General features: G+C 38.0%; 3 protein-coding genes and 2 long non-coding RNA genes across 21 annotated transcripts in view; 1 reads left to right on the top strand and 4 right to left on the bottom strand.

The window, feature by feature from the left end:
- Positions 1–7,186, bottom strand: part of LOC148846767 (sm-like protein LSM1B) — a 19,900-nt gene extending 12,714 nt beyond the window's left edge. For 2 of the 9 annotated variants that reach the window (XM_088949243.1, XM_088949239.1), the window contains exons 1-5: positions 6,987–7,123; positions 6,522–6,768; positions 3,896–3,964; positions 3,678–3,821; positions 3,514–3,576 (exon numbers count right to left, since the gene is read on the bottom strand). In XM_088949243.1, coding sequence (XP_088805369.1) covers positions 3,514–3,576; positions 3,678–3,821; positions 3,896–3,964; positions 6,522–6,563 — 318 coding nt within the window. In that variant the 5' untranslated portion in view covers positions 6,564–6,768; positions 6,987–7,123. Of the gene's footprint in view, positions 1–3,513; positions 3,577–3,677; positions 3,822–3,895; positions 3,965–6,521; positions 6,769–6,986 lie in introns of all 9 variants that reach the window. The other 7 variants (XM_088949244.1, XM_088949240.1, XM_088949241.1 and 4 more) reach the window with 6 other exon arrangements.
- Positions 7,187–12,312: 5,126 nt separating this feature from the next.
- On the bottom strand, positions 12,313–17,026 carry LOC148846766 (protein NEGATIVE GRAVITROPIC RESPONSE OF ROOTS-like). The gene is made up of 6 exons (XM_088952518.1): positions 15,998–17,026; positions 15,784–15,859; positions 13,497–14,035; positions 12,975–13,137; positions 12,784–12,848; positions 12,313–12,656 (listed from the first exon to the last, which is right to left on the bottom strand). Exons 1-5 carry the CDS (start codon positions 16,001–16,003, stop codon positions 12,829–12,831), a joined length of 804 nt encoding a protein of 267 aa, XP_088808644.1. The 5' UTR covers positions 16,004–17,026; the 3' UTR covers positions 12,313–12,656; positions 12,784–12,828.
- A 2,911-nt stretch (positions 17,027–19,937) lies between these two features.
- On the top strand, positions 19,938–28,020 carry LOC148846765 (uncharacterized). The gene is made up of 2 exons (XR_016101445.1): positions 19,938–20,215; positions 27,556–28,020. It is a non-coding gene; the product is annotated as an uncharacterized LOC148846765 (long non-coding RNA).
- LOC148846764 (uncharacterized) lies at positions 20,290–30,574 on the bottom strand. Of its 3 annotated transcripts, none has more exons than XR_016101443.1 (4): positions 30,436–30,574; positions 29,621–29,894; positions 25,467–25,573; positions 20,290–20,399 (listed from the first exon to the last, which is right to left on the bottom strand). It is a non-coding gene; the product is annotated as an uncharacterized LOC148846764 (long non-coding RNA). The 3 variants fall into 3 exon arrangements; XR_016101444.1 differs by lacking the exon at positions 20,290–20,399 and adding an exon at positions 24,472–24,602; XR_016101442.1 differs by lacking the exon at positions 20,290–20,399 and having other exon boundaries at positions 25,348–25,573.
- A 5,581-nt stretch (positions 30,575–36,155) lies between these two features.
- LOC148846763 (uncharacterized) lies at positions 36,156–71,372 on the bottom strand. Of its 7 annotated transcripts, none has more exons than XR_016100705.1 (13): positions 70,756–71,332; positions 63,825–63,977; positions 63,535–63,747; positions 63,350–63,439; positions 63,053–63,169; positions 62,005–62,274; positions 53,789–53,945; positions 46,725–46,802; positions 45,642–45,742; positions 44,944–45,119; positions 42,835–42,909; positions 41,824–41,931; positions 36,156–36,614 (listed from the first exon to the last, which is right to left on the bottom strand). XR_016100705.1 is itself a non-coding variant. In XM_088949456.1 (13 exons), exons 1-13 carry the CDS (start codon positions 71,155–71,157, stop codon positions 36,275–36,277), a joined length of 2,262 nt encoding a protein of 753 aa, XP_088805582.1. In that variant the 5' UTR covers positions 71,158–71,372; the 3' UTR covers positions 36,156–36,274. The 7 variants fall into 7 exon arrangements, 5 of the variants coding, with proteins under 5 accessions (XP_088805582.1, XP_088805586.1, XP_088805583.1 ...); XR_016100704.1 differs by having other exon boundaries at positions 36,156–36,601; XM_088949456.1 differs by having other exon boundaries at positions 36,156–36,601; positions 44,949–45,119; positions 70,756–71,372.
- Between the last annotated feature and the right edge of the window lie 717 nt (positions 71,373–72,089).

Below are 72,089 nucleotides of genomic sequence, written 5' to 3'. Positions count from 1 at the left end.
CTCTCTTTGGATTACCTCGAAGATGCTTTCCTCGGTTTTGGGGCACCTCTTGCTGGTAACAAAGTGCGCAGTGAAGATCTGCACGAACTGGGCCCAGCTTCTTATTGACCCAGAAGCTAGGTTCTGGTACTAGGTGCGGACCACCCCTCTGAAGGTGGTGGTGAAGGCCACGCACATACACGATTCGCTGGCCCTAGCGAGGTGCATTTGCCACTGGAACGCATCGACGTGGTCGTTGGGGTCAAAGGACCCATCATACTTGTCCAGAGATGGGAGTTTAAAATCTCTAAGCAAAGGGACTACCAGAAGTTCTGTTGAAAGGGGGGAAGGAACTGAGAGAATGGGGACGGTTTTTACCTCGCCCGAGCTCGTTTCTTCCTTGCCTCTGAGCTCGGGTAGCATGCGGGTAGCAGTTCGACAACTTCGCCGGCGCCTTCTTTGAGTGGGCTTGGTGCTGGCGCCGCTTGCCTCCGTGTTGCCGAGCTCGAGGAGCCCGGAATGCTGGCCTATTGCTAAGGCGCTGAAGTGGTTCTCCGTGAGTGGGAACTCGGGCTTGGAGCGCCGAGGTGACTTTGTTGGTGAGGTTCTTGACCCACCCGCGAGCTACAAGGCGGGGGTGATCTTTCTTTGCTTTCGGCCCGGGGATGAGGCCTGACTGTTAGGTGGCCTTGACCGGCTTGAAACTGGGTGTCGGGGGGGAGCAGTGGTTGGTTCAAGGGTAGCTGAGGGAACTGTTGTTGGTAATGGTGTTGGGAGAGGTGGTGCAACACCTGGTGTTGCTGAAGTTGGTACTGTTGGAATTGCTGCATTGGCCACATGCATTGCATCTGATCATCTAGCTGGTTTTGGCGGGCTGCTAGTGGGACAGCAGTTGGTTCCGCGAAGTTGGTTTCGATGGGGAGTGGAAGAGGAATGTTCAGCGAGGGAGTGTTCAGCGGTGCCACCGCCTGTGGCACATTCAAACTTGGGATCCCATCCACTGAAAGGGGGATGGTGAACTGCCCAATGCACACCGCCGGAACATGAAGTTGTTCTCCGGTAATGGCTATTTCGGTTCCACGTCCGACACTGCTGGAGGAGGCCATTTCGGTGTTGGAGTGGGTGTTGGAGTTTTTGAAAGAATGGTAAGTAAAAGAGATTTAGAGGGAGGCTTTTAGAAGCGTTCCCACAGACGGCGCCAATTGATGGAGCGCAATCCGGCCGGTCTTAGCTGTCAACGAATTCACCTCTGAGCTGGAGCGTTGGGGAGCCTAAAACGGGAAAGATGAGAGAACTCCGGGGGGAACCCAGTGTGATAACTCCGAAGCTCAAGTCAGTAATCTCTCAAAGGCAAAGTGTAGACCAGATAGCGCAAAGTTCACATACCTTGTTTGTTGGGGGCAGGGAGCCTTTTATAATCACTTCACGCACTCGCTTCGAGGCCCTTGTCAAGTCGGGTATGATTACCCTTGCGTCTGTCAATTCGGGCGTCGTCCTTTCACCTGGGACAGAACCGTCACTGCCTAACCGTCTCTCTAACTGGAGATGGCGGTGTCAGGAGGCGGTGGCAGGTGGCTGTTTAGAGTGCGGCCGTCAAGCGTCAGATCCCAAGTCAGTCGGGTGCGACGCCCTCGGGTACGGACTTCCTCGGTGTCAGGCGTAGTACGGTTTGCTTGGTTTTGGTGCCCTGAAGGTGATGTGGTGGTGGTGAGCGAGGCGAAGTCTTGAGTTTGGAGGTATGTATAGGGAATGTCAGTTCGGCGAGGGGTATCCCGAGCTGTTACAAGGCAGGCCAGTTCGGCGAGGTGTATCCCGAACTGTTACAAGGCAGGCCAATTCGGCGAAGTATGTCCCGAACTGTTACAAGGCAGGCCAGTTCGGATTACTTTCTGGTTTGGGGCCAAGGGTGAGTTCGGGCCCCTAGTAGGGAGTTCGGACCGCTGGTTTCTCCCCTTGGCGCTCGTGCCTTAGGCTTGCTTTTGTGCCAAGATGTTGCCTTTGCCACGTGTCGCATAACTGTGAGGTCGGGCCAAATCTTCCTTCATCAAAAATTATAGAAGGAATAACCATTAAGATTATTCACTGATTGAAATCAATTGATTTATTTAAAGACTTTTTAACATATGATATCTACAAGAATTGGGATGAGGTGGCAGTTACAACTTCCTAAAACCTGTTGTACAAGAACTTTGGTCCCTGCCAACACAAAAAAGGATTAAGTTGAACTTTGATGGAAGCTCTATAAGTACCCGGGCTGTTCAGGTATAGGGAGAGTTTTCAAAGATGGAGAAGGCAAAATAATTGCTATGTCTTCAGGATCAATGAGAGTGGGAGATTAGCACATGTTTCTAGTGGACATGAAGATCAGCCAATGGATTAGTTGATACCTTAGCAAAACAAAGGACTCTGAAGGAGAACATGTTCCAGGCAGTATTGTAATTAAATTATATCTTGGGCTCAACAGGGTTGACAGCTGTACTTTGATCTCTCTTTAATGAAGTTACCGTTTCCAATAAGAAAAAAAAAAAAAAAAGATAGCTACATGTCCTCAAAAGCTAAAAATTTTATAAAATACCTTTCTACTTCAGTACACAAGCAACTGTTTACATCTAAAATTAGAGATGCATAAATTTCAGACAAGCCATGAGAGAAAAAGGAAGTTTATGTTATTTATCTCAATTTAGTTAAAGACAGCCATGTGATGCCTAGGCATTTTAGCCAGGCAAAATAAAGTGAAAACCCAGGTTACAACCAGGTGTCACTTAGGTAACAAAAATAAACAAATAAAATATCTACATATTTTGCAGTGTTCATATAAAATTAGACACAAGAATTATGTAATTACACATTAGTTATAAACTACTACAATACAAAACAAGTAAATAAATGACTTGATGAATTTAAACCTGATCTTCAAAAGAAATGACAAGAACTTTGAATAATTTCCCCAGTTCAACAAAAAGAACACAGAGAAATACCGTGATCAAGATTAAAGGAAATGAAATACAAATAAGAAGGGATTAAATACACTCAAATTGCATTGTGCCCTGAATCTGTGCAAACATTGAAATCTGAAATGAATGTTCAGTAGAGGTAGTGAGGTACTTTGTCCGTTTAAAGAATCCATGTAACATAATCCTTTTTTGACCTTTTTTTTCTACATTATGTGAACACAACACTTTTCAAAAAATATTATTATGTATAGGGGTTTCAGTTTTCACTTTCTGAAATATAATCTTTCAGAAAATGGTGTACATATGCATGCACAAGCATGTTGCGTAAGAGTCATTCACCCAAACTTGCTTATTTTGTGGTTTACAAACCAAGGCCAACAACCTCCATTATGGAAGCCAGCATTTACATAAGCCTTGCCTATTATCAAACTGGAGATAGTTCATGTGCAGGCACACAAGAAGTTAAAAAAAATCCAGACAGATGTATTTCATATAGGCATTCAGCTATTCCAATGGTTACTTTTCCAATAGAACAGTGTTAGACACCTAATATGGGGAGCAAAGAAAAACTGCCACTTACCCTTCTTATCTCTGCAGCTGAAACACGAGACATATGTGGGGGAAGCTCCTCTCTTTCTAGATCCTGTCCAATCACAAAACCCCCAAAAAAGATGAAATAATGTGAGAACCACTCTAATAACAACCCAACGGTTACATAGAGCTAAATAATAAGAAATTTGGTACCAGCTCGCCAATTAAGACAACATTCTCCCCACGAATTACATAGAGACCCAAGGGGATGTCACAATAAAGATCACCAACAATCACTCGCTCACATGCACCTTCAAGAACAGCATTTGCTGCGGGAAAGGAATTCAACAAAAAAGTCTTCATTGATGAATTAAAAAAATGAAGATAAAAAATTAATGGAATGCCAGAAAACAATAGGAGAAGAGAAGTACCAAATTGATCAAAAGAACGAAGTATTCCCAATAGTTTTCGACCATCTCGCAGCAAAACAAGAAGCTTCTCTGTAAAATTTATGGAAAGCATCAAATTTGGGAATGGGAATCATAATTTCTTTTTCTAATTGATAAGAACTTCCCCACGTCTTATGTGTTTCAGAAAATGGACAGGAACAGGATAGATTAAGAAGATTATTAATATTAGATTTTGTCAGCATAAATGACTGGAGAAAGGAAGACCACCCTGTCTATAATATATCATTTGGACTAACATCTATTCACTCATCCTATTTACATTTGCATGTAGTCTTTTGCTAGAAGTTTCTCTTTGACCTCATCTTTCACATCATATGGATTATGGAGTGCAATATTTAGATTACAAAAAATGAGAACTGAATAGATAATAAAAAGAATGGAACCTAGAGTGCATGTATACCCATGTTAAAAACTTTGAGCCTTACATGTTAAAAACTTTCAATCATACAACCAAGGCAGCATTTGGCCCTCATTTGTATTTTATTTTATCAAAAAATAAAAATAAAACACTTGTCCCTTATTCGTTTGCACTAGCCATGGAACTCAAAAGATAATAAAAGAATTAAGAACCTAGAGTGCAGTTACACCTACAAAACTGTCTGACAAGCAGGCCTGAAAAACTTCCAGTCATACAACCAAGTCTCAGCACTGAGCCCTTATTTGTTTGCACTAGTCATTGATGAATTGAGAAACATATTTAGGAGGTACCAAGATGTATGTTGTTTTCTGATGACAAAGAATTAATTGAACAAGTAGGACTAAAACAGAAAATACGCAATGCAATTTTAATAGTAATGGGAGCAAAAATCAGGGTGCACTTACGACTGGACAAATGGAGGGTGCACTTCTATCAATGATGATACCATCCATAAAATTAGAGCAGAATGGACAAAATGGAGGGTGCATCTATAGCCTTATATAATAAGAGAATACCATTTAGATTAAAAGGAAAACTTTATGAGACAGTTATGAGGCCAAAAATGTTGTATGGAGTAGAGTGTTGGATAGTTAAGAAACAAGATGTCCAAAATATGAGTGTGGTAGAAATGCAAATGTTGAGATAGATGACTGGGAAGACTAAAAGGGTTAGGAATACAAATGCTAATGCCTAAAAACATAATTCTCAAGGCTCACAGAAAATCTTGCACCTTGAGGTGTCTTATTTTAAGGACAAGCTGTATCATATATTAATTAAAATCATCACTTTAAATTCTGAATTTATTTCCCCAAGCTTAGACTGACAACTTACTTATTATGTTTAGTACATTAAGAGCTTTGAAATTTAAAAACCTTCCAAAGTTTATTTTACATTTAAAGCTTCTTTAGTGGATAACAAGTGGTTCGAAGGAGTGCACATAGGATTTTTTTCAATAACTTCTTTGACTGTTTGTTGAAACTGAAATCCACAGCTTCCAATGCAGCACTCTGTACTTGCATAGACTATCTTAAATGGATGAGGTGTCTGTGTCAGCTACAGTATCCACTATCCACATGCCTGACTACCCTTACATTCTTACTGTATTCATTTTAGACATGATACATATCTGATACTGTATACACAAATCTAATGAATACTTTACAGAATAAATAGTTATAAAAAAATATAAGAAGTATATTAACAAATCATACTACAACGAAAAAAAAAATGTAGATAGTTAGAAGTCTCACTGAATTTGGCAAGATATGATACTTAGCTGCGGATTTCAGAGAGACTTCTGACAACATATATTTGGATGAGACAAATATATCCATGGCTGTCTTGGATCTCAAGATATAGCAAGATATAGAAAGTCATATGCCCAATCCCCATTTCCTGTATCCACATGATCTAAGCATCCTAGCATGCAAGGCACGTGTGGGGTTTCCAGGAGCCTATGGTTCTATCCATAGGCATTTATCTTACTTGCTTATTTGACATAAATGAGCACGGGGCATCTATTATTAGTTTATCTTTCCTGTATGACATTCCTATGAAGAAACGACAAATTTTTACCTTTTCTTGCGATATTTTTATAACAATGTAAATGTTAGAATTCACAAGATATCCAATTATCTACGAGTCAATACTTTTTTATCTCTAGGTATTCCCGAATCCATGGTTTTTCCAAGCCATGGAATCAGACTCCTTGACATATTTCGGATTCTGATCCTATCATTACAATGCTTCTATAATCTTTTAATATGAAGAGATATTAGGGATGAAAAAAGTGTTAACTTTCGGTGTTAAGACTTGAGGCACGTTTCTACCTTCTTCCCGTATGGAACTATAACCATTTCCATGAACAACTCCCCTCACTTTGACAGTTTGACTTATTTCTGTTTGAAATGAATTAAATGAAGGCATGAAAAGATTCTTGGTTGAAGTCGAAAGATTGAATTTTTTTTTCCAATAATGACAAAGCAAAGAAGTCTCATTCTATGCTACCAACCTCCAACAACCCCCAAACAAGCTAGCAGAACCTACATTTTACAACCTCCCAAAAGAAGGGAGGCAAAAGAGTAGCAAGAAAGTACAGATAGACCAAGTGGAGAGTCTATGAGTGAATAAGCGTGTATGTGTGTGATAGATAGGGAGAGATAAGCTTACTGTCAAGATAGCTGGCAAGAGAAGTGGAGAGAAAGATCTCATCAGGGCTTGCCCAAGACATGGAGCTCAAGCTTCTTCGGTACCTCAAAAATCACCGAAGGTTCCTCCAAAAGTGCCAAAAATGGCATTGGCAGTGGCAGCTCGATTCATCAATGTCCAGAAACCCTAACGTCAAAATCCACTCCACTCCACCACAATTCAAGATCCCCTGATATAACCCTAAAAGTTCCACCAGAGACTTTCCTTCCTATCAAAACAAAAAAAGAATAAAAAAAGAAAGAAAGGTTCCACCAGAGATGCAACGAATCAGACAGACTTCTTGGGATGCAATACCCCAGAACATCAGATTCGGATTCAGGGTTAAGTCGAAGGAGTTCCAGGATTTAAAGCACTCGGATCCAATCTCCCGGAAGAATCCGACCAAATACCAACAGAAGAAAGGATCGAAAGAAAATAAATTGGGACCTTTTGATCGGCGCCTACGACTCGTTTTTTCTCCTCCTCCCGGATCGACTCAGCGGCGTCTCAGCGTCAGCGTGCACAATCCCCTCTGACAAAAGAGTGATGATTCAATGAGCGCGCTTCATTGGTTACCTCGTACTGGTGTTTGATTTAAAACACTGGCGTGTTTACATCTCACTGGGGTCGCATGCGACCACGGTCGCAGCAAATCTTTTTCCCTTCATTGGGTTGTCTCGATTTTTTGCTAATGAGTGATTGACACGTAGGAGAATCATGACACTTAGTATGACAACGCATTCCTCTCTAATCAACGGTGTTATTAAAAAGGAAAGGGAAAATTTTCCATTATTACCCTGTAATTTGGCTCGAGCGACTATTCTAACTTTCAAAATGTGACAAAATTCAGTACCGAACTTTTAAAATATAACAATCCATTAATCAGTCCATTAATCAGCTCTTAAGTGACATTTGAAAAGTTAAAAATGTCCTAAGATTACCATTTAATTCTCTTTATAAACCATTCAAACATTGACAATAAAATGGACAGTCCCAAATTCTAGATTTTTCTAAACAGTCACCAACTTTTTTTAATAGAAGAGGCTAAGATTTGGGATTGTTCATTTTTTTGTCAACGTTTATATGGTTGATAAAGAGAATTATATGGCATTCGAAAGGCAACTTTGACTTTTCAAATGTCACTTAACGGCTGATTAATGGACTGGTTAACAGCAGGTATTGGATTGTCACATTTTGAATGTTCAAGTATTGGATTGTTGCATTTTAAAGTTCGAATACTAAATTGTTACTCGAGCCAAAGTACAAGGTACTAATCAGGAATTTTCCCTATAAAAAAAAATAAAAGGGAAATTGTCTAAAGCTCACCATGAGTTTTCAACATTTCTCTTAAATTCACCACAACTTTTCAAAATGTCTAAAACTCACAATGCCAATAAGTTTTTATTTTCCAAAATTCACATTTCCTTAGTGCACCATTAATGCTTCTTAACAGAGGTGCCCATGTCAGCATAAATAATAATTTTCATGACCAAATTACACTTGAATGGTGAGTTAGGGGAAAAATGGTCTTTTCAGTTTTCAATTTTCTTGTTTTTTTTTTTCATTTTTAGTGTTTTGTTATAATTTCCAATGTTTTTATAATTTATGTTTTTTTACATTTTCTATTTTCTTCAATCTATAAATTTTCATGTATTTTTGTTAATTATTTACAATTTCTATGATTTTCTATATATTTTTGGTGTTTTTTCTACAATTTTTATTTTCTGATTTTGTTTTTCAATTTCTATAGTTTCTATAATTTGAAAATAATTTTTTATTTTGTTTGCAATTTCTATAATTTTGTATACTTTTTGTGATTTCTATGTTTTTATGTATTTTATGTTTGAAAATACTTTTTTGGACTTTTTTCATTTTTTCATGTCAAAATATTAAAATGGTAATATATTAACACCCGTTAATTTTTTTTGTATATATTTTATATTTTTTTATGAAGGTTAAAATGGTAATATATTAGCACCCGTTAGTCTGTTTAACGTCAAGTTAGTGACATGGTGAGTTTTAGACATTTTGAAAAAGTTGTGGTGAGGTGTCAATTGAACCGATTTGGTCCAACCCAATCCAATCCAATGTGAGTCCAATTATAAATGGATTGGACCCAATCCAGTCCAAATCTAATACAAACCAAATGCAATCCAATCCATTATTGGATTGGATCCAGTCCAAACCGAATGAAATATCAAAAATTATATAAAAGCACTTTTAGCATTGAGAATGCACTTTCGTAAAAGTACTTTGATAAAAATATTTTCATAAAAGTGCTTTTATAAAAGCACTTCATTGAACAAAAAGTACTTTTACAAAAAGCACTTTTGTAAAAACACTTTTCGAAAAGTACTTCTATAGACTTTTATAAAAGTACTTTTGTAAAAGTGCTTTCATAAAAGTACTTATATAATAGTACTTTCGTAAGTGTTTTTATAAAAGTACTTCGAAAAAGTGCTTTTGTAAAAGTAGTTTTGTAATACTTTTGTAGAGTTCTTTTGTAAAAGTACTTTTGTAAAAGTACTTTTGTAGAAGTGCTTTTATAAAAGTACTTTCGAGAAGTACTTCCATAGACTTATAAAAGTACTTTTGTAGAAGTGTTTTTATAAAAAGTACTTTCATAAAAGTACTTTTGTAAAAGTGCTTTTATAAAACTACTTATGTAAAAGTGCTTTTATAAAAGTACTTTTGTAAAAGTATTTTTACAAAAGTGCTTTCATAAAAATACTTTTCATAAAAGTGATTTTATATTGTTTTTCATTTTTGACTGATTTCAAATTGGATAAGGGTTTGGTGTCATGATCAGATTATTGGAAATTTGGTTTAAATCTAATTGAAACTAATAAGAATATGGACCAATTTATCTTGGATTGGCCCAATCCAATAATTATAATGGACCCTCCAAATCCAATTTGATAAGGTTTTGATTGGATTGGATCCAAACCGAAACTGGTCGATTGACACCCCTAGTGGTGAGTTTAAGAGAAACGCTGAAAACTCATGAGAGTTTTAAACAATTTCCCAAAACAAAAAGTTTACTAGTAATTACCTCTTGATCTCCCCTTCATAATTTTTTTTTCTCCCTCTCTCTTTTGGTTCCAACCTTTCTTCCCATTGTGCCATTCCCTCAAAATCTTTATTTAGTTATCACATAAAACTATTTCAATGAACCAAATTGGTTAATCAGTTAATCAATCGACTTCGATTCGGTTTTGATTACTGGCTTTCCAAAAACGGTAAACTGTATCGGCCGATAACAGATACATACAAGTCTCATTCTCTCTCATTAATAGCGCTTAATTGGAATTCTCTTCTCATTAATTTCGAGAATTAATAACCCTCTTTCTCATTAAATTCATTTTGTTAGTACAAAACTACAAATTAGCAATAGCAAAATTCGAACCGTAAACATTAAGCTTTAAGAACTAGAGGTTCACCACTAAGCCACGCCCATTTGCTTGTTATTTGTTTATGTATTTTTATTTTAAAATAATTTTTCTCTTTTTCTCAGTGTATGCTTATCAATAAATGTTAGAATTAATTATTAAAATTTATGTATTAATAAATATTAAGATAAATTATGTTGATTATTTTAAAACTAATGTATATCAATATACATTTTAGTTTTTTTTTTTGTTTTTTCACGTTTTAGTTATTCCATCATTTGTCAATAGTTACTAAGCATGTCTCGATATCTCAAATTTTATATAGACCATTAAATTACAGTTTTTTACTTTTAAATAACTTATTTATAATCATCTAAAACTTGTAACTATCGTTATTAATATATTTTTTAGGATTTATTTAAGTTTTTTAGCATATTTATGTGTATCTTGATTTTTTGTCTATATCTATACGTATCCAAAGCATATCCCAATACGTCTCTTAAAATTATATTTTCGATACATCTTACGTTTCCGATACTTTGAACCTTGCTCAAAACTTGATCAATATGAAATAGAGACGTAAATGCCATTCTTGTATACTTTTTCCTTATTTTTTTACCTATTCATCTTTAAAAAAAATCCCATTTCGAAAGCCAATAGTTGAGTGGGGGCAATTGTAAAGAAAAATTAAATTTCTTCATAATTTTTATAATTATATAAAACATTTTTTCAAATCTTAATAGGGGCAATTGACCACATTGGATTCTACTTCTACCACTGCCCATGAGAGAGGGGGTTCAGAAATGGCCATTCCCCATATGGGTGAATCCCATTCCACCTAGAATGGGAACGAGATTCCCATTCCGATTAACATAATGATTGGTAACAAAATGCGATATTCCGATTCCAAACACTTATTTCTTTGTCAATCAAATGGATCCTAAAGATAGGTGGTACGAATAATTTTGATCGCCACCTCTACTTGAATGAACCAACTTACATATCAATTGAACAGTTGGCTTTGGAGGATTACTAAAGGGTCTCGTTGCAGAAGAAAGTTAATAATTTTTTATCCATCGTAACTCAGTACGTACGATCATGGTTAGAGGTAAATCTCAGTCCGAAAAGACTGTTTTAACAACTAATTTGCTACTTGATCAGACAAGATGAATGATACGAGAAAACCTCGAAAAATGAAGAGGGAGAGAGGGAGGTTGTATAGATAAATGGGTTTGGTAAGTTAGGAAGAAAGATGGAAAAAGACAAGGGTTTGCATCAGATTCATTATTGTGGTCCCCAAGCTTTAAAATGCGATATTTTAAAAAGAGAAGGGTTTGGTAAGTGAGGAAGAAAGATGGAAAATTTTCAATTAGTACCTTGTATTTTAAGTTTATTGTCATTTTGGTCCCCAAACTTTAAAATGCGATATTTTAATATCCAAATTTTCAAAATATGCCAATCTAGTACATATTATTACCCTTTGAATATCATCTAATTCTCTTTATCAACCATTCAAATATTAACAAAAATTGAACAGTCCTAAATCATTATCTCTTCTATTCAATAAAGTTAGAGTCCCATCTGAATGGTTGATAAAAGATTTGGGACCATTTATTTTTTGTCAACTTTTGGATGGTTGATAAAAAGAATTAGATAACATCATAACACCTAAAGGGCATCTGTGTCTTTTCAAATATCACTTAATGACATTAATTGCAATAGACCTATTAATGGGCCGGGCTTGGGCTTGACTTTTGTCAAAATTCTAATGGGTCCGACCAGAAGCCCGAGCCCAAGGCAGTATAAAATTGGGCCCGAAACCCAGCCCGTGAACAGCTCTAAATGACATGTACTGAATTGAAATGTTTTAAAAATTTGGATACTGAATTGTCATGTTTGAAAGTTTGAGAACCAAAATGACACTAGGCCCAAAATAAAAGGTACTAATCTAAATTTTTTCCTTATTACGAAATTGCACAGAGAGGAAATAGTTTTTGAGAGGTGTTAAATTGTTAATGGAGGAATTACACAGAAGAGGTACATAACGGCAGTACGATTGTTGTAAATTTTGTTTCATGAACGTAAGATTAGCACTAGGGAATGATCTTGGCTATTTCAGGTCTTTTCTTGTTCAAAAACTTCAGAAAATTTGGCCACCTCCCTAACAAATTTTATTATTTATAACATGCTTTGTTTCAATTTATTTTTAATTTTGATAATTATATCTGAATTTCAACCAAATAAGTGGATGAAATTCCAAATTTTGGAAAGATCCTAAAAGTTTGAATGAAATAAATGCACCCAAAATTTATTCCAGTTTCCCTGCTGGAATTGAGGGCAATTCAATATACGCCCTCCTTAGTGGACCCAAACTGCAAAACGGATTTCAGATATGGACATAGATAACTGTTAAGTTAAAATAGAGGGAAAAAAAGGAAAAGGAAAAATATATATGTTCAATTCAGTATTCGTTGAGCCACCATGAAGATTCGGCGAAAATAGTATGGTAACCAACCAACTATTGCTAGGATTTTTTTTTTCCTGGTTGTTGTTGTTGTTGAAAGCTATTACTAGGACCAGAAAAATTTGAGAAATATATCAACCGTCAAACATGTCTAAACATATCGACCACATATTGCACATGTATTCACCATTCATCTTTATTCGCGATGCGTGTGATTTTCAATCCACGGATAGCCTTTTGAATCAGTTACCGTAAGTATGGAATCTGCAAGGTTATTTAACAAGGAATTAACGTGGTTTTGTTTCAAATTATCTAGTAAACTATTTCAGACACAGTCATACAGGGTGTAAATATAAGGGGAAACAAAATAAAAAGATGTTATTCCTCTTACCATGTATAACTTTGCTTTCCTAACTAGACAAAAACGGAGGCAATTTTACATCTCCAGGACAATATCTGCATTCACAACATGTATTTTGCATCAATTATAATGACCTATTTCTTCCTCCTCTTTTTCTGTCACTCTCATATATGTGAATATAAGCATACATGAAGATCAACATCTCATAAAAAAGAACTTACACTCGGAATCTGTCTTGACCCATTTACATCCATCATCTGCTTTTTCCCGCACTTCATCTTCATTCCCTGTTTTGAGCATTTGTCCGTTTTCTAGGTATTTTTTGGTTGATGATGTACTTGAACTTCGTGGGTATATCCTTTTGTGAAGCATATCCTTTAGAAGCTGCAGAGTGCAGACCAAGTCCTAAAGCTTAATTTAAACATGGATGTCGCCCATATACAATAGAAGACATGCAAGCAAGCTTTGTCTAGCATGAAAATATATCCAAATTTCACATACATATATGTACATGCCCAGATTGATTTTTTGAGGCAGATAATGTTCATACTCCAAGCTGAACTGTTGGGCTTGGATAATTGACGAATCCCATATTTGTATATTGGAGGTGCTATTAATTGTTGCACACTATGATCATATGGGCTTTGTCAATTGTCCAAGAATAGAATTCATATTACATATGCACAATAAAAATTTAATTTGCAGGAATGTATGCATGCATGTATGTTAATGTATATATGTACCTTCTCCATCTTCGATTCTGGAAGCTGATCTCTTAAACTGGGAATTGGTGTAAAACCACTTCTACAAACAAAGATCTTCTTAAGAAGAAATGATATCGATCTTCTTCGGATTGCAGTGTTACCTTCCAAACCTACGTCTTTGCCTTTACTCACAACACTGCTACTGCATCCCGGATGATCATCATCTTTGTCATCCAAATCATGGCAAAACCTTTGACAAATCGTCCGATCGACCTCCAAACTTGATGGGCAGTTTAGGAATTTGTCTAACGGGAGATGGGTGGCTTCTCCTTCTGTTGATTCAGCTCCAGTAGGAACTGGGTTATGTGACAGTAGCTTGGTTAATTCTTTCTCTAACTTTCCAACTTCTTCAGGTGTAAAACCTAGCAAGTCTTGCGATGAAGATGGATTCTCTGGAGGGTCACACATCTCTGGCTCTTGTTTTAGATCATTATTTCCGAATGTACCAATTGCCAGCAACCCATGAGGCCAGTCACTGAATTCTTCTTTGGGCTTGTAAGGTTCTTGAAAATTTTGATCTATACAATTGATGGAAAACAAAACAATGAAACACCACTAGAAATCTTCTTCCTTTAACCTTTACTAGGTAGAGGGCAGCCGTTTTAGATTTTAATAAAATAAAATGGCAAACCATGAATTAGATGTATAATTGTTGGTTTGACGACGATCTTCCATGATAAGGGTAATTGGTTCACTACAGACAGTGAGACTGGTATAAAAAGAAAGCATTTCTCAGCAAAAATATGAGCCCTACATGATGACCCACTACAAATGCATCTTTAGCCCAAGAGAATCCTAAACAATAAACAAATTTCTGTTCATGGAGAAGTTGGAGTTCCGAGGAAAATTCTATATTACCTAATCATGCATTAGAATCCTAAAAAGTCACCTAAATTCTAGGTTAGGTTAGATTATTTGATTCACGGTATTAGAGACATTGGCTCTGTATATCTTCTTTTGAGGACCCCTGTGGTATCTCTCTCATATACCCATCGTGGACAATCCTATAGCCACTCCTTCAAAAATATCAAAGTCCAAGAAGGCTCCACTCACACCCTATGCCTATGGGGCCAAGAGATGCGTTGTATTTGTATGAAAAACAGAAAAAAACCAAGGTGGGCAATCGAGGGAAAAGGCCCAAGTACCAAATGGATAGGGATAGGGATAGGTAGATGTGTTTGCTTTTCAGTTTTTGGGCTTATGGCCCATGGACGGACTAATCCACGTATAGCACACGCCGTATAATACGTGAAAAAGAAGCCTTGGGAAAAGTCGGCCCAAAAATTTCCCAAACTAATCTCAAGGCTCAGGTATACTTTCTCCCTTTTCATGGAAAAGGAAGAGTAGGATTTAGGAACGGACTTTGACTTATCAAAAGAAACCCCTCGCGATCTGGATTTCATCGATCTGTTGAACGACCCAGATTTTGCAAAATGTCAACGTTTGAACAAAAACGACGACTACCCGAACAACCGGAAAACACGATAGACCTGCCTCAGAAATACAACCACCCAAGTCCTCAGTCACCCACTCAGAGAGAAGTCTATGCAGCCACTGTTGCAGTTTTTTTTTTTTTTTTGGCAACCATCAAGACTAAAAGCTAGTGGCTGATCTGATCAGAAGGTCTGGATGGCCACGAGAGGGGGCCCACTTGTCAAATATGGGTCTTGATGGCCAGAAAATGACTGAAGGGTCCCTCCCAGTCACAACAACACCCTAATAAGAAAGGAATTACGGACAACAGAGAAGAAAACAGGACCATGCATAAATAGGCTCAGGCTTTCCGCTATTGGAGGATTTGAATGAATCAGGTGGATTACCCATAAGAGTTGAAAAAAAAAACACAGGTATAAAAAAGAATGAGGTGGAAGACTAGCCCATTGTTTAACCAATGGAGGAACAGTTCGATTCCTTTTGATAATTATTAACATTTAATAACAAACTAAAAACATCAAATCATCAACGAATACCACAATATAACTAGGTTTAGATTACAGTTCTACAAATGCTAAACACAAGAAAAAGGATATATATATATATATATATATATATATTTGGGGGGGGGGGGGGAGGGGAAGTGGGGAAACAGAAAGAATTGAGGTAACTGTAAAGGCTTTCAGAAACAAATAAAACATTATATTCTCACACCACAACATTAAAAACGAAGCCAAATATGGAAGTAGTGTTCTTTAATGTGATATATACTTCAACTGTGAAGGAAAAATGAATTGATCCATCAGGCATCTACAGAGCAAAGAACACTTACGGTTAGCTGAGACTCCACTTTGTTTCTTGCTCCCCTCTTTCCTCCCCTGAAGCTTATTTTGCACCCAATTGAATATCTGTAAGCAATTCAAAAGCCCCTGTCAACTCACTGAAGATACTAACTATCCTTCTTCACCTACATAAAAATGAAAATGACAGCAAAAAAGCCTTCTTTGAAGGACATAAAACAATAACAAAGCATTTGGTTTATTTACCTTCATTATTTTTATCCGTTTTGCGTAGATTGACAGATATCGGAGCTCTATTAAAAACGCCTATGGAGGTGGTGGTGATGGGAGCAACCAATGGTGCAGGAGGTGGTGGTCCTAGAGGAATCAGGTGTGCAAGCAGAGATACTCTGAGCCAATGAGAAATTTGGTGTGTTAAATAGAGGTTCGAAGTTGGAACTTGGACTCCTGAGCCAAATGAGAAGCTGCTATTGGTTCAACTTCCCAATGCGACCTTTCTCTTCTCTTTCTCTCCGTCTTTTTTTCCTTCTTTTTTTTTTTCCTTTTTCCAACTACTATGCCCGTTACCCCACCATATAGTTTCATCATTGTCATATCTTAATATATATTTGGGTAAATTACACATTAGCCACCCTCCTCTTTAAGAGGAGTTATGGAGTTAAACACATGACTCCGGGGAGTCAGAGTCATGCATGCTCGAACCCATAGCTTGCCAACTTCCAAGTGGACTCCATTCGGAAAGAATGGGGTGGGAGAGTCACTGTGCGCAACTCCTTTGTTCAAGCAATTTGACTCCGTTTACTCTCTCATGTTTGAGTCACTTGACTCCCCTAGATCAATTTCCTTTCACACCCGGCTGAGACATGTCAACATTTATAAACTAAAGGAGCTTATAAATAGTTAAGAAATTTAACTCATTTTTTTATTCTATATGGTTTTTATATGCGGAGCTAAAACTCAAGCTGACCAATTATATTTAAATATTATGCATTTTAATTTAATTTTAATAAATAATGTTTTAAATTTTGCATTGGATTTGTAATTTGGGTGTCGGTAGGCTTCTACTTCTAGTTTCAGTTAAATAAGACCCCATCTCACAACATTTACATATAATGTTTAAACCTTTTAAAATGTTAAAACTCTCTGTAGTTAGCCTGTCAGTGACCCTGAAAACTTGTATCGATACTTTTAACCTTGGCACTGAATGAGTCGTCACTCTGTAGGTTAAGAGATGAATACTTAGATTTCAATCAATGGACAAGTTGGTTAATTTCTAAAACTCAAGCTTTGTCCAGCAAATTACAAACTAGAAACCCAAACGGGAAAACAACGAGAAGAAAGTAGCGAGGGCGTTAAGCACCTTCCTTCTTTTTTTTTTTTTTATGTTTTTTGGACAGTGCTGCAGGTACAGCCGTACAAGGAGTTATGGGCAAGCTCAGCCATGCAACCCAAGTTCGCGTGGGGTTGTCCCTTACCGACCGGACCACCATTCAAACATACCGATCATTCATCTTGGGGAAGGGGTCAGTTTCTCCACAATTCATTGCCATGCACTGTGCTCAATCTTCCCTCCTACTACCCCTAATTACCTTTAGGGCCTAATAAATTAATAATTGATCCAACATAAACAATACAAAATGGGACCCATCTCGGCATATCCATTTTTCATAAATCGGGCATATCCCTAGTGGCATGGTCACTGGAACTTTCAAGGATTCCAAAAGTTTGATATTCTTTGATTATCCTGGATTTGGATATTAGAATTTGTATTTGATCAATAATCAAATTGTATGTGGATTTAAATTCGTCCAATTTAATTAAAATCAGAGTCTGTCAAAAAATTATTATATATATAATTTATAATTAAAAGTTACTAATTTTAAAAAACTTTTTATTTATTTTTTGTTGTTTTAACTTTTAAATATAATAAGATAAAAGCTACAATCAGGAGTCGGGAATCGGGAAAACAGGATCCACCCGCCCGAGCCTCAATATATCAACTTGACCTAGAGTCGAGTTAGCATGTAACAGATGGTGTGACCGTGGATTTATCGTATCCATTTGGAAAAAGAATTTCATTGAGGCTGCGTTATATGAGAAAGAAGCCGAGGAAAATGTCAAACATGATGTGGGAATGCACAATAGGTGGTTTTAAGTGAATTAGTTAAACACAACTGATGATCGGGTTAGGTTGGTTGCTGGTTAAAGCATCAAGATATGTGGTAATTGTCGGATCCATTTAGTGCTGGATCTTGAACCATAGAACTTTACATATGATAATCTAAGATGGGCTCCACAGATAGATTTACATCACCCTCTTCCTTGGTTGCCCTTCTGATTTCTGATTAGTGAGGTTATGCGCAATTGAAGTGGATGGGCAGGAGCAGGAGGGACGTTTGAACAAATGATTAATTTAATCTATGCCGCAATTCCCCCTTTCAGATTGGGGGGCAGTTCACGGGGCAGGACTAACTCACCAAAGGAGTCATCAGAGAATCAGGTGCGTGCTATTAGGTATTAGCAACGAATCCTGAATGCTTGGGAGTTGAGACTCCGAATTCCAGATTTCACCAGGACCACCACTAAGGCCGAATTCACATCTGCTAATCAAAGTATGAAACACGGACACAGCACAGCAGGATACCCCTTTTTTATTTAAATTCAAGACACCGAACTCCAAACCAAAGTGATCTGCTTTTGCTTAACTGCTAACGTGTCAATGTTTCCTTGGGTGTCGCAAGAAAGTATTGTAACCGTGGTCGCGGCAGTAGATGTGATCTCATTACATGCATACACAGTAGTAGACTAATAGTACACACATGAGAATAGCATTACCGCCCAACTCAGATATGAAATAGCAGTATACAGGCAAGAGTGATGGCCCCATGTTCCGGACTCCGAAGTCCACGCCTTAATCTTCATCTCGGCTCTCAATTATCTATTCAGTGGTCAGTGCAGATCCCAATAGGTGATAATTAATTATGAATTTAACTAAGCTAAGCTTGACACAAAAATTATGCCTCCAGCCCGGCACCCCTCCCCAATTTCTCGTCATGAGTGCTCCATTGGACACCATCCAGCCACGTGAAAGTGGAGGGTTTTGGTAGTTCTTTAGTGCAAGTGGGTAATATATCGGGGTGGGGGTGCAGCCACGTGTCACGACAACATTGGGATGATTTGTACCTCTGTTTTTTTGGCTCAACACGTGTGTCAAGGGGTCGGGTTGACTTTTCTACGATATCTATCTCATTCCCCATACGGCCATACTCTCACTGGTCTACTGCTATGGTTCTCGTTAAGCCTGATTCATTAACTCTACTATATTAATAGTTTCACTCGTTAGCCTCTAATACAACTTTTTACCTTCTTCACCGCCAATCCATCACTAACATCACATCACTCTAGAAAAGTTTCTTATGTATATAACTATTCGATCTGTCTATTTTACTAATGATGGATGGTTAGGATGCTATGATGTATGAATGTTGTACTACACAGATAAATATCAGGACCTCTTGTTAATTTTTCCCCTATAATTCAATTAACACAAACACACTACCAAAGGATTAAAGGAAAATCAAGTAGTTTGTTCTTTAACATGCAACGTAAACACTAATTGGTAATTGCAAGCTGTCTTTCGGTTATTGTGAAACTCTAGTCCATAGTCGTAGTTGTGAGCTCTAGATACAAGAACAGTACTGGACCTTACTCCATGTGGTTTAGTTAGAAGTTTCACAAAGATTATTTCACTATCATGCCTAGAATTCCCCATTCAGATCCCTCGAGATGTATGTCTAGGCCCAATGAAAAAGAGGGATATTAAAGCAACAAAAGGAGAGCACTCTAACCACCGCATTATTTATAAATTTAGCAAATGAGGATGAAGCCATGTGATTCATCTCAACAAGTGGGGTTTGGTATTCCAAGTGAAAACTTGTTCATATTTTCAATACTTCCTAAATTTGGAAAGCTTTTCACCCTAACTCAGCCATAAAAGTTGAGTTATATCCTCCACAAAAATGGCAATGGCTGCTTTTCGAAGTTTGACCGGCTCCATGGCTCATCTTTCATGACTTTTAAAGTAATTTGTAAATTGTAAACAAGTATTTTCAGTCTTGAACAAAGGATGAGACGTCAAGGTTAATTTGAGATTAATGAAAAGTGTTAACATGAGGGAGATCTTTTTTCTTTTTCTTTTTTTTTTTTTTTTTTTCAGATATTGCATTACAAGGGAACTATGGAGTTGGAACACTATGAAATGGGGACATATGAAGACGCAAACAGTCACATGTGAAGTCCACTGATCTTGCCAGTTGCCATGAAGAGCCTGCGGTTACACAGGTTTGATCCTTATACCTCTAATTTTGGAGGGGGTGCAGAGGTGACCTTCTCTGTTCAGCGGCAGTGGCGGTGGCAACACATTCACCACCACAACATGAGCACCACCTCCTCAGTTCCCACCAGGTCTCTCTCTCTCTCTCTCTATTTTCTCTTTTTTCACCCACTCACAAATAACCACCACGGCACCTCAGTGGTGCCTCACCACCACCGCACCATTAAGCCTCACCAGTGTAAACAATGTCCGCGAATCCAATTTTTATACCTAATGACTATGAGCTTATCCATATCACCCAAATCTTGTAGGCTCCTTAATGAGAAAGAGTAGAAGCATGGTAGAAAGTGAGAACAAAAGGTTTTAATAATTTAACAAAACCAGTAACAGAAGATCAAATCAAATGTTTTCAAACAAGTACAAAGCATAGTGAATTCCAGTTTCAACTTATATTGGTGCTCAATGAAGAGTGAAAGCCAACTCAGTGAACAGGCCTAATTATCGACAGCATGGAGGATATCTCGTACTCATAAAAAAAGGCGATCATAAGGTATAAATACATAAGAAACACAAATTTTAATAATTTATGTAAAGTATGAACTATTGAGATACATTTTGGAAATACTACAAAATGGAATAAGAATTACGATATGCAAATATACCTCGGGAGAACAATATGAATTTTATTTAGCACCCAAAACTAGTAATTATAAGTTAAAAACTAGAACCTATATTATTTTATCAAATCTTTTAATATCTAGTGGTGATTTCTCATCTTTCATACGAGATGAAAAAATTAAGGGAGTTACTACTAAATAGCCTTGAACTCTTCGTAATAACATTTAATACATAATTTGTATACATTTTTTAAGAAGGGTTCAGCCTCTGGATTGGTTCTCTAAACATTGATTGGACACATGACAGCTAACAATGATTGTTCATAAACTATTATAATTATTGTGAGCGCACCCTCAGGCAATACTACTAAAATAAAACACCAAATATGATTAAGAAGGTTCTCTAATCAGGTAAAGTAGCGAAAGGGTTAGCTGAACGCTTTGGCTGTTCAGCAGGCTGTAGAATCAATGAGGTTCTACTCTAGCAATAAAATACATGGGATTCATGAGTTTATTATTGACGTGAAACCTCATTATTCATTCCTTTATTCAGTGGGGAGATAAAATGCGACCAAACCATACAAAGTCCACTGGATAGGGGGACCCTCTAGATTCGCTATATGTTCATACCATGGTTTTTAAAAACAAACCAGTGATCGAACCGGTTACCGATTCGAACGGTCTGACTGTTCGATTCAAACAGCCGGCCCGTTCTAATAAGAAAATAAAAAATTGGAAAATAGTCAAAACCATTCGAACGGTTAACCGGCTGGTTCAGCGGTTTACTGACCAAAATCAACGGTTTTAAGGGAAAAAACAGTTCTATAGAAAAACAGAATGACCAGTTCCCGAAAAAGGTCCAACCATCCGGTCCAGTCTGGTTTTGAAAACAGTGGTTCATACCACTAATCCACATCAGACCTGTACCCCACCTTGCATTGGTGTTTGCAAAGCGTTTTACTGACCAAAATCAACGGTTTTAAGGGAAAAAGCAGTTTTATAGAAAAACAGAATGACCGGTTCCCAAAAAAGGTCCAACCATCCGGTCTAGTCCGGTTTTGAAAACAGTGGTTCATACCACTAATCCACATCAGACCTGTACCCCACCTTGCATTGGTATTTGCATGGGTAGCAAAGGTTTTAGGCATGAAACAAGGTGGCGAAAAGAACAAGGTCACTTTTACCCACTAAATATTTGAAACTTCAATTTAGCATTACTTCAAAAGAAAAAAAAAAGCATTACTTTAAAAAATTGCCCCAGCTTTTTTTTTTTCTATGTACATTTTCCGCAATGTATTTGCTTTGAGGCGCAAAAAGTGGACCGCAAATTTTGTATCCAGTGCACCTTCTCCCTTGTTTGTTTTGCAAGCACTTTCAAAATGGGAGGTAAAATTTACACTGGGACAACATCATTTGCATTTCCATGGGGTGTAAAATCTGCATTCCAAAAAGTAATACAAAAAATTACTCCCCTTGTTGCCTCTTCCCTCTCATATAGAGTGGGAACTAGGGGTGAGCAAATGGCTAGGTTCTACCCAGAATCGAATGAAACTGACCTTGTGAACCAGCCCTGAACCAGCCCCACCCGATCTGTTACAGGGTAGGGTCTGGTTCCAAATTCTTGGAACTGACCCCTACCCATGCCAGTTCCAGGGTCTAGGGGTTTATCCTACCCAAACCGGCTGATAGTCTACATATTAACTTACACAATTTAACCAATAAAGATGATACAAGTTTTAAACTATATATATCATATTTATTGAAAATCAAATTTTTAAAGAACATGTTTTTTATTTTTTATTTTTCAAAGGAGAGAGTAAACAAAAAACAGGTTCCACGAGTAGACCTGGAACTGACCCCGGAACCACCAAGGCCCTAACCAACCCTGGAACTAACCTTCAAAGGGTAGGTTTCGGTTCCAAAGACTTGGAATTGACTCCTATAGGGTAGGTTCCAGGTTCTACCATGGAACTGAACCATACTGACCCATGCTCACCCATAGTGGGAACATCATTTTACTTCCCTCTAAACAAAGCAGAGGAAAATGAAATTTGAACTCGAAACAAGCATAACTGGCATTACTTATGAAAAATTTTAATAGAGAATAGAAAATACACTGAAACTGGTCAATGGGTGGATCACGCAGGCAACCCTTTAGCATGGGTAAAATGGGTAAGGTTGTCTAGGGTAAGCACCCAATTGGCCCGTTTATAAAAAAAAAAAAAAAAACTATCCCCTTTTATTCTATACCTAAATAACTGTTCATAAAACCTTTTCTCTTTATTCCATCTTATTTTGGTTGAGAGCCTGAGACTACTCGGCTTCCCTACCAAAATCCTGAATTTAGGGGATGCCCAACTCTAATAAAAACTTGCTACCAACTCTTTCTACATACACCAGATATTAGCACATTTTATGTGCAGGGTATTCACATTAAAATAGAAGTTCAGGTGCAATTATACTCAATCTTGACATAGGCCAGAGCTGCTATACAATCGAGATCAGAGTTCTTTACCTTTCTAAGGGAATAGGAAATATTGGTTATGTGATTTCCTTGTTCAGTGCATATTTCGTAGTTAATATTCTGGTGTTCATTGATCTAGAAAAGGCATATGATAGAGTTCCTAGAGAGATAATATGCTGGGTCTTGGGAAAAAAGGGTTCAAAATAGGTATGTAGACCTAATTTAGGATATGTATAAGGGGCAAAACCAACATTAGAACACCAATGGGAGAGACTTCAGATTTTACAGTTACTATGGGTCTTCACCAAGGTTCAGCACTTAGCTTTTACCTATTTGCACTGATCCTAGATGAATTGACTAAATGTATTAGGAGGAAGTTCCATAGTGCATGTTGTTTGTAGATGAAATTGTTTTAATTGATGAAACTAATAAAGGAATAAATGCAAAATTAAGCTTATGGAAAAATGCCTTAGAAACAAGAGGTTTTAAAATGAGTAGGACTATAATAGAGTATATGACATGTAAATTTTAGTAATAATAGGAGTACAAATCAAGATACACTTGGGAAAAAGGCATGCACTTATTGGGTATTTTGTTTTTTCATTTAATTGTTAGCATGTTTGTGTTTTATTGTAGGGAACAAGGAAGTATTGTAATCATGTTAATTCATTGAACCAAATCACACAGGCAAGCACTCATTTAGTGATTTGGTTTTTCATTCGATTGATAGCATGCTTGTGTTTCATTGGAGGGTCACATGCAAGTATTGTGGTTGTATGAACTCATCATTCAACTTGTTAGGCTACATTGGTATTTCTAAATTGCCATAGGTAATTAGGTAATAGACCCTAGAGGTAATCTCTATTTTTTTCATATGTTAGTAGGTTGCTAGTGTGTCATTTGGGGTAGCAACAACAAGATGCAACTCACTAGATAGTTTGGTTTTTCGTTTGATTAGTTGCATGTTTGTGTTTTATTAGAGGGTCTCACAAATAAGTGTTGGGACCATGTGAACACATTGAAACCAAATCACTAGGTGATGGGTTTTTTAAGGTGTCTAGCACTATCAGCCATAGTTAGAAGTGCAACAGGCAGCTGTCTCCTGGATGACTTTCAGAAAGAGAACCTCCTAACCTATAGAAATAAGAAATTGGTCTAGCCAGCAGGAAATAGTTTCAAATTATTAGACCAAGTGAAACTAGCATTTTGAAATGGCAAATCAACCACCATTTCTAGTGATTCAATCACCATTAGATTTTTTCATGGACATACCTTGTGACATTTAAATCCCCCCCAATACACCAAGGGAGTTGGCCATAAATCCTATCAGACTCAAGCTCCTTCCACAAGCTCTCCCTCAGCCTCGGATTATTCAGATTGTACACCCTAGTGAAAACTGAATGGAGATTGAAAACTGTCCTCTGTCCACTTCAACCCCTGACACCACACTTTCATTCCAAATTACTAGAATGCCACCAGAAGCACCAATTGAAGAAATAAAAGCCCACTCTTATTTTTTATCCCCCAAACCACCCTTACAAGCCTTTCTATTGTAATCTTCTTTCTCCTTCCTTAGGAAGATTCAGTACTTTGTGTATCTCTATGGATGCTTGTAAAGCTTTCAGTTATTGATTAATAAAATTTGTTTTTACTTGTAAAAAAAAATGATTCAGTACTTTGTTACAAGGATGTAGCATTATGCTGATAGATACTCATACTTAGTATATTGGTAAATGGCTACAGAATAGCATGTAAACTTATGTGAAGTAGAATAAAGGCATAAATGTGGTAGAAGACCAAGACCAAGCCTGGTCTGAGTTGTGCTCGGTCAAGCTTGGCCTGGCCCAAGCCTGAGGTTTAAGTTTTTTGGTTTGTCCTGGGTTGTTCCTCGACCTGATCCAGCCCACCCAAGTTGTACCCTTAGCTAGAAATGGCCCAGGTTAATGTGCTGTCATGGGTGTCTTAAGTGTGACCTGCAAGTATGATCCATGAGATCCATGGTCTTAGGACAGACCCTTCTTTTTAGCCAAGTATTTCATGCCACCTAGATGCATACCATAAGATAAGCATCCTTGCCCAAGAAATCAGCTAATTGATGTGCTGCCACATTGATTGCCAACAACATGCAGCCGAAAACCAGATTAACCAGGAACTCCAAACCACTACCACAGTAAGAACATAATGTGTAATTGGCATATGGCTTCTCATTGTTAGATCATCCAATTGTCATATCTAAGGAGAAATGGTCAAAAACATTAATCATCTAATGGTTTTCCTCATTGAAGTAGATAAGGCACTGACCTGATGAACAACATATCTCCAAAGAAAAACAGCATTTTCCTTGCAGCAGATTGCAGAGAATCTGAACACAATTTCATTCTGAGTCCAATCCACAGATGGCACTAATGCTGGAAAACCATCATCATCACAAAAGTAAGAAATGTATGGCATCCGCAAAATAATACTTTCAGACGCCACAAAACACAATGAAAACTAACCAAAACCTGTGGTATTTGGTAATAAAACCCATGAAGAAGTATAAATTGTAATTAATATAATCATAAAATAAAAATGTGGAAGCAATTAATATATGTGCACCAAAATGTCTATAAATACATACATACATATATATCATTGCAGTAATTAGCATTATTTAAGAATTAGTAAAATCATATAAGGGTGTTTGGGTGTTCAATTGCTTAGACGGTTAGACCTCATGGAGGGCCTCCACAATAAATTGCAAACACTAGTAGGACCCAACAGTGGAATGGTTTAGATCAGAATGCACATAGGCAAAATGACTTGCAGACAGATGATTTCTCATGCTGCACTTCATTATCAGGTATGGTATCATCCATATAATTCCTTTGAGATAGATCTTAAGAATAAGTAAAAAGGTATCATCCATATCTTTTCCTTTTAACATGTACATATTTTGATTTTTATTTCATTACATATCACCACCATTACCTAGATGTAATTCCAAAAGATTTCAGAGGGATGCAGAAAGCAGTTTAATCTAAAACAGTCATTCTTTTGTGCTTGTGATTATGTGATATGACAAAATCAAGCTGTCTGCAAACCTCATAATCAAGAAAAGTTGGGAAAATTGTGAAATTCAAACCACAAATCAAACACATGCATAAATAAATAGATAGATTACATAGATATAAACACATACATATATAATGTCAACAGTGTCAGGGTTCATAATCCTAGCTTTCTTTGCATCAGTTGATTCCATCAAAGCACACCGATCTACGATTGCAATCACCTTCTCAAATTAAAATAGTTAGGTTTGAATTCGGCCATTCACCTTCTCAAGAACCATAAAAATATTGGGTCAGCTACATGAATCCTGTTGCCCACTCGCCCATAAATCATTTCTCACCATTTTAACTCATATCCTTTAGGGTCAACCCCTAACTCTTCTAGACCTTCAGCTTGTGATAGACCACTTCTCATTAGTGCTATCGGCGATCTTCTCTACACATGATGAAACCATCTCAGTCTACTTTCCCTCATTTTATCACCTATTGAAGGTACTCCTAGACTCTTTTGAAGTTCATATCTAATCCTATCATTTCCAGCCCAATAAGGATGGGACAAAGGAAAGGGGGGAGATTCAAAACAAAAAAAGGAATTTGAGATGAAACAAGTATATTGGAGAACCAATTTGGGTTTATGCTAGGGAGATCAAACATGGAAACTATCTCTCTCTCTTGCGATAATTGACAGAAAAGCTTAGAGAGAAAAAAAAAAGAGATCTTCATTTGGTGTTTATTGATCTAGAGAAAGCATATAATGGAGTACCTAGAGAGATAATATGGTAGATCTTGGAAAAGAAAGGTGTTCCAAATAGGTATCTAACTATCTATTATATATATTAAAGTGGGATGGGTGTTCGCTTTGGGCTATGTGGCCCGATTTGCATGCAAGAAATGGTATCCACACATGAATTTATGGATTGTGCAAATAGATAAGGAATGAAGGTCCAGGGTTGCTATTCACATGCTTATACTTTGTCGTCTTTTATTTATTGCCTCAATCACATATGAAGGCATGGGGTTGTTTTTCGTCTCTCACCAAACTCCACCATTTCTTTGTTCTTCGTGGAGTTGCCTTATTTCTCCACATAACCTTGGGTCTCCTCTCCTTTAGCTCTCGTTTATATGTTCCAAGGTCGGTCACTTCTTCCATCTACCTTTTATTCAGCTTAGCCGGATAGAACGATCCATGCTTTCTTCTTATCTTCCGATAGGCATTCGAAGCGGTCATGAGGGTTGAGAATAGAACTTCTGTTATTTGTTTATTTTTTTGTCGTTTTATTCTTGGATTCACTGAATCAATGAATCTCTTCACCTCACCTTTATTCTAGTGTTGTTTGCAGACCTTCGTTACCAGTGCTGAAAATGCCAACTGCGGACCTCCACTACCATAGCTACTGATCTATTGTTTGGACTCCCCATTTCATTTTTCTACACTTTCTCCATTTATGTATCAATACAAAGCTCGACTAGAAGTTTTGGAACTGAATACATTTCTTCACAAGTGCTTGCTTGTTCACCACTAACAAGTACAACCTCTTCATTTTTTTTATCTATTTCTATTTGAGGTTGCATATGTAGTTCCATTTATTACTATGTGGCAAGTGTTCCATTCAACACTCACAACCAAATGAAGGAACTTTGGGATACACCTCACCTTGTTTCATTGGCTTTTTTTTTCCCCGGTTCAATTAGGGGCCAACATTTGGGATGTGCTTGAATGACAAAATTTAAGTATGGAAGTTTCATTTGGCTTTTCTTCTTGGATGTTCCCTCAACACTTGAGTGGTTTTTAATCATCCTTTTCCATTTTTTGTTTACTATAAAAAATGCGCATGAAGATCTCCTTTAGAAATTCATTCTTTTTGCAAGCTTGTGCATCACACGGGCTCTTCCTCTAGTATGGACCTAATTAAGAATATGTATGTGGGTGCAACAACCAGTGTTAGAACACTTTTGGGAGAGACGATAGATTTTACAATTACAATGGGTCTTCTCCAACGTTTCAAAATTTGGTACTTAGCTTTAGTGAACTGATTAAACATATTCAGGAGGTTCCATTGTACTACTACTATTTGATACATAAAATAAACTTTTTTTTTTTTATCAATGATATGTAAAATAAACTTTATTAATCTTGAGAAGAACAATCATGTACAACGGTTGAACCAATCATCAACAGTAGCTGAAACAAATAAAACCCTTTACAATATACCCCAAAACACTTGCTCCCTTAGAAACAAGGGGTTTTAAAATCAGGGTACACTTAGTATTACAGACCAAGAGATAACTCAATGTGACCTTTTTTGATACCTGTATTGATAATTCATAACAAGGGAGAGATTGAGGACAATGTCACCCATAGAATTTGAAAAACAGGGGGGTGCATCCAGAGTTTTATGTGACAGGTAAATAAAGGGAAACTCTATAAAATAGTCATAAGGCCATCAATATTGTATGATGCAAAGTCTTGGGCAGTCAAGAAGCAACATGTCCAAAAAATGAGTGTAGCATAAATGCATATGTTGAGATGGATGAGTGGAAAAACTAGAAAAGATAGGATTAGAAATGAAGTAACTCAAAGGAACGTAAGAGTGGGTCCAAATCCAATAGGTGATAAATGAGAGAAAGTAGACTAAGATGGTTTGATCACGTGCATAGAAGACTGTCAACAACACTCTTAAGAAGAAGTGATCTATTGCAAGTTTAAGGGCTAGAAGGGCTAGGGTTAGACCAGGAAAGACATGGGTTGAAGTAGTAAGAAATGAATTAAGTGCCTAAAATTTAACCATGGATATGACATTAAACAGAATGAAATGTCAAAACAGGACTCATGTAACCGGCCCCATATGGATGGGGTAAAGCTTGGATGATGATGATGATGACCTATCCCTTCTAGCTTTCCCACTTATCCATCTCAAAATCCCCATTTCTGCTACACCAATTTTTTGGACATGTTGTTTCTTGTCTGCCCAACACTCAAACTCCATGCGACATTGTTGGCCTGCACAATAGGATACGTCTAAGTATGTTTAATTGTTTAAGTACATAAACACAAACTCAGATACCACTGACACTTTCAGCCCTCTAATATACAGTTTCTTACGGGCACTCTTGTGAAATTATTTAGGGGTGGAAATGATTCATATTAAATTTGATAATCTTTTTTTAAAGTTTTGCATCTTTACTAAGTAGAGAACTTTTTAGCTCATTGATTGCTAAAATAAAAGAAGTGATGACATGGTAGTGCAGAGAGGCTCAACAAGAAAATAATAGAACCTGCATGACTACAACAAACCATATGAATAGTGAAATCTATATCCATATTGCTACTCCATCTTAGTTGATAGCTTTAAAGATGTATTGTCAAGAGCAAATTTGATACTTGTTATCGAGAAATCACGATACCTGGTCAAGTATTTGATGTGACTAGGAAAGAAGCTCCTTTTTAGAGTCGTCTGCATAGAAAGAATCTCATATTTGGCTCATCTGCGTAGAAATTTGATGCTTACTACCAAAAGATATGGCCTCATCAAGCTGAACCATCATCTCCTTGATGATGCTAAAGCCCGGTTGCAGAATGCTTCTCTTTGTCGTATTTGTGTAGTTACCAACGAAAAGATCCGGCTTTATCATTGCCAGCATATATTCTATCTCTATGTTCGCATATCCTGGAGATCTCCTTACAAATTAAAAAAGAAAAAGTAGAAATTAGAGGAATGGATTCGTAGAGGCTGAAACAAAAATTTCTGTGGAGAACAAATCAAGCATCAGCAACTGAAAATTGTTATTGAATTATAACAATTCAGGATAGCTGTAAAGATCATCATGTAAACAAGTCCAGAATTACAACTGAAAATTTTAATTGGATGATAGCAGTTTTTTTCCTGACAATATGAACTGGAAAAATAAGGCGATGTTTTACATCACTGCAATATAAAGACATCAAATCAATGAAGAAGTTCAAAAAATCTGTGTCATTAACTCCACATTTCTCACATAGAAATGCAAAGCTCCATCCAAAATTTAAAGATATCCAACCCAACTTGATTACGATGAGATTTATATTTACGCACTTGAACAGAAAATCAGAAACTATGTCAATCGAGAAACCTCTTTTGAGGAAAAAATTTGATTGTATAAGAATTTTTGCGATCCAATTAACAAAATAAAATGGATAAATTAAAAAACAAATGTATGATAAACCTAGTTTTGCTTCTTACCTCAGGAGGGAGATCGAAAATGCAGAAAGGAGGGCGGGAAGGAAAATGGGGCATGGACTGGCCACGGTAAAACGAGGATGGGACGACTGATGGCATATAACCTTAGGCTCAGTTTGGAAGGAGTATAAATACAAAATGTAGAGTGCAAAGTCTTATATTTTGTATTGTTTTGTATGCATTTACACAGTATATAGTTGTACTTTTTCTAAACTGAGCCTTATGTGCGACTTAGGTGGGTTCAATCCGAATCCGGTTCGATACAACTCGCAAATTTACGTGGGATGGGCCTGGATTTTCAGTCATCGGCATTGGGTAAAAAGTTTGGGTATTTTTAATTATACATGCATTTTTTTTGATAAATCTTATATATATGCATACACATGCATTTATGTCAAATTATAATGTATGTAAATTGACTAAAGCCCAATCAGAGTGCATCTAATTTCAATGTAAAATGGACACGGCTTGAACAGTTCAGTATCGAGTCTTTTAACCTCACGTTTGATCCTTAACTCAATTCTTAGGATTGGGCCCATGTTGAACTTAAACCCAATCCAGGAGAGATCATGGCCTGACCGGGCTTCTAATATATATATATATATATATATATATATCTTAAACTTGATAATTTGGTTGGCCCAATTAAAAAAAGAAAATTGGATCAGTTTTAATTTGATTTTTAATACAGTGGTTGTTATACGATCCCAATGAGAGATCCGAAACAAAGCTCTTATTTCGAAATTGAGTTGGCAACTCCTACGTGGCTACGTGATCCAAATTCTTTGTGGGCAAGAACTCTTGAGGTGAAATTTTTGAAGGGTGAAAATTGAGATTGACTTGTACTGATTTGGAGGGAAATTGTTTTACAGTTATCAAATAACTGTTGGAGGATTATATTAAAGCCTGTTACTTTTTTGGATCTTGAGAGAGAGGAAGTTTGTCAATGGGATTTTGTTTTTCATTGATCAAGATATTCATGTTCTTTTTTCAGATTTATGTGGGTCTGTGAAAAATTTATTTTCCTTAAACAACACTTACCCAATTAATTGATACCCATTTCCCACCTAGGAGAAAGTTATCAACACTTGAATGGGACAAAATTGTTTATTTCAATAATGAATTTTTATGATTATAAATAATTATTTTCTCATTTAACTAAAAAATAAAAAAAAAATGAATAAATGTATTTACCGGGGTATGTATTTCTCAAAAAACACTTATATATTAAATACTTCCCAAAAACTGAACAGAGCCTAAATTGGAAAATTACAAAGATAATTGCTGATTGCAGATTGCTTATGGCTTCCTTCCCTCATTGCTCAGTATCTTGGATTGAACCAGCGGGTAGTAAAGTTGTTCACTCATTGGCTAGCACGTCCTATCTCTTCATTTTATGTATACTTGCTCTATTACTCAATCTTTTTTGATAGACAATATCTCCTCTGATTGTAATGCTGAGCAAATTTCCTAATGAATGAAGTTAGAGTGCTCTCCCTTATAATTCGCGCTTCAAATAAAAAGGCACCTTAAAATTAAATATAACCAACTATCACATCAACAAAATTATACTGTTTATACTAATGTGACAATTGTTTTTATTTTTAAAAATAAAACCAACTATATTGTCGAATACCCCTTGCTGCTATGTTGTAGTCAAGGCTGTGAAGTGGAGTATTGGTGATGAATGGGCAGTGGATTTTTGTAGTGACCCATGGGCCATGGTGCAATGCTGGTGTTTTACTGAAAGACCATCCCGTTAGGGTCACTGCACAAAGACGAGTTGCCATTGCCAATTTTATTAATCATATTTCCATGGTATGGTAGAAAAACCTTTTGCTCTCATTCCTCCCAGCATCTCTTGTTGATTTGGTGGCTCAAGTCCAGATTCCAAATCGCTGTGCTAAACTCCCAGATAAGTTATATTGGGCACCAACACCGCAATGCTGCATGGTACTTATTCTGCTTCCTCCTCTAGTATTAGCCTATTAGGGTTTTAATGAGTTCTCAGCCTGCAGGTTCATCTATAGGGATATCAATGGGGTGGTTTTCGTAAATTCTCGATGCAGTTCATCTTTTTAAATCTCCCAATTTTTATCTGTCCAAAATCCATAGTGGGTTGGATTTTGAGAATCGGAACCCTCTTCATACATAAAAATGCAAAATGCTCTCTGCATTCAAGAGTAGGGGTGGGTTGGGCTTAGAATTTGTATCTAATTTTCTATTATTTTTTGTTACATATAAGCAATAAATAAGTAAAATAACACAAACAAATAATAAAATTTCCAAATATTTGATTAAGGCAAATAAAAAACACAAACTATCAATAATCCTTCACATAAAATTCAAAACATTATTAAATTCAACAGCTAATATATAAAGCTTATATACTTTCTAATAATATATAGGTTGGGGAGGGTCAGGTTTAACTTAATACCATACCCTACTTATATCCATATGGGTAGTAGAATTCCAATACTCATCTTGGACTTCAAGTAAAAAAAACTGTCCCATTGGGGTGGATATCCACCGGATAGGACAGAAATTGTCATCCCTATTAATATATTTGGTTCATATTTGGTGACTCTCTCAGCCTCAGGAATTTCATTCCTTCCCTCAAATTGTTTATGAAATTTTTTTTTCTATTGATAGGACGTTTGTTATTTATTAAGCGGGTATTGAATCAACCAAGAATCATATTTCATGCCCCGGGAGCTAAAGATATTTGGTTTGGGTCTCAACTCAATTTCCGGCCGATGGAGCGGGAGTAAATGCAATTAATGTTGGACCTGTTTCCAATCTGGTGGAATTATGATAAACCCAACCATGAGGTAGAGAGTGGTTTATTTTTCAAAGGCAGTGTGTATATTAAGCAAATATTGGCAATCTCTCAACGAGTTTTTTTATGATGTTCAGGTCAATTCAATCTTATTGGTATCATTTCAAAGGTCAATGCCTTGTTAAATTTCTGTTAGCCACTTCTGTCCCCATGATTGCTTCCTCTCCTTTTCCAAGTGAAATAAATATAGTTTCATTGGAGTAGGCCTCCATTTGGAGCAATTAAAATTAACGTTGATGCAGCGGTGTCTTCTAATAAGGCTTCAACTGGTCTGTTGTTAGGGGTGTAAATTTGAATAATATCCTATAGATATTAAAAATTAAAAATTGTATTTGAATCCGATTCAAATTTAATTAATAAATTATTTTAAATAATTAATAAATATTTTGTTGATATTAAGTATATAAATATATAAATTATTTATATAACTTAATTATTATATATAAATTATATAAAATAATTTTTATTATATATAAGAATTAAATAATCAATCGAATTCGGATATTTATTAAATAGAATCAGATCATATTCGAATTCGACTGATTAGATATTTGAATTATCCTATCGAATATCGAATATCAAATTCGAAATTAGATTTTTAAATTCCATTTACACCCGTACTGGTTGTTAGAGACCACAACGGCCGTTTCTCTTTGCTCGTGTATTTGCCATTTACTATGGTTCCCCTACTGAAGTTGAGTCACGGGCTTTTCTTTCTGGCTTTGCAATGTAGCCCGCCAAATGTCCTCTTTCACCCATTTTCCCCTCAACGGATGTGGAGCTGTTAGCTCGTCCAATTAACTCCCAATTTCACCCAAAACGAAAATTTATCCCCATTCCTGCTCATACTCTCTTAGACTCTCGACCTGCCCTGTGTAACCTTCCTGCCCAATTTCACTAGTTGTTAACGGTTGTAGCCAAATCATGAGTTCTGTGTGAGGGAACTCATGGATGGAGAAAGTTTTGAAACATCCATGCCCGTAAAACTGAGACAAATCTTTCCGGCTTTCCGGCAAGCCTCCTTTTGGTCTCCATGACTGATAATCATTTCTTCTTAGCTGCTGCGGAGCGCATTGCTTTTGGATGAAAGATGATTCAAAATTCAAATGACTTCTCCTCTCCGATGCATCCACTACTAATGTGTTCTCCAGTCGCAGGGATTTGATTGGCAATTCTCTCCCTTAGATTGCTATATAGAAAATAAATTGTCTGGAGAACAAAATGTGCATGTATTTGAGGGTCCAGCTCAATTGCAGCATGGAATACAGATATGACTGTATAAGTCTCATTCAAGCATTGGTTGTCTGTTATCAACCTGAGTTGAAGCAAACCACAACCAAAGGGGGTTAGAACCAGAAGCTACAAATTGAGCATCCACTATTGCTCAGTATTCCAGAAATTAAACTGCACAAAAATGCGATCTAATGTATTAAAGTGGAACCTTCTGCTCCAAAACTAGTCTTTTCTGTTGCAGACTTTTAAGAACATATGGTTTGTTCAATTCACAATGGTGATCTCGGAGGTTGTGATCTGAAACAAGATTCATATTCTAGATCTCTCTCTCTCTGAGTTCCTGTTAAGACTGAAAGTGTATTCTTAACCAAGAAATAGTTGATAATTATTGGAAAACCCTGGATATAAATTGTGTATTTGGCTATTTGCTTGAAATATTGTGTGAAGTTTGCTAACCATAATACCCACAACAATAAATAAAGAAGAAAGGAAGATATGAATTCATGGCTAAACGTGGAAATAAATTCTGAAGTAGGTATAAGTTGGTGCAAGATCAACAACAATGGATACCATATTCCGTTGTTTGTTTGTTTTTGATTTTTTTTTTTCATGCATGTGGGGATCGGTTTGTGTCAGAGCGGAGTGTTCAGGTTGAAAAGTTCTGTTCTTTGACGAAGATCATCTGAAGTCTGAACCCTGGAAGAACCGGAGCATTTTTCAGTTCTGCACGCGTGCCAATGTGTTATAGAGAACATAAGCCTCAAAGTACCAAAAGCACAAGGAACATCTATCTCAGTTTTACGGACATGGATGTTTCAAAACTTCTTCCATCCTTGAGTTCCCTCACATAGGACTAATGATCCGTGAATATGAGAGAGACGGAGGATACCTCCAGTGTTTCTGCCAGATTTCTCGCCAAGCTCTGATGGAGGAGGTGCAGGGGTTAGAAAGATTGCACAGGGCAGGTCGAGAGTCAGAGAGTATGAGCAGGAATGGGGATACATTTTCGTTTTGGGTGAAATTGAGACTTGGGAGCTAACAGGGTGAGGCCGTCCTGTTAATTCACACACGCTGAGGGGGAATTGTGTATGAGATGACACTTGGCAGGCTAAGATGGTGTGGAGGCCATAAGGCACATATTTGAACTCCTACTAAACCACTGTTTAATTCACTTTTGCGGAAAAATCTATGATGTGGAAAAGATATGGTATGGGAAGAGTTGACCAATCAAGACCCACCCATGAATTTTGATAAATAACATCTGATTGTCTACCACATTTATGGATAAACACTTGTAGTTACTTGTGTATAGTAAAGATAAATACCAACAGTATTATAGGAGATTTGCATTTGACAGCTGATTGCATCATATTTTTAGCTGTTAAATTGGTTTCAGATCCTTTCTTTTTTCCAACCAAAAGTCGTGCTGCATTTTTTAAGCAGGGGTTCGACTATGATATGGAAAATATATGATATCTGAAAAACTTATGACCAGTCAACTGGGATCATAAATGTGGTAGCCAATCCAGTGTGATTTGTCAAAATTCATGGGTGGGTTTTGATTGGTCAAAGCTTTTCCCATACCATATCTTTTCCGCATCATAGATTTTCCCACATAAAAATGAAAAGACAAAAAAAGTACAATTATAGATGTCACAGAAGTTTCAACCATGTTTTAGTCAACCTGCCTCAAATACAAGCTGAGGGAAATAATATATTTGCAAGACAACATACAGAGAGCCAAATCGGAATTACTGGCAGTTTCGATGATCAGTCATTGCCCAAACAACAGATGAAGCAGCCAAGATACGATAAAGCAGCACCAAGCTGAAGAAGAACAGTTGCACACTCATTGTTTACCTTGGAACAAGCTCGGATACAACATAGACAACAACAATCATTAGCCAACTTGCCACAACAGTTTGAAGCTGCCTTGACAAATATCTCCACAGGTTCAATGGAAATTTCACCAGGTTCGAGAGGAGTATTATCTGCAGTTGCAGCCAAGTTTCCAAAGCCCATGCCCAAACTCGGCAAGAGAGTTATATCGTAGCCTTTAGACTTCACCAGCTTTGCAAGGTCAATTTTGTTCAAGATCTGCTCATATGGACTTAAAAAGAACTTATCAGAAGGTTACACCCAACAAAAGTGATACCCTACATCAAATTAAATATAATTAAATGATCTCAAAAGTTTCTGAGTTATTCCATCAGGCAACTACCAGGCCGGGGTTAGTATTCAAAGACCAAATTGACAACTAAATTCCAAGTATCGATGGTATTTGCAAGCTTGCTCATAATAAACCTAGAATGCCCCCAAATCACTATGTAATTATTACACCATCTATGGTTCAAAAAATGACGGCTCCTGTGATAGTAGCGGTTCAGCATGGCAGGCATCCAGGTGACAAGGAGTTTCGTAAGGGGCATCTTTATATCATGCCAATTTTTCTTAAGTGTTTAGAGCCCTTTTACACAAGCAAAAGGGCAAGGTGAGCACCTTATCAAGTTATTATATTACTTTGTTTTTTTTTTTTTTTTTTTGGGGGGGGGGGGCGCTTTACAATACCTAAAGATTAAAGCCATATAGCATGTACTAGTATGTTCTTCATTGCTAATTTGCTTGGATTTAGTGTGTTGTAGTATATATTTTCTTGAATTCACTATGCTTATTGACTCATTGACTTGTTGATGTGCTTGTTTGTTTGGTTTCATACTAACAAAAATTCATTTTAAATGAATGTGTTTTCATATGCATGCAAAATTCATTACTATTGGCTTTCTTTTAGTACTTTAATACACAATATTAAGAAATTAAAAACATGGCACATGTTAACATGAATCATATCCAATAAATTGTCTTATTTGTCAAAAACCATTACTTAACCGGCACATAGGTTATCTTTATAGGTTTCCTTAAGTTTCGCACCCACTATTAAATTTTGAATGCAACATTTTTTTTATCAATTTTTTTGAATGCAAAAAAAAAATCAGAGAAATTAATATGGCCATGGTGGAAGAGAGGTTCTTTTTTTTATCAATTTTTTGAATGCAAATATTCTTTGTATAGACACAAACAATTGGTTGGTTCTATTTCGTGGGAGGCAACATGGAGGAAGGGAGGTTTCAGCAGACTGAGGTTCGAAGAAGATCTCTAAGGGTGGAAGCAAAGCAGTTCCTATTTGAAAGTTACAGGGTGAAAGGGAAGAAAGCTTTAAAAATCAGAGAAATTAATATGGCCATGGTGTTGCTGGTAGGGGAAGAAGCATTGGTGTGGTTTCAGACTTTCATGGAAGATGCTATTCAGGTGAGTAGGAAGTCTGAATACAAAGATTCAATTGAGATTAATGTCAGGAGATATATAGCAGAAAGAAGGGAGAATCCTTAAGGAAGGTACGTGGGGCTTATGGAATTCTTTGGGGAAGGAAAAAAGCAGATAGTCTGCTTCCCTGAAGGTAAGAAGTGGAATGGCTGGGGAGAAGTTTCAGGGATTTTGAAGGACTTCATTACATGGGAGGAAGCTAGAGAAGAGAGTAGAAGGGCGCTAGTAGAAGAAACACAGGGGGTTTATTGAGACTCTACAGTGAGGGAGCAGAAGGAACTGCCAGAAGAGGTAACAGAATGCAGCTCATGGCTCAAGCAGCAAAGGACTGTAGAATGGTTTGCAACATGCACAAGAATGACTGAAGAAATTGCTGAAGAGTTACTAAAGAAGTTGAAGTTAAACAGTACTATTATTTTAACCCCCTTTGAAAAGTGCAAGGCCCTTCTAGAGTTAGTAGAAGAGAAAATGGAACTCCAGGCTATGTGTTGTCAATTGGAGTCAGCCTCTGTGACTGTTTCAAAATGGACTCCTCATTCTAACTCTAAGGATCTGCACGCGAGGGACAAAGTAATTGTTTGAATCTTGGGGCTACCGTTTCACCTATGGATTTCAGATGTTTTTGTCTCAAAAGCAACCCTGTGCAAAGCAAGGTTAGAGGGATTTTTTGTTAAAGACCTCCATTCAGCTGCAGTATGTTTGAGTAATGTAAACTTGGAAGATATCCCACGTTCAGTAAAGGTACTGGTTGATGGAATCTCTTATTCACCCTGGCTAGTTACAGCCATTGAAGCTGAGCTATGGAGGGAGGGAAGAAGGGAAGAAGATGAGAAGGTAGAAGAAGAATGGTTATGTGGAAGAAGTCAAGTGGAAGCAGGAAAGGAGAAAGGAAATTACACTGAAATGGCAAACAAACTGGGGAGAGGAAAAGGTGAACTAAAAGAGGAAGAAGTTTATTAGGCAAGGAAAGAAAGGGATGTGTGAAAGGAAATTACACACGACTGGCCTTATGCTTGAGGCTCTGACTAATGGACCTCGATGTCTGAAACAATCCTAAATTCAAATTTCAAAAGAAGGGGTGGGTCAGCCAGCTGGTGTATCAGACTTGAACAGAACTGATCTATTAGGGTCAAAGGTTAATAACCCATCACGAGGCACCTTAAGTAATCGTGTGATGGGTAATAAGAAAAATGGGCCTGGGCTTTTGAAACATACTTTGGGCCCAGCTGTTGGGCCTCAAAGGGCAGCGGCACATGACATACTTAAAGGGCATGTGAGTCCTAAGGACAGACTATTGATGGACTATAATTTTGGTCCATCTTCTTCCCCTTCGATCGAGGCAGTGACAAAAGGAAACCAAAAATACAAGAGGCAGTGTTCGTTGATGATCTAGGCAGGGGCGGAGGGGAGCCATGGCCCCCCCTATGCCTTCAATATTCCCACAAAACCCATTTAAAAAATAAAAAAATAAAAAATTATAATATTAGAATATAATATAAATAATAATTTTAAATTTAAATTATTAAATTATAATTATAATATTATACAATTATTAATTATATTAATAATTAATTATTAGCTTTTGCCCCCCCCTATCCATGTTTTCTAGGTTTTGACCCCCCTCAAGAAAAATATTCTAGCTCCGCCCCCGGATCTAGGTAAGAGTAAAGGGAAAACTTTGGCTTCTCCAGAAAAGCGAAACCCAAAATTTAATAGATGCGATGGTAAAGGTAAAGAGAAGGTGCAGGATCCAGATTCTGAGTTTGAAGAGAGTTCCAGTGAGGGCGATTCAGACTCGAGTGAATACTCAAGCTTGGGCAGCATAGATTAAACAGTGCAGATTGATATGAGCGAAGCAGAGTTTCAACACTGAAGAATTGTTCTTGGAAGAAGAAAAGGAAAAGTCAATCAATACAAAAGAAACAAAGGAATCTGGGTGGGCAGTACATGCAGTCGAAATTGAGCAGACAACACCCTCCCCTGATATAGAGAGATTACCTCCAATGTTCCAGCAAGAACAGGATGCACAGGAAATGAGTCAAGGGGAGACTTTGAAGATGAGTATGGAGGCAATAGAGAAGGGTGCACTTGAAAAGGTTATTGGCATAACCAGAATTGTTAACAATCCCACTCCCACTCAACACAGGCAAATTTCAGGGGATGATTCTGATATGCTGTGCTCCAAACAGGACTTCCCAACCACATTTTTCTTTGATCCTCATCCAACGTCTCCAAGTGGAATATGCCAACAGAGATAAAAGTGCTGTTTGACCCATCTACCTTTGCTTTACCAAAGAAGAGGGGAAGAGTTGTGTGGAGGTATACTAGAGCAGCAGTGGTGTGGACCTTGTGGGACGAGAGAAATGCCAGAATCTTCCAAGAGAAAGAAAGGAGCAAACGACAAATTATGGAGTGTGTAATGACTAGGGTTATACACTGGCTACAAACGTTGGAACTATTCAAAAATTTCACATTTGATGATATTTGGAGGAATTGGCCTTTAGTGGCTTCTAGCTTAGTGCAGAAGGTTAAGGCAAGGTTGGCTTGGACACCTCCCATTGAAGGATTTCTGAAACTAACTTCAATGGGAGTAGTCAAGGCAACCCAGGCCTAGCTGGAATAGGAGGGGTCATCAGAGACAAGGAAGGAAATTTAAGAGCACTCTTCTCAGGACCGGTGGGGAATGGAGACTCCTTAAAGGCAGAATTGTACACAGCCCTACAAGGAGTACAGATTGCAAGAGAGTTAGGATTGGAAAATTTGGTGATAGAAGGGGAGTCCAAGGTGGTGGTGGGTTGGCTAAAAAACCCAGATTCAGTGATTTAGGCTTACAGAAATGAAATGAAGAAATTCAAATGGATAACTCAGCAGATAGATGTAACTATACAATGGGTGGGGAGGGAGGTAAATGCTTTTTCTGATTCTCTAGCTAAACAAGGAGTAACTAGGGAGCAGTTGTACTGGGCCCACTTGTAACTTTATGATGTTTCTGTGTTAATGAGTGAGGCTGCATCTTGCCTCATATTGGGATGCTTGTAACAGACTCTTTATCATTTGCTTCTAATGAAATCCATTGAATTTTTATCTATCAAAATAAAAAGAAAAATTGAATGCAACATTAATCTGTACATTTTCTACCAAATGAAAATTACACTATCACAGGAACCCACCGCATTGACCATGAAGTAATCTCTATACAATTTTTCATGGGTCGAAGATTTCCATTGTGAAAGGTAATTTTGGAATTTTAAAGTAGCAAACAATCACAGGAATGAAAAAAGAGGATTCTTCTTCAAAATGGTAATGATTCCTGAGGTTAAATTTGGACGGTGAAACAGAACTAAGGTGGCAGAACACACGACCCATAACTTCAGCTGCCACTGCAAAAAATTTGTTGCTTTTGTTCAACATAATAAAAGTTAATAATTAGTATTCCCTGTCTCCATGGTGCCAACTGTCAACATCATCATGATTTGCCTTATCCCATTTAAGTGGTTTTGGCAGCACGGACCCTTCTCCTTCCCCAAGCTATATCCTAACCTAAGGTCATATCTTCTGTGAAAGAGTTAAAACAACTGCAATATAAACACTATATTTGAAAAAAAAATGTTGCATACTCTATTTCTTTTAATAAAGTACTAAAACCATCAACATAATTCCAATAAAATTGTAATTCAACAATGCATTGGGAAACACTTACATATACTGATAAATTATTCGATTCTTGACATGTCCTAACACATACAATATTCTTTGCAGTACCTACTACCTAAAGCCTTCCACTACATAAATTATTTATAATATAGAAACCGCATCTACCTTTTAACTGCAAAAGTACAAGCTTCCTAATTGCAAAATTTACAAACTTCCTAACAGATAGGGGCTGGTTTTTTTTTTGTTGCTGGCTGCTCAAAAAGGAACTGGGTGTTCTAACAGTATATGTAACTTATACCATTCATCAAACCAGCATATTTCTATGGTACTTCATAAGAACTTACCTCTTCTGATCCAAATGATTCTGTCACCTTCTTCCCTATTTCAGTCTGAAGTAAGACCATACGTGTATACTCAGATGGAAAGCCAATCCGTAAGCTCACTTTTGCAACCTGTGGGATGAAATGAGGAAGGCTTAAGCAAAGCAACCACATCTACCATAAAGGCAACATACAACCAATCCAACCAAATGGTTCGCAATGGATCCCCTCAAAGTCTGGATGATCCCAGACTGAGATATGCATTATGACTATTTCATTTGTAGACAAATTGGTCTGCAGCAGCTGGGTTGCTTATGATCTCAAAAGTCAAAACTATCTTTAAATCTTCTTTTTCCTTTTAAGGCCAAGGATATCGCTGATGGCTCAGCTTGGACTACTGATCAGAGAACAATCTACCCCACAGATCAGGTTGACTTCCAAACTCTGGGCTATGTTTTAAAACATGACGAAGAGGAACACTCAAATCAAGATACCATGCAGGAAGGACATACATATGCCATATAAAATCTCCATTAAGTACAAGAAAAGGTCCAGCAGATGATCCTAAAAAAGTCAATCATTAGAAGTCACACAACCTTTTGAATGGGCATCGGAAGATACACCGGTTGAGAAAAAGTTTAGAGATTGAATTGCAGTCGCAAGATCAAGATAATTTGTAATTTAGAAAATTTCTTAGGTGGTGTAGATCAAGTAATTGTCACAATTGCACTGGGAAAGCACCGTGTATATGCCACAACTAAGGGACAATTTCTTTTCATATCCTTTTTTTCTCAAACTTCCATCCTCCTCTATAACACCATTCTATTTATAAATGTTAATAATTTCCACTTTAAATAGGGAGGAGCATTATGTATATGCTACAGATTTTAGTTATAATGTTAGTATTTGGTCCAACCAGTTACCTGACTATTTTATTATTTTTCAATCTTCAGCACATGGATCTCCCTCCCCCCCCCCCCCCCAAAATAAAGGAAAAAGATAAAAAAATGGAATGGAAGAAACTGAAAAGAAGACCTTCTCTTCAATAGGTTTGCTCTCTGAGAACCATGCTTGAGTAGTGAGTAAATCAATTTGACTCTTAGCAGAAACCTGTTCAGATAGACAAAAGTTAAATCAAGGAATTGGATATATTCAATTTTCTACCTTGTGAGTTAATTTTCTTTTTTTTCCTCATCATGATCAATTAAAAAGGAAGCAAGTTGAAAAGAAAAATATGTTACCCAAGTATGTCTAGGACATGGATAGATTTGGTGTCAGATAGAGAATTTACACAAAAAATTGAAGTATATGACATGATAAAACACCCATGTACAGTTGGTGTCATAGAAATCAAGTGCTCAAGCAAATAAGTCACCAACCTATTCTAACACGAACAGTTACGGGTGGTCACCTTACGTGATTGATCTTTCACATACTAACAAATACTTTCCAAATCATTTTCCATTTAAAAATAGTGACTGCAAGTAATTTGATGTGACAGACAAATGAATAGAAGTTCAACATAAACAAGCGTTATGCTTATGCGCTTGGAATATTGCCATAAACATCAGTAAGCCAGTGTAGAATTAAAGCCACTTGAACCAAGAATGTAAAACTACTCACCTGACCAAAGTATTTGTCAGAATAAAAAAGAAGCAACAGATACACCATAGTAAAGTCAACAATCAACAATCAAGTATATTAGAAACAAATTAAGAATAATATTTTCTACTCATTTTCAAATGGACCCTATTTTTTCTTAAGGAATTATATCTCCTAAAACTAAAGGCATTCAGAATTACAGAAAGAAACGAAAAGATCTATTTAGTGGATAATATATGATACAATGAACATGAAGGCAGCAAAAGAAATCTAATTAATGTCTCACAAAAAATATGAAGCCGTGACAGTTTAAGTAACAATACTACAAAACAAGATTAAATAAATAAAAAATAGAAAGATAAAAGACCAACAATACTAAATAGAATTTCAAACTATATATCTTTGAACAAAGTGTATGAAAATACCATGATATGAAGTTATTTGCCTCATAGAATCACAGATTAGCCTCATAAAATGCATTTTATACCTTGAGGTTCATCCCTAAAATGTGGATGAAAGAAAACATACTGAGGCTCAACCTTAAGCCTTATATGTCAAACTATGAGGCACAGGCCTCCATGTAATGCAGCATGTGATTTATTTCATAACTTCTTTTAACTATTGTTGACACTGAGGATCAATATTTTTTCATACAAATTGATGATTGAATATTACTCTTTTAAAGTTCAAATAAAAGAAAATAGAATCTTAGTTGAGGTGTTTTCTGCATTTTTATTTGTTTAAGGGAAAATTCCACTTTAGTACCCTGAACTTTGGGGGTAGTGTCTTTAGTACCCGAACTTTCAAATGTGTCACTGCAGTACCTAAACTTTCAAAAAGTGTCAAGTTGGTCCCTGCCATTAACCGACTGTCAGTTATCTGTTGAAAATGTCAAAACTACCCTTCAAAAAAAGAAACTGTTCATCGTCTTCTACCTTGAGACTGAACCAGTTATCTTCAAAGAAAAAGAGAGAAAAACATGAAATATGGAAACAATAACTGAAAGCAAATAAATAACTAAACAAGAATGTGTTTCAGACCTAAAGGTAGAAGACAATGATTTCATTAGTCTAGAATCTCAAACACCTCAACTGGTTCAGTCTCAAGGTAGAAGACAATGAACAGTGTCTTCTTTTGAAGGGTAGTTTTGACATTTTCAACAGATAACTGACAGTTGGTTAACGGCAGGGACCAACTTGACACTTTTTGAAAGTTTAGGTACTGCAGCGACACGTTTGAAAGTTCGGGTACTAGCTTGACACTACCCCCAAAATTCAGGCACTAAAGTGGAATTTCCCCTTTGTTTAAATATGGTTATGCCACTTGTAAATATAGAAGTATGGTTTCTCAATTGATTTTGTTTAATACTTGTTCCCATTTGAATTCATATTTCTATGAGAATAAATGAAGTCTGAGGTTTAATAACATGCCTTGAGGCCTATACCTCAAGCATTTGAAGCACATATTATTTTGCCTCGATACTTCGCCTTCTAAAACATTGACATAACTTCAATAGGATAAATCAGGTTCACAAGTCAGCACCTTACTTTGTCTAGAGGGATATCCTTGGATTTTTGCACCTTCAAATCTATTGTGAAACTGCTCATGTCCCCCAAAATACCTCTGACTTTTACAGGATGAGGAAAACTTCCTTGGTATCTACCTGATACAATCAATGGACTTCCAGATAAAAGGTCTGGAAGATGGTAGGGGTACACCTATGATCAATGAAGGGATGGACACCAATCAGAAAATGTGAAGAAAGAGATGAATCAAATGCATCAAAACGGAAAAGTACATTGAAAATCTTAGTGAACTAAATAAAATAACATGTTTTAGTACATAGAAATGGGTTCAACCCAAATCTTTTACACTCTTGCAATTATCTAAAAGGACGATATGGAAATCCAATGAGGAAATGCATGTAAAATATAAAAAAACAAATTATTCCAATCTTCCCAAAGATCAGTTCAACTGAAATGCTTATTTGAGGTCATCCTATGCAAAATTTGGTCAATATACAGAAAGAAGCATTATGCAAAACTAAAACAGAGATAATGCAAGTAATATTATCTTAGATCAATATAAAAATATATATATAAATCAAGTTGACACAATATTGACCCGCTAATTTCATTTGATGAGCATCTTCTAGCAAATATGGTAGTTGTTAAGGGATAAAGAGATACATAAAATGTTCAAAATTGCCCAAACAAAGCAGATACTAAAGATGAAACTACCTCAAGTCCATCAAGTTGCTCCAAAGCATCAATACTAATATCTGCAAGAATAATAGATGAAGCTGTACCAAGTAGTTTTTGCAATTGAGCATATATTAAATCTGCATCCAAAAAAAAAAACCATAATTAACTTTGCTTTTCAAGAAGTCTTTTAATATGTAAGATTGGTATTATCAAGATCTATATTGTAGTAACATGCATTTTTTTTTTATTGGATATAAGTTTGGTCTGACCTGAGCCCAATTAATAAACCAAATTTAAGTACGTAAAGAAAGGGTTTAATAGTGCAGCAGCCTAACAACCCAAACCTGTGTTGTATTTGTTTATGTGTGTATATTTGTGCCTAGTGTTATCATGTTGGGTATTTATTTAGATACTAGTAAAAAATAAGAACAAAATCATTGACTTGATGACAGATGAGTTGCATTAACCAAGGTTGTCAGTTGATGTCTCTCAGACCTCTTTCAAATGACAACTCATCCAAAATACTTTTTCCTGGTCATTTAGATCAGTTTTGACTTTATTACCCAAGGGACTTCTCTTTAATATTCAAAGTTTTTGGTCATTTACATCATAGGAAAGTTGTTTCGAAGGATAGGCAAAAGAGTTTGTGTGAGTAATTCAATTTGACCACCTTGAGCAAAATAGCTTTTGTTTTCCTTTTCTTTAATATAAAATAAATATTACAGCAAAGTAAGCGGGATTAATGAAAAATCTGATAATAATCATGGTTTTTAAATAGAAAGGAATTTTGTCAGATTTGAAGAACGTAAGTTTGGATCTTCAAAATACTTCTATTTGAAAATAAATGTAAAGCTTGCAATAGGTCAATAGTTGCTTCCCGAGGGATTTTTCAGAGCATGTGTTTTTAAAGTCCTAATAAATGGATACATTCTGCAGGGACCTTAATTTTATTCCCATAGATGAAAAAACCAACAAAACACAACTAAAATGCAAAATATATGCTTGTAAAGCATTATTTAGAACTTGCAATACTGCACAGCATCATGAACACTAGAACTCCTAAATAAAACTCAAAATGAACGAATACAACTATGCTACTGTTATAAAATGAGTACTCACCTATATCATATGCAGTACCATAATGACCCCGGCCTATTAGTGCAAGCATTTGCAAAAAGTAATGATTACAGTACGCACCTGGATTTTTCCCCACAGTACAAGTCAGTCAGAAGAACTAAAAATGAAAATATTCCAGAAAAAAATTTCAGCATGCATCTATGTCTTAAAAGAAAAAAAGAAAAGTAACAACAGATTAGGCTCCAAGGATCTCTAGCATTATAAAGGGCACATGCAAGCAACTTTTTTTATAGCCTAAGCATACAAAATGGGACTTAGCCTTGGGGGTTTTTGTAGACGTTTTAGTTCAGCCCCACCACAGAATTAATAGTTCCTGGATATTAGTCCATGTTTAGGCTTGTGTCTTGGTTATGCTGGCCCTGATTAATGTGTGCTGGCATGGGCCTAGCTCCTAGATACCCATCTAGATCAGCAAATCCTTTCCTAGTACATTAATGTCTTGGTTATGCTGGTAGGATTGTTATGGTTAACTAAGTTATTTAATAAGATAGTGAAAGAAAAGAAGATGCTTGATGATTGAAGAGACAGTAGTATGGTGTCTATATTTAGGAAAAACGGTGATATACAAAGTTGTAATAACCATTGGCTATAAAACTTTGGGAGAGAATAATTGAACAAAAATTATGGCTTGAAACAAGTGTATTAGAAAACTAATTGGCTTTATGCAAGGAGACCAACCATGGAAGTAGGGGTGGCAATTTTTCACCCATCCCGTTGAGGCGCTGAACCCACCCAACACACCCAGTATCTAACCCACCCAACCCGCCCATTTATTTGGCAGGTTGGAAATGGGATGATCACCCATTGGATCAATTTAAATGGGTTGGGTTGTGGATAACCATTGGGTTAACCACTAAAGATATAAGTATTAATTCCTTAGCCATTTTTCTTAATTTTCTTCATTTGAATGAAATAATTTATAATTAATGCATTAATTTTCTATTAATTATTGACTAAAATTAGTTTTGTCTCGAATCAACACACCACCAAAATCAACATAAATCCAAATCAACTTGACCCGAGTCTAGACCAGCTCAACTTGGTCTAAATATGAATAGGCCCGATCGGCTTGGGTCGGTTCGTTTGGGTTAGTCAGCCCAGTCCGAACCTGACCCGGGACAGGCTGATTTGGGTCGACCCAAATCCGAAACAGGACCGGGACCGGGAAATCCACCCACTTGCTTTGCCTGGTTTGGATCATCCGGTCTGGTTCGTATTTGTACAACCCGATCCGAATCCGAACCGGTCCAATTTACTACTATCGACCCACTTTGGGCCAATCAGTTCGATCCCAAGCCCATGTGCAAACCTGATGTGGGTCGGTCCAAGTCAATCCGCCATTGATTGAACCGGTCCAGTTTGGTCCAACCGGACTGATCTGAACCTAAACGGTTCAACCACTTCTTGATGTGATTAGCTCGAAGGCAATTCAATTAGATAGTTCAAGTTGGTTTGACCAGTTTGAACCTAAGTGGTTCGGTCAAACCCGAAACTTGAACATAGTCAAATGGCTTCATCGCTTGTGTAAAAAAAACATGCATGTAATGTGATTTGAACCTTCACCACTTGTGTAAATAGCAACTAGTATTACCACCAAGCTATGACCAACTTATTTGTCAAATGGCTTCATCGCTTGTGTAAAAAAAACATGCATGTAATGTGATTTGAACCTTCACCACTTGTGTAAATAGCAACTACTATTACCACCAAGCTATGACCAACTTATTTGTCAAGAGGGAGGGAGTTTTTTGTTTTAAGTACTTAAATATAAGATTAATGGGTTTGGGCAGGTTGAATTGGATTAAAGCGGGTTTGGGTTGAACCCAAACCATTTAATTTTATATAACTAGGTCATTAATGGGTTGGGTTGAAACTCGACCCAAACCAAACCCAACCCAACCCGCCCAATTGCCACTACTACATGGAAGCTATATTTCTTTTGAGATGATTGATAGAAAAGTTCAAAGATAAGAAGAAAGATCTTTATATGGTGTTCATTGATCTAGAAAGTACATATGATAAGAGTTCCTTGAGAGATTTATTTTGATAATCAAGTTCCTAGAGAGATAATATGGTCGGTAATGGAAGAGAAAGGGGTTCAAAATAGGTGCACAGACCTAATTAATGAAGAAATCTTGTCTAACTGCCCACAATTAATGTAATACACATTTTTCCCTCTTGCTTGAAAATAAAATGTCTAATAGAATATATATTCATATTTCCCGAAAAAAAAAGAAAGAGCATCTAATTTTCATCACTTGAGAAGCAAAGAAATGTAAATGCCAGGGGTTTATGGCTAGAGATCGGTGAGCAAAGGAAATATATGGTCTATCTGTGATCACTCATCTCCAACAACTACACAAGTTTTTCTTTTCCACCCATCAATGATTCTAATTCCTTTTCCCTCTAATGATTTAGTTCAGAGAGGTTATAGATCTTCCCTATTCTTTCATAATCATGAGAGATAGATGCCCTGATGTCTTTCATATGAAATCAGGAAAACCATGAATTTTCTCTTTCCATAATTATTTAGTGCCGATTGAATTAAATTGATTTTTTTTTTAGATTAAAGTTTCCCTCTTTTTGAAATTGCCAAAATTTGATTGAAATATAAAGAAATTCGACCAGTGTTTTAAAAGGCGTGAGAGGCGTACGCCTGGAGGCGCACTTCCGGGCAAAGCGCTCCCAAAACACCTTGAGGTGTATGCCAGAGGCGCTGACACCTATGAGGCGTACACCTCTGGTGCAAGAGGCGTACGCATACGCCTCTTGCGCTTTTTTCATGAGGTGTGCTAGAGGCATACGCCTCATTGTTAAGGGCCCGCAAATAGGATCTCGTCACAGGTCGATTAACGGGGAAAACTTCTTGTTTTCCCTTATTTCTCCCTTTTCTCGAGGAACCTATCTTTAGCGCCTTAACGGTGATTTGTTAAAGAGATCACCAACTCTCCTCTACTCTTTCTTGACTGAAAATATCGATAATTTTATTGAATATCATTTGCTCCTTTAAATAGGAAACTACAAGAAGATAAGAGTCCTTTAGGAGCACTTCCTAACAACATTTATCTTTAAATAATAATAATGCTACTGCCTAATTAATAGGAACACTGGATTTAGCTAAGAAATAAGATAGGAACACTAAATCTAGCTAAGAGATAAGATGGGAACACTGAATCTAGCTAAGAGATAAGATAGGAACACTGAATCTAGCTAAGAGATAAGATAACACTGAATCTAGCTAAGAGATAAGATAGGAACACTGAAGCTAGCTAAGAGATAAGATAGGAACACTGAGTTAATCGTCCATTACTGTTGTTGTCCATTAAACACTGAATTAATCGCCCATTACTGCTGCTGTTTGCGGCCGTATTTCTTTCCACAACATTACTCCCCTCCTGGACTAAGAGCTTGTCCTCAAGCTCGAATTCAGGATAGGTGTCCTGAAACACAGTCAAAGGAATCCAAGTAGCTTCAGCCAATGGTAAGCTGGCCCATTCCACCAGAACCTCAACAACACCTCGATTAATTCTGGAACGAACAATAGACTGAGGTTGGGAATTGATTTTGCCCTCCTGGATCGGGTTCCAATGAAGAGGGTTCATCCTCATCTTCCTCTTGTTCCACCAGGAGGCAGAAAAGTCTCTTGCACTTGTACCCTGCTGAGTAAAGTTCATCACAATTAAAACATTGTCCCCTCGCCCTGCATTCTACCATCTCAGCCCTGGACAAGCGCTTAATAGGGGGTGCAACAACGCTGCTTCCCACACTGGATGCCGATCTAGAATTGTTGCTCGTCGTTTCTGTTCTTGGCTAGTTGCTAAAGATGGAGCCATTCCGAGTGGTTTCGGGGCTGCCCATGTTGTTTGAGGCCGCCCTATACTGTTACTTGTGGTTGAGTTGCAATTTGTGTTCAAAAGTGCGAGCCAAATTCATAGCAGTAACCAGATTGGGGGGATTTTGCATCTCCACATCCACCCTCAAAGTTTTCGCTAACTCCACGGTGAACATGTCAACCTGTTGGTCTGGTCGTACCGAAGATGCTCTTGCAAGGAGGGTCTGAAACTGACGCTGATACTCAGCCACAGTTCCAGTATGCTTGAGGTTGATTAGTTCGCCTAATGGATTGCTTGTTAATGGGAACCCAAATCTGAGAAGGCAGTAGGATTTGAATTAGGTCCAACTGAGCCCAGGTTCCTCCTGCTCCAATTTATAAAACCAGAGTTGCGCCTCCTCTGTCATGTGGAATGCGGCTAAGCCTACCTTGTCCCTGTCCTTTGTCCGTTGGTTGCGAAAGAACTACTCACATCTGTACAGCCATCCCAAAGGATCTCCAGCTCCATTATAGGAAGGAAATTCCAGCCTGCTGTATTTGGGAACAATCGTAGTTCCCTGGGCCACGACCTGCTGCTCGCCGAACAATTCTGCCATGTCTGGTCGGCAGCCGTCTGTGGTTGCAACCCCTTCTGAACTCTTTTCCTTGCTGGAAAAATATAACTCCATCAAGCGCCTCAATTCTCAGACGCCGTCCTTGATCTCGCGCACCTCCTTGCTGTTTTCCACGAGTTTGTGCTCCAGATCATGAACCCTAGTCTTCAATTGCTCAAAGTCACCCATGACGCCCTGCTCTGATACCAAATTGTTAAGGGCCCGCGAATAGGATCTCGTCACAGGTCGGTTAACGGGGAAAACTTCTTGTTTTCCCTTGTTTCTCCCTTTTCTCGAGGAACCTATCTTTAGCGCCTTAATGGTGATTTGTTAAAGAGATCACCAACTCTCCTCCACTCTTTCTTGACTGAAAATATCGATAATTTTATTGAATATCATCTGCTCCTTTAAATAGGAAATTACAAGAAGATAAGAGTCCTTCTTTAGGAACACTTCCTAACAACATTTATCTTTAAATAATAATAATGCTACTGCCTAGTTAATAGGAACACTGAATTTAGCTAAGAAATAAGATAGGAACACTGAATCTAGCTAAGAGGTAAGATAGGAACACTGAATCTAGCTAAGAGATAAGATAGGAACACTGAATCTAGCTAAGAGATAAGATAACACTGAACCTAGCTAAGAGATAAGATAGGAATACTGAGTTAATCACCCATTAATGTTGTTGTCCATTAAACACTGAATTAATCGCACATTACTGCTGCTGTTTGTGGCTGTATTTCTTTCCACAACACTCATGTGTCTCATGCACATCTAATATAAAAAGACAAAAAAAAAAGAAAAAAGAAAAAAAAAGGAAACGAAAGGAAAAGAAAGGGAAGTGAGAAAAAGAAAGAGAAGAAAAAAAAAAGAGAAAAGGAAAAAAAAGGAAAGGAAAGGGAAGGGAAGACATCCCCCCTCTTTCAACTAATGTTATGCATCTTTATTCTTCTTAATATAAAATATTTTTATTAAAAATAATGAAAAAATGAGATCCCCCTTCCTCTTCATCCTCCTCCTAATCCCCCTCCTCTCAAGGAGGCTTGTGTTCGAGAGGCTTACACCTCTTGCGTTCTGAACTACGCCTCATGCCTCTAGGTAGTGGAGTGCCTCGCGCCATGCCTCCGTGTTTTAAAACATTGGACCAAACATTATACTTTCAAATTCATGCTTCAACCCCACCAGAACCAAATTGTTTTGATCAAACTAACTCGGTTCCAACTGAAGCTTAAAACCATGCATTCAACCACTAAAAAAGGCTTCAATATCAATAAATTAGCTAAATGGGACCATTGATTCTTCACATTGGAATTTGGACCTTCTAATGTAAGAAAGGGCAAATTCTACTGATGTTCCCTCACATAGAGAAACATGAAATAAATAATAAGGTGCATGAGATCCAGCAACCTTTTGATCCAGTTAATGAATGATGGACAATAAGAACACGTGGAGAAAGGTCATAAGCATTGAATGTAGAAGATATTTTAAAACAAGAGAAACGTGAGTGGAATATAAGATACAGTGACAAAGAACAGGAAATAATGACACTCCACCACACCACACGGGCTTTCACTGAGCATGAAATGCCTAATGACCTCTTTGGCATGTCTAAAATTTCAGTCTCTGTTCTCTGCTTGGACCAATTTTCTTCAGATGGAGTCATCCTCATAATTCACTTTTAACAAGGTATAACTTAGGCTAACATGTGCTAGATATTAATTCATCCTCATAATTCACTTTTAGGAAAATATATACGGTCCAACCTGTGCTAGGTTAGTAGATTAGTATTGAGTCATCCTCATAATTCACTTTTAGCAAGGTCTAATGCAATCCAACCTGTGCTAGGTTAGTCTTAAGTACATCAGGCTCAGATTCGGCTTCTATTGATCCAAACTTGGGTTGGTCAGATTACAGCTGGCATTCCAGTTCCTGGGTTGGGTTTAGTTGGTTCCAAACCTGCCTGAGCTCTCCCATTGTCATAATGGTGACTCTTGACACAAGTATATGCAGCATGTTTCTTACAAAGAACCAGCATCAAGACGTCCACATTTGTGAATATATCTCATGTCTCTATATGTCCAGTTATACAAAAAAATGGTGACTCTCTACAAGTATATGCAGCATTTTTCTTACAAAGAAACCAGCATCAAGATGCCCAAATTTGTGAACATATCTCATGTCTCTATGTTACAGTTTTCAATTACTATTTAACAAGTTTAGATGATAAAAAAAAACAATTACAGAAATAGGCCAACAATGTTCAGTTCGTTATTTTTCATTTATTTCATGAAGAATGGATCCACAAATACCCATTTATGAGCCAACATTCAATTCAAGCTTTGCAAACTTGCAAAATGTTCCTGACAAACAAATCAAATACAATAAGCATGGCTCATAAAACTAAAGAATGAAAATTACATATCTTACTTTCATAAAACTAGCAATCATTTGATTACTGGTAAAACAAGATCTTAGCTAAGAAAAATATTTATTATATCATAAAGCATTAATACATTGTATATGCATGAATCTTGTGAAACAAATAACCATGTTAAAGAAAGTTAGGCGACAATAGTACCCTAGAAACAAGAAGTGAAACCTAAAGATTAGATGCTTACCAATGCCAAATGTAGAAATTCGTGGTGACATAGATCCTCTATTTTTCAGTTTAGTTTTCATAACCTCACAAATGTGTCTTTCATCCTCGACAGACCCATCAGTAATTAGGAAAATCAGAGGAATTGAATCACAAGTTTTGGATAACATCTCTATTGCCTGAGGAAACAGATAAAACAGAAATTACGGGTATTTCCTTTGGACTTTATGTCAATGAAGGATTTGGGTGAGAATATTAAACTATTAATGATGCAGCAAACAGAAATAAGTATAATGAACATTTTTTTATGGTAAAAGAAACAGGTTGACTGGAATTGATTAAAAAAAAAACAGGTTGATTGGGGTCCTGATTGGCATGCAACGACAAGCAGTGAAATTGCTTATCTTGTTGAAAGGTTGAAAGATCTGCAAGAGGCCAATAGAAAGATAGGCTATTCCACAAAAGAGGGTGGTTCCCAATGTAAGAAGGATGTTGTATTCTTGGTCACAGAATGTAGGTGACAAGATGACATAGTTGTAGGGGAGGAGAAGGAGGTGAATGTCCATGTAAAGGAAGTGGGTAAGTTGCAGGAAAGGATGAGGATGTTGTATGCTAGCTTGGTTGGCAGAATAGTTGGGAAAGAAATGGAGGTTGAGAAAGTTGAAGCTTGGGCAGGGTTAGAATAGGGAAGAGAGAGGGTTATGGGGGTGAGGAAGTTGAACAGAGGTTTGTTACTTTTCATGTTCCACAATAGGCAAAAAGCAAAGTGGGTATTGGAATATGAGAGTTCAAGAAAGAGAAGCTTTGATCTGCACCCTGGCTGATGGTTCCTGGCGGCCGGCGAAGTGTCCGTAGGTAGAAGGAGATGAGCAGTGTGGATTGGGGTCATCGACATTCGTTTTTTTTATGAACAAGAATCATTTTATTAAGTCAGGAACTGATTTGATCGACATTTCTTTACATTATTTTAACATTCGAAGAAATAGGCAACAGGTATCAAAGATTTTTGAAGTACGATGACAAAAATCGATCATAGGAGAAACTGGACATGGCGAGAATCATGATCAAGGTAGAGGATGCCTCTGCTATCCCCTACAAAATGAATCTTAGTTTTCCAGGTGAAATATATGGCCTAAGAGTGATAGTAGAAGGGGAAGATGTAATGTTTTTAGGAGGGGGGAGGAGGCGTTGACAAAAGATCAGAAGAAGGTAGAAGAAGAAGAAGGGGATGAGGGGGAGGGGTTGCTGATTCAGGTGCAGATGTTTAAGGCAGTAGAGTAGACAAGGAGACGGGAGGAGAGGGAGTTGAAGAGTTGGGTTGTGGGAGAAAAGGATGAGGTAGCAGTGGAAACAATAATAGATGGATGGGTGGCTATCCTGAATTTAGGTGGAAGGGCGGAAGGTGTCCATGTGGAGCAGGAGAGGTTTAAGAAGGGTGAAGATCAGTGAGCAGTAAGTGATTCTCATATTAAAGATTTTAAATGTGGAGACTTCCGCTTAAAGAAGATGGGTAAGGGTTTTAAGAAGTTCAACTGGCACAAACAATTGCAGGTTTTAGGGGTATTTTTGGAAAAGATAGGTTGGAATCAAGTGTTAGGAGAAGATGAAAAGATAGAAGGAAAAACTTAGCCTTGGAGAGCCCATCAAATGAGTGGGTCTGGGTGACTGAGATTTAAGGGAGGGAAGAAGATAGTATTGATTGATCGTGGCGAAGCAAAGCTATATGGGAGGAGCAATGTATGCACACTTGGCCAGAAGCTGGGAGGATCATTGGGTTTTGATGAGAAGTGGATTTGCAAGATTGACGTCTCAACCAAGGATAGGAGGGCATCTCCTCATTCCAGATCGCTTCGCGGTCTATAGTACAGTGTCAGGAGCCTAGTATTGATAACAGAAGAGGAGTGCTGAGGAATGCGGAGATTGAAGATAGGGAGGAAAGAAATGCTAACAAGGTGAACTATTCAGCGGCAACAGGAATAAAGGAGAATGTTGAGGCTCACTCAAGAGCATTAGAGATTGTCACTTGTCTGAATATTGGGGTAAATCCGATTCCTTATCTGAGCCAAAGACATTGGAGGAAGCCAATAGGATAAGAGGCGATCAGAGTTGAAGAGGAGGGTGAAAGGGGAAGCAAAAGAGAGAGAAAGACTCACAATTTGGAAGAAAGTTGGAGACAGCATAGAAGAGTTTACAGCAGAAAAAGAAGGATAAATTTTCAAAGAGATAATGAAGATGGGAATGGGAAGGGGGAGGTGAGAGAACTGGAGGACTTCAGAGGGGATTAAGAAGGGGAGTGAGGAGGCTGTGGATCTCAAGCGATAAGAGATTCCAAAAGAGGATGGTGTAGGGGAGAAGAGGGTGGGAATTGAGTGAGACAGGTGGAGGTGGGTAAATCTCTCAGTTATTTTTATTTTTATTATTTTTTTGGAGAGGGGAAAGGGTGGTTACTGTCTGTATTTGTCTGTATTCAGTTCTATAGGAGAAGAAGAAGAGAATAGAAGAAATGGGTGGCACACCTCTCCAGCCCTCCAAGACAACTTTTATACTAGGGCAATAAGAAAAGGATACAATGACGAATCTGCCCCTGATTAGTAGGCAGTAAGAAAACATAAAAACAAAGTAGGCCCATGCCCATTTAGTCCAAGAAGGAAGTTACACAAGTAAATGTTATGAAATAACATAAATAGGCCCAAGCCCACAATGCTAGGCTACACAACACTCCCCCTCAAGCTGAGCATAGATATCTATCATACCCAGCTTGCATAATAGCTCCATAAATCTAGATTTTGTGAGTCCTTTTGTGAAAACATCAGCTAGTTGTTTTGTTGATGGCATGTAGGGAATACAAAGTTACTCCAGAGACAATCCTTTCACGTGCAAAATGTATATCTATCTCGAAATGCTTCGTTCTATCATGTTGGACTGGGTTATTTGCAATGTTAATTGCAGCTTGATTGTCACAATAGAGCTTGAGTGGTCCAGTTATATCTATCCTCAATTCCTTTAGGAGGATTCAAAGCCAAAGAAGTTCAGCAACACCATGAGCCATGGCTTTGTATTCAACTTCAGCACTTGATCTTGCCACAACAGCATGCTTCTTGCTTCTCCACGTGACCAGATTTCCACCCACAAAGGTGCAATATCCTGATGTAGATCTCCTGTCTCCATGAGAACCAGCCCAGCATTTGTGAACGCTTCAACTTCTATTTTGCCATGCTTCTTAAATAATAATCCTTTCCCAAGACATGACTTGAGATATCTCAAGACTCTCTCTATTGTTTTCATATGTGAGACTTGTAGGTTATGAATGAATTGGCTAACTACATGGATTGAATATGCAATATCTGGCCTAGTGAGAGATAGATACAACAATTTTCCAACCAATCGTTGATATCTTTCTTTGTCAGGATAAGGTTCTTCATCACCTCCTTGCAATCCATGATTTTGCTCTATGGGAGTGTTGGTAGGTCTGATTCCTAACTTCCCGGTCTCCTTCAACAAGTCAAGAGCATACTTTCTCTGACATATGTAAATCCATTCCTTGGATCTAGCCACTTCTATTCCCAAGAAATATCTCAAGTGCCCTAGATCCTTGATTTCAAATTTTGAGGCTAAAAAACCTTTTAATTCCATAATTTCCTTTGCATAATTTCCAATAACCACCATATCATCAACATAGACAATCAGAGTTGTCAACTTCTCACCATCCCTCTTATAGAACAATGTATGATATGCACCACTCTGTTTGTACTCTATTTCCTATATTGCTCCGCACAATATCTCAAACCATGCTCTTGGGGTTTTTTTGAGTCCATACAAGGCCCTTTTTAGTTTACGCACCTTTCCTCTCATGTTGATCTGGACACAAAAGAGAAAAATGAGCCTTCATACCCAAAACTCTAGATGGCCTCCTGTTTATGAGATAAAAAGCAATGAGAACAATGAGACCAGAATTTCTTTGGCACCTTGTTTTGAAACAAGAGAGCACGAACAGTTTCCAGTAGATGTTTATTTTTCCTCTCTGCAACTCCATTCTATTGTAGAATGAAGCTGCAAGAGGACTAATGCAATGTTCCCTCATCTTCAAAAAACACATTTAGAAAACTCTTGAAGTATTCTCCTGCATTATCAAAATCAAATTTTTTAATCTTTTTCCCAAAATGAGTCTTAATCATTTTATAGAAAACCATAGTTATTCTAGGTACTTCCTCTCTTCCTTTCATCAAGTAAACCCAAGTACATCTTGTAAAGTGGTCAATAAAACTGATAAAGTAACGATAACCATCCATAGAAGTAATGGGTGAAGGACCCCACACATCGGAATGAACCAAATCAAAAGGAGAATTAACTTCATTACTAGAGTTGGGATAACTTGTCCTACAATGTTTAGACAACTGACACACTTCACAAAATAGACTCTCAATTGACACATTTTGAAACAATTCTAGAAACAAAAATCTTAACAAGGTAAAAGATAAATGACCCAATCTAGCATGCCAATGATAGATGGCGTAGCACTAGACTCCTTGCATTCCCCAATATGAATTGTTGAAGCTTGATGAGATTAACGGATATCCTCATTGAGGTAGTAGAGACCACCAGCCTCATGACCACTCCCAATCATTTGCCTTGTCAGCCAATCCTGGAAAACACAATGTGTGGGGAAAAAGGTCACAATACAATCCAAGTCTTTGGTGATTTTAGAAACTGAAAGCAAATTTGCAGTAAAGTTTGGAACATGCAAAACAAATTTAAGAAGAAGATCCTTTCCAAGTTGGATATCCCCTTTTCCATGAATTAAGGGAAAGAGAACCATCAGCCCCTCTTACTTTATCTTGTTCAGAACCAAGATGATAAGATGAGAAATAGGAGGAATTGTTTGTCATATGTTCAGAGGCACCTGAGTCAATCACCCAAGGGTCATTCGGGTGAGGCTGAATAGCACTAAGGATAGAAAACATACCTATCTTGGCAAAGGATGAGGAAGGAATAGTGGATTGTTTTAATTGAGCCATGGCTCGATTTAGAACGTCTACCTCTGCTGTTGTAAATTCAGGGAAGCTACTTGGGGAAGTAGTGGTCTGTCCCACACACGAAGAAGCACTCGAGGTTATAGGCTTTTGCACTCCATCCACCAGATTTGAACTTGCCACATGTCCATAAGGTCCTGGACCTTTATTCAGTTTTTTTTTTTTATATCAATAACAAGAAACTTTATTACCTTTTTTCAGCTTTTTCTCCTTCCTAAGAGCTGTCGGTTTAAGTTGAGGATGCAAATGAAGGGTCTCCTACCTTCATTTCTTTTCTCCGAATCTCCCCATTTCTAATTAAGTAATAAACATGCTGCAAAGAGGGAGGTTCATCTCTCCCCAGGATCTGAGAATTGATGCTCTCATAAGAAGAGTTGAGTCCAACAAGAAATTTGAACACTCTCATTTCCTCAATTTGCTTTTGGTGCATTTCTTGGTCCTCAGAATTCTTCCAATCAAGAACAAGATGATGATCAAGCTCTTCCTAAATCCCCTCAAGAGTAGCAAAGTAGGTTGCAACTGATAAACTTCCTTGAGTCAAGGCTGCAATGTCTTGTGTCAGTCTAAAATTTCTTGCACTATTTTTCCTTTGTCCATAGGTAGTAGATAATTTCTCCCAAATCTTATGAGATGTAGAATAGCGTTGGACTTCCTAGCAATCTTTGGTGCCATGGAAGATAACAGCCATGTCATAACAAGTGCATTTTTTTTTGTCCAAGTTCCATATGTAGGTTTTTCCTTCTTAGGTTCTTTGACTTGTCCATCCATGTACCCTAATAAACCACGACTTATGATGTGAAGTTTTGCAGAAATGGACCACTCCTTGATGTTGTATTCATCTAGTTTCACATTAGTGATATGAAGATTTGGGAAGCTAGTGTTCTCCATGTTGAATAAGCTTTCACTTGGCTGACTTTCCTTGGAGGTTACCTCACTAGAGTTTGAGGGCATAATGAACTGTTTCTGATGTGAAATTTCACCCAGAAAACAAAAGAGAACAATCAGTACTACCAGCCTGTAGACTGGATAATACTCCAACACAAAACAACAGGACAAAAATAGAGGAACATGGGCTGCAACAGAAAACAAACATCTGGTCTGCAACCAGACACTGTTTAGCTTCTAAAAACTTGAAGTAGAGGGCAACAACCTGTACTTCACTCCCAGTCTAATGGAAACCTCTAACCGAACATAAAAAGTCTTCCACAAAGATATCTGAAAACCTCTTGCACTGCACCTTCCTGCAGTTCAAAATCTTAACCTGCTTACTGCAGGTTACTCTAGTAGTCCAGAGAGTCTACTCACAGCTTGTCTTGCCCTATTGGAGCATTGCCGAACCTCTTCTAGGTTCCCTTGGATCTTCTCCCAAGGGAAAACCCAAGAAAGCAACTGGGTTTAGAGCACCACAAGCAGAACTAGGGTTTCTTTAACACCCCAAGTAAAAAACGAAAAAGAATAGAAGAACAGTATATAAGATTTTGAATCAGTGAAGAGGATAATATCAATGCTCTAATATCATGCTTGTATTTGTCTGTATTCAGCTCTATAGAAGAAGAAGAAGAAGAAGAAGAAGAAGAAGAAGAAGAGAATAGAAGAAAAAGAGGTTTAGAAGAAATGGGCGGCACACCTCTCCAGCCCCCCAAGACAACTTTTATACTAGGGCAATAAGAAAGGGATACAATGACAAATCTGCCCCTGATTAGTAGGCAGTAAGAAAACATAATAACAAAGTAGGCCCAGGCCCATTTAGCCCAGGAAGGGAAGTTACACAAGTAAATGTTATGAAATAACATAAATAGAACCAAGCCCACAACGCTAGGCTACACAACAGTTAAAAGGGCAATTGGGCATTTGAAAGAAGCAGAAGAGAAGAAAAAAATAGGAGAAAAGTTATTGTGGGGGGGGAGTGGGAGGAAGGGGAAGAGAGGGAAAAAAATTGAGCCAAAGAAGAGTGAAGGGATTATTGGAAGAAAAAGATAGGAGGGTAGTGGAAGCCGTGACAGAAATAAGGCTGTTATCCTGGAACGTTAAGGGTTCTGAGAGACAGGAGGGTGTTAGTAAGGAGTGTGGTGAGACGCAGAGGAGAAAAGATAGCTAGAATAATCAGCAGCTGTCTTCCATTTGCCATTTTATAGAATGCATGGAAGGAAAGAAATAGAAGACTTTAGTGAAGTTAAGAAATGGAAGCTGGACAAACTGGTGGTGACCGTTGGTGAATCTGTTGCAGATTGGGTTTTGATATTGCCTAAGTTTTCTCAGGCCAATAGAGTAGACTTGGGAGAAAGGTTATGGGAGGTGATGGGATTTCAAAATTATGATATGGATAATTGAAAATATGTTGTTTTTGTATTTGTTGTTGTTGTTAGGTGTTACCTTTAACACCTATCCAGATTGTACTTTATTTTCTTTTAGTGAAATTTACTTTCACTTGTCAAAAAAAAAAATATGAAAGGAATGATACAACTGAAATAAGGTGTTGAGGCAACACCTTCATGCATCTTAATTATAAATTCAAGGACAACATTTAAATTTTGAATAGTGTCCCAGAGCCTGTCTCCAAACTCTGATCTGCTTGTCTGAGCTAAATCAGGTAGAACCAATCCATAACCATTTTACCTATATTAGCCATGATTATTTCAATCCTCCTAGATTTGTTTTCAACAATGTCATATTTCTCTCCTACCATATTCCCAAATAAATGGCAACAGGGGTGCAACTCCAGCAGATTTTGGCTTTTTTTGCTTCTTTGAATTTTTGAGAAAAAAAAAGAAAAAGAAAAAACCTCTTCTGGAGAAATGAACATTGACTGCATGCATACACCAATATATATTGCAAAATGTGAATGGCATAAATCATTAAAGGTCATTTCACAGATTTCGGAACAAACCTTCTAAAATGATTTTAGCCATTCTTTGTTTCAAGTCGTGAATTAAGTGCAGGGAATTTACTAATTGGAGGTAGGATTAACCAGAAAATGGACTATTAATATAGACCAATTTGTAGAAGTCTTCTGAGAGCAGCCTCTGTGTGCAACAAAAATTGCCAACAGTTATGCCCATATCCACTCCACCCCCTTCAAAGACCCTTGATAGATGAGACCAACATTTGGCAATGGCCTTTTGACCAATTTGTGGATATGTATATTCATGGGAAAGGTGCATAATCCTAATAATAATACCAAAAAAAAAAATTGCTTAGGTGACAGTACTTGATTTAAGGGAAGTAAAATGCTTGTTCCACCACCTGCAACAAATTTTACACTAATCCACTGAGAAGCATTCTGAATTGCTTCCTTAGTTGCCATTTCCATTGAGGGTGAAAATAGATATGTCTCCCCGTTGAAAGCTATGATGTTAAATGAATCCTCTGGATTGAGCTCAGACAGTGAAGCACATAGTCCATTTTTGACACTTTCAAGTGGCCTTCCTTGCATGCTTCCACTTATGTCAACAACAAGGACCACAGCCTTTCTGAAAACCTACCAGATTAATTATAATGAGATTCAGAATAGAGATGAAGTAATGAAGTTCTTAGTAGAAGAAACATGAACTGCTGATAGAAAATTCTTTCATACATTAACTGCAGATAAATGATTTTTTAAGGGCTGTGACATCATATCCCTTGAAAAAAAAAAGAGAAGATACTCATCCTTCATGGGCTTACATGAAACATGTAGTGAACAACAAAGGTAAGCTGGGGCTTTAATGTTTTCTCTCTTCTTCTGGCAAAAATAGCAACACAAGTTGCTTGGTTTTCAAAATGTACATGCCAATTATGTATCTAAAACTATATTTAGTACAATTTCTTACTATATAAAAATCTGACTGTTGGCTAAATTTGATATTTTTGCAAGATTCACTAAGATAAAATCAATATCTTTTTGCAAATGGGACGGCGGATACTTTAGCTAAACAAGGGATTGTTAGACAACAAATATTTTAGGCAAAATTTTAAATTGTTTCTTGGTGGAGATTTTTTCACCTTGCTGTAATACGTGAGTTTGAATTTAATAAAATCTCTCTTTATTGAAAAAAAGTCCCTTATCTCAACATAAAAAATAATACAAATGATCAGGAGTTTGGATACTAAAATAAAGAGAATGGTGAATAAGCCACGAACCAAGGGTATTTTCTCATAATAGTATATGATATATCACCAAATTAACATGAATCACATAATCCAAGTAACGATATGCTGATAGAGGAGAATATTTGATGAATGGAAGATTAATAAACAGTATATCAATGTCAACAGACCTTCCTGTTTTGGTCATTTCCTGGGAAAAGACAAAAGAAGAACATTTCTCTCTGATCAAAGTCATTAATAAGTGGAGGTTGCAGCAGCAAGGAACCATGAATTCCATTTGAACATATCTGTACATGAAAATCTTGGGCAATAAGTTGAACTCTGGGAAAACATAAAATGAAATTTCTTCTTCTTTTGAATTCATGGTATAAGCAGAACATATACATCCACAATCCATATAACCATTTGGACCTAGAGTACTATGTTCAGAAAACCACAGAAATAATGCCTACAGCTCAGGGTTCTACCATATAAGAAAAAGTAAAATCCACGCTTGACCATGCAAGAACATCTGCTTCATATGAGAAACCCAATCTTCCTGCCTGGCGTCTTATTTCCTGTAATGTCCAGAAAAAAGAAAAGGAAATGTCAGTGGGTTTATTCATGGAAATTTTATATGGGAGTCCAACTGGAACTTTTATTGAAGACATACCTTCAAAGGATGGCTACTTGTCCTGCACAGGACTTCCATTTCACTACCAGCATTCACATTCAATTGTATCTTTTCTCTTTTCGGAATTTCCTTTCCAGCAGGAGAGACATATTCTGGAAAGCTAAAGGGAATGTTGAGGGAGAACTGGCCATCATTATACAATAATTTCTGAGACCAACTGAATTTAATTGAGAGGTTCGATCCTCCATCAATCTTGAAACAAACACAAGAATTAGATAATTGAAAGAAACAAAATGGAAACTAAATATAAGCTCTACAGAAGAATTTACCACTGGAATTGTCATAGTAAATATATGGGGCTTCAAAAAGCCCCCATCTTTGACTTTGGAAACTTTAACAATATCCATATTTTCTTCCATTTTAATCAACTGAGTGCGATAGGATTTTCTAATAACATCAACTTCAACACCTAGAACTGAACCCTGTCAGCCAAATCATGTTTTGCTTGAGAACAATAATAAAAAGTAAATACCAAGGTTTATGAAAGCAACCTGAAACAAATACAATTTATTACGTTAATACAAGGAAAAACTCAATAAACTATTTCTATATCCAAAAGCATGACTTTTTTCTATATTTTCTATTATCTTATTGCGCATATATTGTTCAAATGATATAGAGGGGTGATAAAGACCAGAAGAGCAATATTCTTTTCAGTTTTTCAGGCTCAGCAGGAAATGGAAACTCATTACGGGCAGAAATGTTGGCCATGGTTTAAGACTTATGAATATGAATGGTTTGACAGAGGTGGAGGTAGAAGGAGACTGCCAAACTGTAATTTTTTAGATGAAGAAACAGGAGCTTCCATGGAAATTTAGGCCTTTGGTTGGGCTTGCACAAAAAATCTAGGTGCTAGTTTGGAGAACTCATTCAAATGGATACCTAGTGTAAGGGGATCGACCTGAGTAGCAACACAGATCAATGACCGCAACAAGACCAACCAAGCCCAGGTCAATTCGGGCCATTAAATATAAGTGCTGAATATTTCAGCACAATTAATGAATATTCTAAAAATCAAGAAAGCATTCTTGGATAAGAGACAAACATTGAGAACATTCTAGAAATAAATCCAGCTAAGCAAGGAAATAGACATGTGATTTAAGGCTCAGTTTGGAAGGAGTACAAATACAAATTTGTAGAGTGCAAAACCTTGTATTTTGTATTACTTTGTATGTGTTTGCACTGGACTCATTTGTATTTGTATTCTTTCCAAACTGAGCCTAAATGACAAAAGGGTAAAACTGAAAATGTCAATAAATAAGATAATTCTAGAAAGATATTTAACCACATGTTTTATGTGTAAAGAACATTCTAGAACAAGAGGTTAAATGGGAAAACATAAACTTAAGAAACTTCTTGAATGTGCATCCAAAAACTATAAATAAGGACCTTGAAACCATTCTTGCCCCATCACTTTGATGTCAACCCATTCCCTTTCTCTCATTCAGCCTCTTCTCCATTTCAGCCATCACCACTTTCACTCTTTTCTCACCGGAATTCCAGCTTCGAGTGAACTACAGTAGCCTGATCCCTCGCAGAGGGTATGTAGGCACTAGGCAGCCCCTTCTTCGGGGTCCAACCACTTGCTTATTTCCCATTTCTTCCCATTTTTTATTCAGTCAATTCCTCAGTATTGACTGCGTCACATCAATGGCCTTACACCTAGAAGTGCAAATGTGGTGGGTAATTCATTGACAAAGACATGTGCTGTAAGGGATCACATAGAATGAGGTTCACTGGGGCCGGCCATCAATTTGTAACTCTAAATAGTGTGTTGATTTATCTTTTGTAAGCCGGCTTTGTACTTTTTTTTAGGACTACTGCCTTATTTAAAGGCAGCTAAGAGTTTTTGATTAATGAGGTTATTTTGTTACTTATTTATCTTCATAGAAATCATCATTTGAATAAACTAATATTTTAAAAATGAAAGAATATCTAAAGAACAAGGGGTTCTTAGAGCCTCACACACAATGCTAGGTGACCACCTGATAAAGTGAGGTGCCACTTTTGAAAAAAAAAAAAGGTATAAATTCTAAAAGAAATTAAGTACCTCAAAAAAACCTATTAGAATAATGCTATTAACAATATTTTAGCCTTGTACATTCAAGTGAGGTAAATCAAGATTGAGCAATAAGCCAAGTAGGGAAAACATGAGTTTAAGCAAAGGCAAAGCCTGCAAAATGAACCTTGTCTGTGAGACTTGGGCATACTTCTTAAAACACTAGGATAATGATGACAAATATCCTAAAACAGAAACAAATCAAAGATGGCTAGACCAACTGACCAAAAAAAGGCCCTATGTGGTCCATTCAAATCCTCTAACTTGATTTGCACCAATAAATGGGTAAAATCAGTCGTTTTCAACCAAACCAACCAATTCAGTGGCCTTTTTATATCTATATATGAAACAAGAAAACTTACCCAAAATTTATCAAAAGAGAACAATAATAATAAATCATGCCCTTACAAGTAACAACACAAGAAAGCCTCAACCACATCTCTATCAACATTCCATGAAACAGCATTTAACTACTGAAGAAATAAAACTAAACATTAGGATGCACTTTGTGCCAGCTGAATCATGGTATAGTAGACAACTCAGCCTTAGACAAAAATTTGACAGATTCATCCTTTTTTTTATAGGCAACAGAATTTGACAGATTCATCTTTAATATAAGATGATGCAATAGGTGATATCAAGTTGACGTATGTGCCAACCAACTAACAGTATGTTGGACAAACCTGTAGCAGCTAACCAGAGTAAAAATAATCTTAGTTAAAAATACATTTTTCCATTGTTCTCTTTTTCTTCATTACTATCAAACTATGATTAGAAAGCTTCTCATCTTTACCTTGTGCCACTTTACCCCTAAGCTAACAGTATCAGGCTATCAACCTAAAAGTGCATAATCTAGTTTCACATTTGTATACTACACCCCCTACTATTGCTGGCTATGAAATGAAATTTTCTTATTTGATGGGTTAAAAGATAGACCTTGAAAGTAGGCCCCCTTCTTGCTGCCATAATAGCTATATACCAGCATTGTTTTTTCTCTCTTAAGCTTCTCCTCTTCTAGAACTACATTGACTGACACAACTGCCACTCTTTTTACATATCCCAATCACATATTTATTGATGTGGTTAATGTTCAATTTTCTTTTCTTTCTCTTTTCCATGCTCAGACACTTCACTTTATCCTCTGTCACTTGATAATTTCAGGGGCCCACACTATAGATATTTCCGTTGGATGACTCAAGTATACCTTTCAGTGCTAGTGTCAAAAAGTTACACACTGGAAGAAAGTCATAGCTCACTACCAAATACCAATTTAAGCTCAAGCTCTACATGTAATATCTCTCTTTGAAAAATATCTACCTTCAACGTTGCCGCAATAAGATACATTATGATGGTGGACTTGGCCCTCTAGTGACATCATGACACATGGCATCTCAGAACAGTCAGATGACACCCCAACACCACCTAGGCGATGACTTGCCTTAGCCAAAGTGATGGGGTCCGACCTGGCGACCTGCCTCCACCAACTTGGTGGAAATCTAGCTGGCGACCTCGTCCACAACTCAATGTGGCTTGCAGCACCTCGTCCAAGGCCGACCTGTGGTACCTCATTAGTACGGTCGAAGTGACCTCGATGAGGAGCGACCTCCCTCGAGAGCTTGCCAATCTGATTGAGGTCCAGGTGGCGACTTGAGAGACGTGCTCGCTGACCAATTCTGCATGCATATCCTGTCACTCCCGGGTTTCTCGAAAGTTGGCCCCCGACCCGAATGTTCCAGAGGAAATCGAACAAGGCGCGACGACTGGTCTACGTGCACAGCTACCTCCGAGGACTTCGAACCAGTTAGGCATGTCTTCCCAGAGACCTCGGACATAATGCATGAAGCCCACACCACACAACGCTTATATAAAGGCACCAACTCCAATGACACAAGGTACGCGCGATTACTTGCTTACTAGCTCTCATATTCACAAGTTTTCAACTCGCAACATAACCAACATACTAACTTAAGCATCGAAGTGACCACGTCGGGTTAGCCACCCCGGGTTCTCTGAGCTTTCCCCTTCTTGCAGTTCGACTCAACAGCCAAGCAACCGACGTATGAGCTGCTATCCAGCTAGGAGCGACCAGATCGCGCACCATCAGTTGGCACCGTCTGTGGGAAACGCAACAAAAAGCTAAGTTCTCACCTTCTAGTTTGCTAAGTTCTCACCTTTATCGACTCAATGACATTTTTTAACAACACCAACATCAAGAATGAAGTATTAGTTACTGGGGGCAAGAGCATTCGTGATGAACCTTGAGAACCCCTTTGTGACAATCAAGTAAGTTTAGTGCCCCTAGCAACCATGCTGAACCCAGCACTTGCATTACCCCAGACGAGCACACCGCTACCTCATGTGAACATTCCTCTCCCCGCAGTAGAGCCATCAGCGGTTCCCGCCGAGATTGAAGCGCGGCAATTTTATGAGCTAAAGCATGAATCTCCAGATGTGGGCATGGGAGGAGAAGTTCGGTGCATCCATGCCGCTACAAAATAATCAACGACAAAACGACCTCAGCAACCAATAGTCTGGCGACAGGTACCTCGAAGTAAAGCCGCCCCCACAGGTCGGGCCCTTTGTGGTTCCTATGAGAGTTGATGGCCAACAGACTGAGCAGCTCCGCCGACCTCAATTCAGCTCGGACGAACCTTGTCAGCTCTGTTCGCAAGGTCGCCTCTATAGGTCGAGCCCTTTGTTGCTCTCGCGAGAGTCAGCAGCCAACGAATTGTGTGGACGCCCTTGCAGGTCGAGCCTTCTAAGGCTCCCGTGCAAGTCAACGACTTACAATTAGTAGAGCTGCCCCCGCAAGTCGAGCTCCTTGTGGCTTCTCCTAGGAGTAGACGCCCAACGTCACCAAGAGGTTGATGTAGTGTAGCCATGACACTGACCTACCACCCAACGCCAACAGCAACATATGTATCGACAAAGCCATCACAAGGGGGGCAAAATATGAATGACTAGCCCGAGCGAGCTTCAAGGATCTGGCCCAGATTGTATCCCAGCCCGAACTACGAAGCCTCACTACTGATCGAACTCTGTATGGCTCCCTTAAGAGTTGGAAGCGAACTGAATGTGGAACTGGCCTCATAGGTCGAGCCCTTCGTGGTTCTCGTGAGAGTAGGCAACCCGCAAACAGTAGAGCCACCCCCTCAAGGTGAGCCTCCCATAGTAGGGGGCAGCCAGCAACTCCAGGAGCAGGTGTATTACATGTACACCATGGTCTCGCAAGCACCTACCTAGAGAAGCCAATCCCACGCGATGGCATGGAAGCATCCACATTTAAAGCCACTACAGAACAGCCATCCGCTTTAGCGACCTGGTCAAATTGAGATCTAAGGGAAAGCCATACCGTTTTTTAGCTAAGGCGCCCTCAAGACAACTTCGAAAGCATGACAGCAACAGGTAGACTGATCTAAGCAGGTCGGCCCCCTATTTATCTAGCTCGGCAACACATGTAAATCGATCTCGAAGGACATCAATATCTCACCGCCAACTTAAAAAAAAAAGGAAAGAAAAAGAAAAGAAGGTAGGGAAGACTAGTTCGCTTTCAGCACCATGGCGGACGTGCAAACTTGGCTGATCACTTCACAACCGACCTCCACCTTGGTTTCAGGCTCCACATCGACCTCATTGGCTACTCTTTCGGGAATCGCTTCGAGGGACATTGTGTTGTAGTCTACCTGAGTGGAGCAACCTGACGAGGCAATCATGCAGTTAGAAGCCCCTCTTGAGGACGGCATGACGAACTTCGCTCTTGAGGTATTTGGCTGAATTGCAAAACTCCTAATGGTTGCATCCCTAGTAAGGTAGATGTCCACGGAGTGCTTGCTTCGTCTCTCCTTGAGCAAACTGGACCGACGCCTACGGCTACGAGCTCATTAAATTAGTCACTCCAGGCCAAAGAAACAAGCTACTCCCTTCGCCGATCTGATCTCAACTCGGGAGTGGGGGGCAATTGATGAGGGCGGATTTGGCCCTCTAGTGACATCATGACACATGGCATCTCAGAACAGCCAAATGACACCCTGACACCACCTAAGCGATGACTTGCCTTAACCAAAGTGATGGGGTCTAACTTGGCGACTTGCCTCCGCCAACTTGGTGGAAATCTAGCTGGTGACCTCGTCCACAACTCAAGGTGGCTTGCAGCACCTCGTCCAAGGTTGACCTGTGGTACCTTATCAGTACGAACAAAGTGACCTTGATGAGGAGCGACCTCCCTCGAGGGCTTGCCAATCTGGTTGAGGTCCAGGTGGCGACCTGTGAGACGTGCTTGCCAACCAATTCTGCATGCATATCAAGTCACTCCCGAGTTTCTCAGAAGTTGGCCCCCACCCTGAATGTTCTGGAGGAAACCGAACAAGGCACGAAAAGACTGGTCTACGTGCACGGCTACCTCCAAGGACTTCGGACCGGTTAGGCACGTCTTCCTGGAAACCTCAGCCATAATGCGTAAAGTCCATGCCAAACAACACTTATATAAAAGCACCAACTCCAATGACACAAGGTACGCGCAATTACTTGCTTACTAGCTCTCATATTCACAAGTTCTCAACTCGCAACATAACCAGCATACTAAGTTGAGCACCGGAGTGACTACACCGGGTTAGCCACCCTGGGTTATCTGAGCTTTCCCCTTCTTACCGTTCAACTCGCTAGCCAAGCAACCAACTTCCGAACTGCCATCCAGCTAGGCACGACCAGATCGCGCACCATCAATACACAACTGATATAAATTGTTTTTGAGTTAGAATATAATTCTATCCGAGAGTGGAGCAACTGAATAGCGATTATACATACACGAAATATCCAGTTAAACGAATCTTATGTCATACTTGGATTCGAAAATTGGAAAGTTCAACCCACTGCAACATTGCGGACAATCCTTACTATCAAATCCAGACTCCGAAAAATAGCAAATAATAACTAATTCAAATACGTGCAAGTTTTATACTAAATTGAAACCTTTTAATTATATCCAATTTAGGGAAAACTATGACGCTAAATGATTTTTATGAATTTAGCAGTTCTAAATACTTCCAAATCGACAACGAAGTTCACATTAAATTCAACTTCGAGAACTAATGGATCGAGCAACTCCAAGTTCACATTTTTATCAAACGGTTTGGAGTGCATACCCGCTCGCTCATCGGGATTGCAAGGCGGCAATCGCAGTTTCGACTACCCATAATACAATGAACACGCCATGATCCGCTGACGGTAACGAACGCAGTATCCAAGTAACAGTCTGCCTCGACCGCAATTCCATTCATCTGGAGTGGAATCAGCGCAGGTGGATCGCACTTCCCGTGGACATACGGCTGGTAGCTCGGAAGGTCGGGATTGTCAACGATTGCGGGGTCAGAGACCACCGCATACACCATTGGTGCCGTCGGAAGGTACGTCTGGTGTAAAGATTTATCCATCGACGCCGGCCTTGGAGGCGAGACAGATCGATCTTTCCCGAAGTATATGCGCTTCGAGAGTCGTAACCCGTCTTCGACGGATTCCACGAAGTGGTCAACCATTTGAAACGACATTCCGGCGAGAAATAAAAGGAGGCTTGGACGTCAACTGTGCCGCCGGGCAATAGGAGTGGAGGAAGAAGCCGATTGAACTGTTGAGAAGAAAGGAAGACAAGAGCTGTCCGTATGGATTTCCATTGAGAAAGAAAGATCGTGGTGACAGCGATGAAGGGTGAAGCAGGTAGACGGTAGTGCGGTACTCCATTTGCTTTCTCGTTATGCCCGACAACACGGGTGATTGATTGAGAACCTATCTTATTTTAATTAATAACCGACAATACGCGTGATTTATTGAGAAGCTATTTTATTTTAATTAATAAAAGAGGGGCTATTACGATTTACGAGTGATTATTTGACACATAGCTGACGACTCGGATTGGGCGATCTCTACTGAGAGGAATGAATTCACGTTCAAGCACCACATACAGTGCGTAATGCGTAAGCTTAGGGAGTTCACATGTCCGCTTTATAACACCCACAGCACATGTATTGAGAGCATTTCTCGAATCCCGATGATGATATCATCGATTCTGATACCATCAGATGTATCTAACACACGGCCAAGATGTGCTGTGGGGCATTGGCATTGTGGGGCGAGACGCTATGGGGCGGAGGTAACGGGATCTGCTCCACAAATGGGCGCCTTATACGCACATCTACCATGCATTGGGAACATCTCCCGTATTTTATTAACGGGAGATGTTCCCAATGCATAGTAGGATGTGCATGTGAGGCGTCAATTGTGAGGAGCAGATCGGGTCTCGAGGCAGAGATGTGGTTATGACGTATGAAGAAAGAACATCTGTTTTTCATACAGGTGCCTCACACCTGGGAACATCCCTCTGTGAGGTCGGTGTGATCCCAATTCATGAAGAGCGCTCTAAGGGGAACACGAGTCAAGTCTGGATCCGCTCCCAATATGGTGTGGGTTTAGAACACGAGGGAAA

The sequence above is a fragment of the Nelumbo lutea genome, chromosome 6 (assembly GCF_056320005.1).
Source record: "Nelumbo lutea isolate HS-2025 chromosome 6, American lotus-T2T, whole genome shotgun sequence".
Taxonomy (NCBI): domain Eukaryota; kingdom Viridiplantae; phylum Streptophyta; class Magnoliopsida; order Proteales; family Nelumbonaceae; genus Nelumbo; species Nelumbo lutea.
The sequence above is the reverse complement of the archived record's forward strand: the minus strand, read 5'-3'. Positions and strand labels throughout refer to the sequence as shown.

Bases quoted from the DNA above. Each gene is read 5' to 3' on its own strand.
- LOC148846766 (XM_088952518.1), bottom strand. The intron at 14,036-15,783 runs GTAAGTGTTCTT...TCAATTGTATAG, and splicing joins AAGTGGAGTCTCAGCTAACC to ATCAAAATTTTCAAGAACCT. The intron at 12,849-12,974 runs GTAAGTTCTTTT...TTGTGAATGCAG, and splicing joins GGTCAAGACAGATTCCGAGT to ATATTGTCCTGGAGATGTAA.
- LOC148846763 (XM_088949456.1), bottom strand. From the start codon at position 71,157: ATGTCGTTTCAAATGGTTGACCACTTCGTGGAATCCGTCGAAGACGGG. The intron at 63,440-63,534 runs GTATGTCTTCAA...TGGACATTACAG, and splicing joins CAAGTAGCCATCCTTTGAAG to GAAATAAGACGCCAGGCAGG. The intron at 41,932-42,834 runs GTCTTCTTTTCA...TTCATCCCACAG, and splicing joins GCAAACCTATTGAAGAGAAG to GTTGCAAAAGTGAGCTTACG.